Source organism: Crinia signifera, chromosome 8, assembly GCF_055691185.1.
Source record: "Crinia signifera chromosome 8, ASM5569118v1, whole genome shotgun sequence".
NCBI classification, from domain to species: Eukaryota; Metazoa; Chordata; class Amphibia; order Anura; family Myobatrachidae; genus Crinia; species Crinia signifera.
Genome location: NC_139224.1, coordinates 22,289,144 through 22,361,232, shown reverse-complemented (window position 1 = coordinate 22,361,232; position 72,089 = coordinate 22,289,144). Strand labels below are relative to the sequence as shown.

Genomic DNA, 72,089 nt, shown 5'->3' with positions numbered 1-72,089 from the left:
GGAAGGATAGACAAAGCAGAGAGAGGGAGAGATGATAGAAAGGGAGATAGAGAGCACAGAGGTGATGGAAGGAGAGACAGAAAGCAGAGAGGCGATGGAAGGGGAGACAGAGCAGAGAGGCGATAGAAAGAGAGACAGAGCAGAGAGAGGGAGAGGTGATAGAAAAGGAGATAGAGAGCACAAAGGTGATGGAAGGAGAGATAGAGAGGCGATGGAAGGAGAGACAAAAAGCAGAGAGGCGATGGAAGGAGAGACAAAAAGCAGAGAGGCGATGGAAGGGGAGAAAGAGCAGAGAGGTGATAGAAGGAGAGACAGAGAGCCGAAAGATGATGGAAGGGGAGACAGAGCAAAGAGAGGGAGAGATGATAGAAAGGGGGATAGAGAGCAGAGAAGGAGAGGCAATGGAATATTGCATAAAATTTGCATACGATTTGCATACAATTCGATCCGCGATGCGATTTAGCACACCCCCAGTATCCACGTCTGCCCGAAGAGGCAATGGAAGGGAAGACAGAGCAGAGAGATGATAGAAGGAGAGACAGAGCAGAGAGAGGGAGATATAATAGAAAGGGAGATAGAGAGCAGAGAGGCAGAGGCCATGGAAGGGGAGACAGAGCAGAGAGATGGATAGGCGATAGAAAGGGAGATAGAGAGTACAGAGGTGATGGAAGGAGAGACAGAAAGCAGAGAGGCGATGGAAGGGGAGACAGAGCAGAGAGAGGGATAGGCGATAGAAAGGGAGACAGAGAGTAGAGAGGTGATGGAAGAAGAGACAGAAAGGGCTAGAGAAAGGGAAAGATGGGATGTGACAGAATATTAAGGGGCCAACTTACTAAGGATTGCTTTGCAATATGTGATCCTATCGGTGCAATGTATGTTCCTGCAGATGCAGAGACTCCAAAAGGAGCCTGAGATCTGCTGTGCCAGATGTCGGGGGAGGGGGGCGTGTCTAAGCATGCATGGTTAGCTCTAACCCATGATTGACCCCACTGACCCTACTGCTCTGCTGACGATACAGAAAGTAGCCCATAGGCTACAATAGCTGCAGGACCCAATGCATAGCTATCGGATTTTGATACATCTGGCAGCATTGCATCTCCCATAGAAACCTATAGGGCAGGCATGTCCAAAGTCCGGCTCGGGGGCCAATTGCGGCCCGTGCTGTCATTTCAAGCGGCCCGCAGCCTCCAGCCAGAAGCAGGTGGAGCATCCGTTGCAGGACACACAGCACTACAGGTGGGGCCCCGGCGTGCGTGAGGAGATGCCGGCCGCCACAGTGAGATGTGTTAGGAGTCTTTCGGGTGAGTATGCATCCAACCCCTGCAGCTGCAATTGTATATCTCCCTCCTCCGCAATCACAGTGAGAGCAGTGTGTGGGGAGGGGGTGCAGCAAGGGGGAAGCTTGCTCCCGTAACATGTAGAGTGGAGAAGGGCGGCAGAGGGAGCCCAAGCATCTCCTGTCCTTGCAGTGCCTGCTTTGCCTCTCCATCCTCTGGCCAACACAAGGGGCTGTGAAACGTAAAGAGAAGGGAGGGGGCAGGCAGGGGATCATACAGTCAATGGGGGCAGAGTGGGGGACATACAGTGAAGGAGGGTCAGGCTGGGGGACATACAGTGAATGGAGGCAGTGATGGACATTCAGAGAAGGGGGGGCAGGCTGTGGGACATATTGAATGGGAGTCATACAGTGGATGGGGGCAGATTGGGGGACATACAGTGAAGGAGGGTCAGGCTTTGGGACATACAGTGAATGGAGGGTCAGGCTTTGGAACATACAGTGAATGGAGGCAGTGATGGACATTCCGAGAAGGGGGGAAAGGCTGGGGAACAGAGTGAATGGGTACCGAGTGGGGAACATACAGTGAATGGTGGACATACAGTGAAGGAGGGGCCGGCTGGGGGACATACAGAGAAAGATGGTCAGGCAGGGGAATATACAGTGAAGGGGGCAGAGTTGGGGACATACAGTGAAGGAGGGGCCGGCTGGGGGACATACAAAGAAAGATGGTCAGGCAGGGGAATATACAGTGAAGGGGCAGAGTGGGGGACATACAGTGAAGGAGGGGCAGGCTGGGGGACATACAGAGAAAGATGGTCAGGCAGGGGAACATACAGTGAAGGGGCAGAGTGGGGGACATACAGTGAATGGAGGCAGGCTGGAGGAAATACAGAGAAAGGGGGGGCAGTCTAGGGAATATACAGTGAAGGGGCAGGCTGGGGGACATAAAGTGAATGGGGGCAGAGTGGGGGACCATTCGGATGTGATTAATGATTCAAAGAATGTCAGGCTGAATGGTCGGCCCCAACACATTTACACTTCACCAAATCTGGCCCTCGTCGCAAAAAGTTTGGACACCCCTGCTATAGGGTATGCAGCCGGCAGCGGTATAAGAGGGATCCCAGCAGGCAACGGAGTTCTTCTGCGGTCCCTCCAACATATATTTCGGAGGTACTTAATATTTGCAGCTATCCACCGATAACGGGTGTTTTCGGGGAATTAGCCACAAATATAAAATGATAAACGAGCCCCTGAGTTACAAATGATCTTGCCTGCGATTTGCAGCAATTAGTGTATAACTAGGTGAGCGTAAAACCTGCCTCAGTCGTTCCAGATGTTATTTGCACAGGATGTAAAGCAGCAATTACATTAATATTGTGCAGTGGATACTTATCGCGTCGCTGCTGCATCCTCATACTCAGCAGGTCTGGGAAGATATATCTCAGACGCCATCTATTGTACAGAGACACCCACTGACGGCTCCTAAGAAGCGCTGCTTGTGTACCAAGAGGCAGCATCGCACAAACATCGGTGGCATCGGACCATGGAACATTTCTCACAAGTAAGAACTAGCCAGAACAATTGCGTGGTCAGAAGCATGCGGCTGAGTCACCACACCCCCGTTACTTCCTGATCCATTCTACAAGCTCCATTGCAAGACCATTTCCGCACAAGCGCAGGTCAGACTCTGTCATAGTTAGATTGTCAGACTAGTTCAGACATTTTCCACTGGGCTGCGAATATTTGGACTCAGGTAAACGGCGCCCTACCAGAGGGTCTCCACTCCTCTGTGCACGGCTGCGAATGCATTCGCAGCTGAACAAATGGGGAAATACATTTGGAAACACTCACTATCTAATGGAATCCCCCCCCCCCCCCCCAATGGTGCTGTGATGGCCCTGAGGAGATCAAGGTCAGTGACTCAGTGTCCCTCCCTCCCATCAGCCAGGCCTGTCTGCATTTTTCGGAGTCACTCCCAGAAAACGCCGGGGTGCCACCTACGAACGCCAGCCGGCTGTCAATCGTCTTGCAAACAGCCCATCGCTGGCTTCGTTTGCTGGGAGACCTCGGGCATGTGCACAGCATACCGAGCACATGCGCGGCCTACTGATAAGCAGGGCTGCCAATTCGCAGCCCTGCGAATAGGTCTGAATCGGGCCCTTTGTATAGGACCATCTGGACACAGCCAAATTGAAATTGTCCAAAATTCCAGGGACAGTCCCTGGTTTTCGAGACGTTTCCTCAGGCCCTTGAACTGTCCCCTTTTTATCATTTACTATTTGACAGATGTGTAACTTTCCTGTTCTGTGTACTGTATACAATCACGGAAATAATTGTGGGTGATTTCCCGCCAACTCTGGCAGGCATAGCGACATTGAGCCTGATTCAGATTTGACCGCTAATGCGACAATGGGCTGCGATTCGTTAGACAGAAAGAAAAAAACACAACTTGCTAAACTGCGAGAGAATTGCGTATGGACCGCTAACCGCTATCCACTCACAAATCCGTAAGCAATTCCCATACCATTGGACAGTTTTTGCCATCTCTGCTTCTGTGAGTAACTCTGAGGCCTCCCTTAATTTTCAGGCTGAAAGCGGTCATGGCTGAAGTCAAGTGATGGTCCCAGAGGAGGAGCTGCCTGCAGCACAGTTCAAAATTAAGAATGGGGAGCCGCCAACTGCCATTTCAAACAGACTCACTGGCAGTATAAACCACCGATGGCACAGTCGCTCGTAGATAGATGTTTCAATAGCTTTGTCAACCGTGTACTGTCAGCATGAATCAGGTAGCGGGTAGGATGAGAGATGATCACAACACTGGACCTTTGGACTGATCAGGGTGGTGTAATGCTGAATAAAAGCTAATGAGATCTGTATTGACATAAAACTAATCCCTTCTGCCCCATCAATCCTGCTGCCCTCTGCCACTGCCAACACAGCCTGGCTCACAAATTTGAGCATTTAAATGTGGTTGACATTCATGTGGTTTTACGTGTGGTGAGTTTTCCACATCCCAGCCTTAGCGAGTGAGTGTCGCTCTCCATCATTCACTCCCACTGTTTGCAAATACTTTTTGTTTTACTAACGAGGACAAGGACAATTTCTCTGCTGAATATGCAGAGAGGCAGCATTAATTAGTCTTGGCCCGATAACAAGAGATTTTGACAAGGATACTGAGAGAGTGCCAGGGAGAGATGGATGCGCAGCTTAGCAGAACACAATAAAGATTTTGTCTCATTGTCACAGTTAAATTGTTAACACAATATAGTGACACGTTTTTTTAAACATTTAAAAATTGATTTCAGATTACAAAAACCATTGTCGCATTGTGCCTGATAGCCCCTTAGCGCAGGCGGTAAATGATATGGCGTTCTGAATGTCATTAATCAGCGTACGGTCGTTCTTTACCTCCTGAGGACTTTAAACTACGTGTTTGTACAGGTCTTCATGACGGTGTGGTACAAATATCAGAATGCCGACAGCAGACTGCCGACGATCTGAACATTGACATTTGGAATGTTGACAACACCTTAATGTAAACAATGTTCATGTCGACGGTCACCACGTTGACATGATTGTCTACTATCAGAGCCCTAATCCTAATCTACCCTAACCTCAGTATAACCCTAAAACTGTGATGTCGGCATTGTGACTGTTGACGTTCATAATGTCAACTCGACATAATGACTGTCGACATTGTGCATGGGCACGTAATGATTATATACTCTTCATACAACATTTACTAGACATATTGTGTTATTTGGGCCATTTCTGTGCTTTTCAGGAAAGTATTTAAATCGTGAGACTAGGGGGTTATTGTGGTTGACTCGCTCAGATGCAAATTCGCACCCTTACGAGTCAACCAGAACCCGTCCTGCGGATGCCGGTACTCCGACCCCTCCCCCACCTCGCACGGGTTTGTTTACATAAACATCCATTCACAGGCCAGGGGGAACCTCCCACATCTTTCGATGGTCACCGACCATCGAAAGATGTCTTATGTGCACGAATATATAAAATTACTCTCAGGTCACTTATATATGAATGCACATTCGGGAGAAATCCGGTGATGTCAGCTGACCTTCCCCAGCACCCACGTCACCCAGCGATTTCCTTGGGAACGTTCCCATTGGCGAGTACCCGGCCTGCTGCCCCACACCCCCCTCAATGCTGCGCATGTGCATACGACAAACATCGGTTCCCGTGCAAACGAACGGCCACTGTGAACTGAACTTTATAAGCTCCTAGGGGCAGAGCGATGGAGTGGGAGAGACTGTCAGGGAGGGAGAGAGAGTCTGAGAGAGACAGTGCCAGGTAGGGAGACAGAAGGGGGGAGAGGAGGAAAGAGAGAAGGAAAGAAAAGAGAGGGGGAAGCATGGGGAAAGAGGTGGGGAGGAGAAAGAGGCTAGGGGCAGATTGATGGAGTTAGAGTAAGAGAGGGTTAAAATAAAGAGGCAGAGGCACTACTTAATAACAAATTCTAAAAGGTGCAGGGGATTGCATACTGAGCCCTCGGACCCCTAAAGTCCAGGCCCCATAGCAGTAGCAATCCCTTCACCCTCTATAGTTGCCCCACAAACTTAAGCCTCTTCCCCTATCGCACATATAGCCCACTATCACCACGTTTACCCTGCAGAACCATGGGATTTTATAAGGTTACATTGTTAATCCCTACTGTCCATGGACCGCGTTACCCTCAGCGTCTCGTCGCCTTTTCAATTGTAACATGTACTCGTTCTGCTTTTCCTGTACGTTTTGTTTTTGAAGGACTTGTTCTACCGACTGCTACAAGATGAAGTGTTTTGTGACCCTTCCTTTTTTCCTTGTTCATTACTGTGTACATAGAAGAGGTTGGGTCATCAAGTGTTCCGCTCACCCCGTCCTGTTCTGCGGAAGACACAAAGTCAACCTAAAGTCAAGACACCGAAATGAATTCATTAGAAGCAACATCTTTGAAGAATGGTCTCCTGGGATTGTACCAGACAGTTAATAAATTACTATCACTTTGTCAGAAAATCACGTAATGTCTTCCGTGCTTCAAGGAGCATTCGTTGGGGCTTTCGCATTTTAGGTGCCAGGTGACATCCCAACAGTTGGGATTCCAACAGTCAGTACACCAACATCGGAATCCCAACCGACAGGGGCTGTTCTCCCTCACGTCACATAAAATATCATTCTTTGGCATTCCAGCACAACTACAACTGTCCATCCACAGCTAAGGGATTAAACATAGTCCAACTTTGGAAACATATGTGGTCATTATTCTGACATGTGGTCAAAATGTTAACATAGCCTGAATGCCAACATTTAGAATGCTGACATGGAGAAACTGTTAATAGTGAAAATGTTGACAGTCCATGTATGGTCCGGGTTCAGGTTGGAACGGTCTAACTGTAGTCATAATTCTGTCCACACTAACATTATGAACGTCCCCATTCAGAACATGTCGGCATTCTGGCGTCAACTTTCTCTGTAACATCAATCAGTATCCCTTTGTGGCCATCTAAGCTTCACGTGGCCCCCACTGCTCTGTTCCAGGAGCCACAGCTGGATGCTGACACTACACATCCCAGCATGCCTTGCCAGAGTATTGCTATTAGGAAATGCTAAAACTGTAGCAATGCATGCTGGGATGTGTAGTTTTACAACAGCCGGAGGTCCGCAGGTTGACTATCACTGGTCTAAACTGACTTTCATTTCCCTCAGAGTTTGCCGAGCCCGCCCGTTTCCGGCAGAGTCTGCCGAGCCCGCCCCGTTTCCGGCATAGTCTGCCGAGCCCGCCCCGTTTCCAGCAGAGTCTGACAAGCCCGCCCCGTTTCCGGCCCCGGCCCTCCCTCCTGGCAACAAACAGCCTGGCGAGTGTGTAACTCACCGAAGCCATTTGCACGTAAACAGAAATGCCCTACGACCTCACCCCACGCCCACCATCCACAAGTCGCTAAACATCGCCCCCGTGTGAACACATAAGGACCACCAAATGGACCCGGATAAGATGTATTACACAGATAATATCCAACTTCAAACTCTATACATTGTGTACATCTTGCAGAGATTCAATATATAAAATCAGTTTCTTTCCCCTCTCCTTGAAGCAGGGAAGACAATACGGGGATTTTCTGACAAAGTGTTAGTAATTTATTAACTGTCTGGTACAATCCCAGGAGCCCATTCTTCAAAGATGCCGCTTCTAATTAATTCATTTCGGTGGCGGAGGTTGACTTTGTGTCTTCCGCAGATCAGGACGGAGTGAGCGGAACACTTGATGACCCAACCTCTTCTATGTACACAGTAATGAACATGGAAAACAATTGGGTATCGGTTTTGAATGTTCGTCCTCATCGTTTATAAGGGTCACAAAACAGTTCATCTTGTAGCAGTCAATAGAATAGAGTCCTGAAAAAAACAAACCCTACAGGAACAGCAGAACAAGTTAGGGATTGCCATGGACCATTGATGATTCAAAATCATCAATGGTTTATGGCCGATGTAGAATAGTTTTTCCATCAATGGGGGGAAATCAGATGGTTTCCCTCCATCGATGCCCAGCATAAACGAATAGTTTTCTTTTTCTTTTCCCCCCCAAGGAGCAGGGACTCCATCCCTGATACCTGCTAAGCCCTGCCCCCCGCGTTTTAATTGGCACACAGGCTAATCAGTCAAAAAATGGATGACCATCGATCGGTAAAAACATTACTGGTCATCCATTGCATAGTTTACCACTATCGATGGCCAGTTGCCCTATTGACATCGATGGCAACGATGGCCATCCCAAGACCAAGTACATGTGAAAAGACAATGTGAAACTGAGGGTGGACAGTAGGGGTTAACGCTGTAACCTTATAAAATCCCACGATTATGCAGGGTAAACAGTAAAGTAAGAAAGATTAATTAAGTACGGGAGTCTCCGTTCTGCTGCGCGTACAGGATTTCTATGGACCTAGGCCAAGATTAGTCCCATTCGCGCAGGTGTCTACAGAATACAAATGAGATGTCTAATAAGGGCGCACTTTGCAGCATGCAACGGGGGATCTATGGGTGCTTATTTCTAACAGGTAAATAAAGGGTCAGCTGCATCTACTTATCATCCAACAATTATTCACGGCGTTGTCAGCGGGAGAACAGGCAAGGTCGCTGCGCATCTGTAACATATTCCCAATATATTTTCATTAATGAAAACTATAAATCTTGACATTGGGAAAGCGGATACATTCTGCGGGAGGGCTCTCAGCTGCTGGGAGGAAATCCTTTAGTCGTTCAGAGCTCAGACTTCTGTCAAGCACAATATCTCACAAGTAGGAATAACCCCTTTTGCCACAATGTGTCTGGAGGCAGGGCAGCCATCGGGGGGGACAGTTGGGGCTAGAGTCCTGGGCCCAGGCAGAGAAGGAGGAGCAACCGAGATTTGGACACGGGTCCGCCTTGGGAGTGACTCTGCATTTGCGAGGTATAGTTCCCCCCCAGTGACCTAGCAATAGGCCGCCGATGTCAGATGGGAGCAAAGCAGAGCGGCGGCACGTCATCGGGGGCGGGGGAGGAGGAAGCGCTTGGAGCTGATGCTGTCTTCAAGTGCTGCCTCCTCCATAGTGTGAACTAGACCCGGGTCGCTCAACTCAGGTTTCCCGTTCACACTGCACAGCAACCCGGGTTCAACATGGGATTAACTCTTCTTTTTAACCCAGGTCGGAATGCTGGGTTATCTTGACCTGGGGAAATTCAAAGAGGCCCATTCACACCGCACAGAGACAGTTATGTTTGCAATGTAAATGGGGTATAAAAGAGTTAAATACAATAGCCCCATCCATCATCTCTCTCTTTTCCATCGACAGCTCTCCGGGGCCCTGATAATGGGAGAGGGTATCGTCATCGGGGGAGGTGTTCCAAAATATTGTCCTTTGCCTGCAGGGGTAGGGTGGGTGCCTATGTGACATTTGTGGGCGGCAGGGCAGGTGTGCATGTCTCCCCACCGCACACATAGGAGAGAGGCGGACTCTCCAAGCCCTATAATTTAACCCCAGACATTAAATATCACACATTGAATACCCTATAGATTGTAAGCTTGCAGCAGGGCCCTCCTACCTCCAAGTCTGTCTGTTGTTACCCAGTTTGTTCTATCACTGTCTACTATTGTAAAGCGCAACGGAATCTGCTGCTATATATAAGAAACTGTAAATAAATAAATAAATATTCAGCAGTAGGGTTCCCACATTGATATCTAGGGGTATTCCATCCCGGGCGCTATTTCTGACAGCATTGAAGGCGGAATTCAACAAAACTCGATTGAATTCGACTTTAAAACCAGTCGGATCTGTTTTGTCGATAAAGGAAGTGGATTGTCGAATTCACGGCCGGATCTCAAGAATCCACTCTGTTTTTGCAGACACACCCCATTTTCAACAGTGGACAGGCGAAACAATGAATTCTGCCTGTCGAATTACTGTCGAGCTGGGTGAAAGCGGCCTGGGATTCCGACAGTCGGGACATTCCGACATTCGGAATCCCGCATTGAATATCCCCCTTAGTGGGTAACTTCCTACTAGCTGAACAATGGGCCTGATTCAGACCTGTGAGCAAGGCTGCAATTTTTGCAGATGGATAAAAGCATGCTGCACTGCAGGTGGGGCAGATGTAACCGGTGCAGAGATTTAGATTTGGGATTAGTTATTTTGTTTCTGTGCAGGGTAACTACCCGCTGCTTTATTTTTACACTGCAATTTAGATTTCAGTTTGAACACACCCCACTTAAATCTAACTTTCTGTACGTTACATCCGCAGGGCTACTGGAGGGCGGCATGGGAGCAGTCTCCCCTCCCCCGGACTTGGCAGCAGCGGCCGCACCCCCCCCCCCCCCCCCCCGATTCGGCATTGCTCCCTCCCCCCAGGACTCAGCGGCGTTGGCTACTGCAAGCTCCCCCCACAACTCGGCAATGCCCGTGGTCACTTCAAAACCCCCCCTGGACTCGGCAGCAGCGGCCGCATCAAGTTGCCCTCTCCCCCCGGACTTGACGGCGGCCGCATCAAGTTCCCCCACACCACTCGGCAACGGCCACGACCGCGCCAGTTTCACACCCCCCCCCCCCCCTGGACTCAGTGGTGGACACCAGCCCTGTACATCCGCCCCACCTGCAGTCCAAGGGAAATGATAGACAGAATCTGATTGGTTTCTATGGGCAACATCGCCTCTTTTAATTTTTAGAAACTTTAGTAACTGTACCCCTAAGCCTGGCAAATTAGTAATTCTGCCCCCAAATAGATGCAGACTTTAGGTAAGAATTGGCCCCAACATTCCTAGCATGCGCACACATGGAATTGGCGGTATGGCCACTTGCCTTGGGGGCGTGGCTTGAGTCACATGGTTTCCCAAATTTTTTCCGAATTTGGAACTCCAAGAAAAAAAGAAAATGAAATTTGACAAAATTATGCAATTGGAATGTGTTTTAAATAACTTTTTGGGTTGAAACATAAATATTCTGCAATTGATTTATTTAGATTTGTCTAGATAAATTTGTCGATTAAAAACACTTGGTTGTGAAACGTGAAACGATGTTGTGTAAATCGCACACAAGTGGGAGGGAGTTAGAGTTCCTTTGGAAAGAAAGTTGAAAGACTCGTTCACCCTCCTCGTTTTACAGAGCTCATGCCTTTCACGCCGCAGTTCCATAAATCTCCATTACCTCTCCGTTCACATTGGAAACTATGAAGCGTGACAAAAAAAAGGAAAAAAAAAAGTAATTTCCCAGCTTTAATTTGTAATTTATTTGCTTTATTTCTCAAGACTCCGCGCAGCTGGAACATCCCGTTATTAAAGCGTGGAATTGTATAAACTTTTGTCTAATTTTAGAAAAAAAATTACTGCAGCTGTACGCAATTACCCCTACCGCCCCGCCCCCCCCCCCCCCCCCCCCCCCAAAAAAAAAAACCTCCCCATATAAAAAGAAATTTACATTTGGAAAACTTGTCCGTGGGATCTACATTTTTTACATTTAGCTCCAGCCATTCACCAGTCAGCTTGCTGACAGCTATTCACTGTCTGGCTGTGGGCAGAGAGGCGCCACCACCCACCTCTGCTAGGAGGCCCCTAAATTGATGAGGCCATGTGCAGCTGCCCAGAGTGCCTATACACTAAGATAGCCCTGATGCCCACAGTCATGTACAGGGGCAATTTTAGAAATGAGGAGGCCTTTGTAGAAGCTTTATTCAGGCTCCTTCCTCTGGCCATCCACTGAGCACAGGTCACTTGGGCATTGTAATGATTCTACTGCTCATACACGGGTCTCTGGCAACATAACGTCTCTGCCTTTTTTACAAGAGCATCTCTACATTACCTGCAGTGCCAGCCGACCCAGTGCTCTGGAGATGGCACATATGTAAGTTCACCCTGCACCCATTACGGTACCGCCAATGGTCATGAACACCATGGAAGACAGCTTTTTAAACATTTTTGGTGGGAGTAAATATTATTGCCTCCATAGAACGCATGTCATGTATAAAAATGACTGCGGGGAGCAAAAATATTTGGGGTACAGTCCTGATGTGTCTTCACAAACATACGGCATATCATTTCACACCAAACTAGATTGTGTCACCACTGCGTAACAGTATTTGCGCTATGATGTCAGCGCGTCTCAGTGAATGGATAGCTGCATTCACGTAAAACGAAATAAGGGATTCAATTACAGCCGCACACTTCTGGGTTCTACTCAACGGAAATAGAAGCTAACAACATTGGCTTAGGAGAGATATAAAGTAGACTAGTTGCCCAAAGCAGCTTTCAACTGTCATTTCAAAGACTTTGGCTGTGAGCCGATTGGCTGTGTTGAGCAACTGCTACACTTTATCTCTCTCCAGGCTTGATACATCAGGGAATTGGAACAATTCAGACCTGTTCATTTGGTCTGAATATTGCCCCATCCCCGATGTTGGGGGTTTGCACATGCGCAAACCCTGGGAGCTGTTCTCTCTGAGAAGGGAGGGCTGGGGGTGGGTAGCAGGTGGACTCAGGGGGTACCCCCTGCATCTAATGGGTGTGCCCACAAAAATGTGGGTGCGCCCATGAAAATATGGGCGTACCTATGACATCAGTGCCCGCCCCAAATTCGGCAGATAGCAACCGGAATAAAAGTTGGTCTAGACTGACTTCTATTATCGAAGGGGCGAAAAATCAGAAGCTGGTGAGTGACCATCGAATGTTGTTTTCTCCCGTTCGGACACATGCAAGCGGATGGGCATGCTAGGGAAGGGATGTAGTTCGTGAGTGGGTGGGGGGGTCGGACATTCCGCAGGGAGCCGTTCACTTGTGTGCTAGGCTGCGATTATACGCAACCTAACGAACTGATCTGAATCAGGCTCAATTTGCAATCAGCATTTAGGGCCTTATTCTGATCGGTGCGGCCGGATCCGAATATGCGGCCAGGACCGTGCGTGCGAAACCCCGCCTTCCATACGGATCGCCAACTCCGTCCGTACGCGGTAAGAAGCTGGCCGAACGGACCGCACGTGTATTTTTCATGGAATACGCCTCCTCCATCTCAGGGAACCTCCCCCATCATTCGATGGCCGCAGACCATCGAATGCAGGACCGAGTGGTCCACCAGCTCCCGCAACCTCAGACCACACTGGCATTTTTCCGTGCAAAAGCAGGGATCTGGGCGGGCAGCTGACATCCGGCAATGTCATATGTCCGCCCCCTACACGTGCGTCACGACTGCATTACCATACGTACGCCCAGCGTTTGCATGGGAACGCCCATGAAACGCGGGGCGTATGCATATGGTAATGAGCCCAAATAGCCCTTCACGCCCCTCTCCACCCCCTGTTCGGAGTGTTCACATTTCATGCGGAATTTTTCCGTACGCCCCGCTCGCACATGCACAGAGACGCCTCTGCACATGCGCAGACACAAAACATCAGCGGCACGAACGCACGCGGATATTACCGCACCAACCAGAATAAGGGCCTTAGAGTGAGCAGTAGATAGACAATAAATGCAGCCTGTCCTATAGTTTTGGGCCCTTGACCCGTCCGGCGGTCCCGGTGTAAGGTGAATAAAGCCAATATTAAGATCAGGTTAGGTTTGGTGATCAGCGTTCATTATTGTAACAAGATCACCAATGGGGTCAAGCCTCAAAGCCTCATGCGACATATAAAATAAATGTGAAGAGAATATCCCCAAGCAGCACACACACAATTGCAGAACACAGCAGTGTATTGTGGCATGTGGCCAGCTTGTACGCTTCTCTATGACGAAGAGTTCCTACAGTCACCAGAATGGCCGCCTGCTGTGATAAGCTCATATTGCTCTGCAGCTAAGTGTATTGATTAAAGGGATTCCCAGCTGGTGCCGGGAGGTTTTGCGAAAGTTATTGAATTAAATGCCTGGTAAGCCTTAACCCATTTGTTCTAAATTTTGGGTGTACAAGACCTATTGCATTTCACAGCCTGGCAGATTAGAGGTGAGATGTAACCGGAGAGCACCGGGAAAAGGCAGCCCTGATCTTCAGATTGTCAGATATAACGTTTCACCTCCTTGTTTCCGCTGTGCTAAAGTTACATCATGTACAGTACATTGGTAACAACTGTTATTTACAGGGTGTACCTGTATACAGGAACTGGTGATGACAATAGGGGAAATTAAATATAAGTGGCCATTCACTTTACATACGTGTCATATATGCACAGATTCGTTTTCGCATTATGTTTCCCTTTAACTGTGGAGCTTGGAACGGTCTGCGCTACTGTATATGGTGTGGTGACTTGTTGTATATATGTTATGCAAGGGATAAGATGTCTCCTGTTCTCTCAGCCCACTGCAGTTACAGCTCACACAGTGGCCACCTTTTCGGAACTCCGCCTGTTCGTAGCCTTCCCTTCCGCCAGCTCTTCAATGAATAGTCTTGCATTGACAGAAGGTTGACATGGACACGTTTTTTTTTTTTTTGGTGTAGACCGACTTGGTTCATACTGTATAAGTGGGCACAGAAGGAGAATACAATAGTGTGCTGATGCACACTTATACGGTGTCCATTTAGAAATAGACACAAAACACATGAAAACTTGTGTAGTCTATTTCCATGTCAAAATTAAGTTTGTGTTGACCTCCTGCCAATGTGGGCCATTTTCAGGTGTTCACCTAGTCCAGTGATGGCTAACTTTGACACTCCAGATGTTGTTGAACTACACATCCCAACAATTCTTTGAGTGTTAAGGTTAGCCATCAAGGACCGAGTCACTGTCGGCCAATAGTGGTCAAACTAGTTACTGTTGGCCTAGACCAGGCATGTCCAACGTTGGCCCTCCAGATATTGTGAAACTACACATCCCAGCATGCTTTGCCACAGTTTTGCTATTAGAGAATGCTAAAACTATTGCAAAGCATGCTGGAATGTGTAGTTTCAAAACATCTGGAGGGCCAACGTTGGACATGCCTGGCCTAGACATGGTTGACATACTATACCAGGGCTGGGCAACACCGGCCCTCCAGATGTTGATGAACTACACATCCCAGGATGCTTTGCATTAGTTTTGCTATGTGGCCATGCTGAAACTGATGCAAGGCATGCTGGGATGTGTAGTTCATCAACATCTGGAGGGCCGGTGTTGCCCAGCCCTGCACTATATCGTAACCGGACTGAGATCTGCAGTACCAAGAGTTACTTGTGTATGTTTTGGTTACTGTAATATTGTTTTTGGCGGCAGATAAGAACCATTCAGCCCATCTAGTCCCTTTTTGTTACCTCAAAGCCTATTATAGCCTTATTTCTTTGTAAGGGTGTCCTTATGTCTATCCCATTCATGTTTAAGTTGCTCTACCACCTCTGATGGGAGGCTATTCTACTTGTCCAGTACCCTTTTTGTGAAGTTAGTTTTCCTAATATTTACCCTCCAGTCTCCTTGCATGTTCTTTTTTTCTAATACCCTTCCTGTGATGAATGTTTCCCTCCTTTGTTAAAACTCCTGATATATCCTTCCCCTCTCTCTCCTCTGCCCCAAACTATACATATTGAGGTTTTTGATGTCTTTCCGGGTAAGTTCTGTGATGTAGGCCATGGGCCATTTTATTTGTCCATCTTTGTACCGTCTCTAATGTATGTATATACTTTTAGAGATATGGCCTCCAGAACTGGACACAGTAGGATGAGGCTGTGCCAATATCCAGAACTGGGCACAGTATTCTAGATGAGGCCGTACCAATAACCTATACAGAACTGGGCACAGTATTCTAGATGAGGCCGTACCAATGACCTATACAGAACTGGACACAGTATCTAGAGGAGGCAGCACCAATGACCTACACAGAACTGGACACCGTATACTAGACAAGGTTGTACCATTGACCTATACAGAACTGGACATACTATTCTAGATGAGGCTGTACCAATGACCTATACCAGTGGTTCCCAAACTGTGCGCCTAGGCTCCCTGGGGTGCCTCGGGAGACTTGCAGGGGTGCCTTGGGTTGGTCATCCAGGACAAATGATTTATGATCAATTATTTCTGGACAAAACCAGTGCTGGTGGCTGCCAATCATAAAATGTGTACAATCAGAACCAAATCCTGCTTTTTACCACATAACTGAACCTAAGAAGCACATATAAACACAATCTACTTAATTTGATATATATTTTGGGGCCTAGGGGTGCCTAGGAAAAATTCTGATACTCTAGGGTGCCGTGATTAGAAAAAGATTGGGAACCCCTGACCTATACAGAACTGGACATAGTATTCTAGATGAGGCCATACAAATGACCTATACAGAACTGGACATAGTATTCTAGATGAGGCTGTACCAATGCTCTATACAGAACTGAACACCGTACTCTAGATGAGGCCGTACCAATGTCCTATACAGTGGCATTATTACTTTTCTTTCTACTGCTGATACCTCTCCCTAAGCAACCAAGCTTCTGACTTGACTTCCTCATTGATTTGTTACATTGCCTACCTGCCTTTAAGTCCCCTGAAATAGTGACACCTAGATCCCTCTCTTCCAATACTGTACCATTAATACTATATTTGTCCTTGGATTATGGTGACCCGGGTGCAGGATTTTGCATTTTTTGGCATTAAACTGTAATGTCCATGCTCTTGGACATTCCTCTAGCCTACCTATCATTTGTTTTACCTCTCCGGGTGTGTCTACTCTGTTGTATACCTTATATCTGTATGGCGAAGAGGACCACTTGTCGTGTTGTATATAATGTAGTAATGATAAATTGTTATTCACAACCCCAAACACTAACACCCCAACCCATGGCTTAATCCTGAACCCCAACACGAATATCCCTAACAGTCATAATTAATCCTACTACCAAAACACCCCAAACCTTTATTTTGAATCCTGACTCTAATAATCTAACATTAATACCTAGTTAGATCAAATGGATCTTTTCTGCCACCAAATTAAATATGCTTAAGTAAGATGAAGCATTCTACATCTGGGTACATGCTTGAAGGTGTGTGTGCCAAACAGCATAGTACGCAGCGAGGCATGCACAATTGCCGATGGTATTGCGACACACTGGACGTCATTCTGAGTTTGTCGTCCCAACAAGTATGAATCGGGCAAAATAGTCACCCAGTGTGTATGTAAGCGCCTAAAGTGCATTTGTCGTTGGTAAATATAAAAAGATAAAAATGTAGCCCGTTGCTTCACTAAACAATTTATACAAAATTCAAGAACGTGAAATTTTAATTCTACTCTGTCCAGATCTCTGTAGATAGCTTTCACATTAAAATAAAAAAAATTAAAATAAAAAAATCAATAAGAGCATAGATATTTTTCATTTTTACTATTTTATTTGTGAAAAAAACTACAAGCAAGAGGTTCATAAATAGACATTTCTAATTAAAGCAGAGAAGAAACAAAAAAAAATAATAAAAAAGAAAAATAGGAAAAAAGAAAAAAAAAGATTAAGTGGCTTCTAGGACAGCCGTGCACATGCTAGCAACAGGAATATATTAACATCTTTATTTTTGCTAGACAAAAAGCAGTGTTTAATAAAATTTTCCCGAAAACATTTAGAGACCTGTGAATTTCTGACCATTTCACAAAAACCACCAATTCGACACTTTTAGCATTAAAAAAAAAAAAAAAAAAAAAAAATTTAAAAAAAAATAATCCTAAAATGCTTTATAGACTGTACAGTAATAACTGTTAAAAGCAGAGTACAAGCCGTCTTCTCGGAATTAGGAAAGAAAAAGCAAAAACTAAAAAATATTACACAAACAGGAAACAAAAGATCACAAAGATAATGTTCTGACATGAACAAGCATTCTGTAGATGTTGGAAAAACAAAAAAACTAGACTACAAAACAAAACTAAAAAAGACAGAATGTAACCAGCTTTACACAGTAAATAAAGGTTACAAGTCATACGTAACAACAGAATCGATTGTGCATTGAAAACTTCTGTTTCAATGTCTCTAAATGTTGGCTCTCAAACCACGTTTGGTTATATACACGCAAAAAAAATAATATATTTTTATATAGTCAGCAATTATTAAAATTTTCAATAATTTAAGATACAATAAGCTTAAGGAAAAAAAAAGGGATGGGTGGAAGGAGATAATAAATGGTTTTAATTAAGGCAGGTGAAATGGTGCTGCCTATCATTTATTGTGTACTTGCCACTAATGCACTGTGACGGCTGCTATTTTGAGTGCACAAGTATTCACGAGAATATGGGCTATATATATATATATAATTTTTTTTATTTTTTTTCACCAACCAACAAAATGGCTGCCTGCTTAGTAGGCAACAGGTAAACTTTAAGAACATTTCTTCCTAACAAAAAACATATTGACAGGGGTGGAGTAGATCCTTGTTTTGAATGTTCTACTCTTGCATGATGCAACGGTTCCAACTTACGCACAACAAGCTTGTTGTGTGAGATTGTAACACTGTGCTGTATGCTTCACCCCTGTACCATGAACGCCTAAAAATACAAACGTAGACACACCTACTACATAAGAGCCGTTTTGTGGCTTACCAGATCTTTGCGGGTAGCAGGACTTCAAAAAGAAAAATAATAATAACAATAATAGTAATGTTTAAAAAGTTTACAAGCTTTGAAAAACTTATGAAAATGGGTCGCTTGGGGAAAAAAGGCATTTTGTATGTTCTACAGCTACAGAAATTACCACACAAGAAAAATTTAGGATATAAATGCATAATTCAATTGTGCACATCAAATATACTGAACATTACATGTAAGTCACCTTGCTTCAAGGTGATTTTTTATTTTATTTAAGAAGGTTCTCCACCTTTAGATGACTGGTTGATTTGTACATGTCCTAATGAAATTTCAACTATATACATTATATAAATAAAATAGTACAGAAGAAAAATTGTGATTTATTGTGCTGTCCTGGAACACAAAAAGGGCTCTGGAGACACCAGATTAGAACGGTGTCCTATTCTAGGAAAAGGAAACCAGATTATATAAATAACATGGCTGAAGTACTGTACACAGTAGACCGCAAACTAGAAGCCAAAGAATGGATTTCGGAAGCGGAGAAAGTCATAGGGGTTTTGGGAAAAAAAAAAAAAAATTTAGCCTCCTTTTCATCTCTAAATTTGTTTAAATTTTTCGATTTCAACGAACTAAGCAAATTTACCTTAATATTTTTTTTTTTTTACACAATAAAGTAATCAGGACAATAAACAATCTCAAAGTGCGGAAACCTCTTTCCTATGAATAATCTTATTTAACGATAGGTTTACGTAGATTTTTTTCAAAAAATTGCTAATACAGTATATTTCTTTTAAATGTATAGTTATTTTTTACTAAAATTACTATATTCCCTTTACCAATTTTTTTAAAACTAAAATTAGTTTTTTTTTTAATTGATTGATTTATTGATCTGTCTGGTTATAAAGATATGACCATATTATTATATTAGCTAGCCAGAGGGTATGTACAACACAATAAATCAACGTTATCCAAAGGTGGAAACCCCATTTAGGTTTATAAACTGCAGAGAAACGATTTCACCCAAACTGAAAGAAACATACTTCACCGATCAAACACCAGAAAATAATACTGACTGTAAATTTGCTTTTATAGGGAGCAGCACAATAAAGTTATAAAAAAAAAAAAAAAAGGCACAGCAATAATCTCAGACAATAATTTGCTGCTTGCACACTGTGGGGATACGGACGCACTGTGCAGATTGTGCTAAACAAACATGTATGGCTAATAAAAATCTGTAATAAGACCCTGACACGCAGCAATAGCCAAATTCAGTCTACAGAAACAAGCGAGGGCTTAATACTTAAAGCTATGTAAATGATTGCTCTTACTCTAAGTCACAAATCTGCCTATAAACTTAACTGTGGTTACTTGTACTCTTGTAGTAAGGAGATACATGGAGGACTGGGGAGCATAAAACACATGTTTGTAGAAGAAAAGGCTTCTTGTAACATTCACAAATGTATATATCTAGGATTTCTATTTGTAATTCTCCCACCCCAAGCTACTGCGGTCTCTTAATTTGATAATTTTCAGACCACCAATGCCACAGCTTATGTAGTTGTGTCATGAGTGGCTGGAACAGTCCAATTTGGAAACGCATAACTGGGGGTTGTATGGAAGTTTTGCAAACAGCTGTGTATAAACATTATGGGGTCAGTCCAATTAGTGGGTGGAATATTCGTGTGTGTGTGTGTGTGTGTGTATATATATATATATATATATATATATATATATATATATATATATATATATATATATATATAAATGTTTTATTTAATTTGCCTTATGCAGTACCCGTGGCATTGCTGCAAAATGAGAATTTTGCTCACACCTTTATCTGGACGCTGGATGGCGCAATGTAGAATAGCCTTGTGGAATGCGTTTTTTGCAGATTTGAATCAAGCACAATGGTTTAGTTGTGTCAATGTTCCTTCATGATATAACCCAAATGTAGAAGACAAACATTGCTTGCTTGTTTTATTTCAGTATACCCAATAAACAGTGATGGAATGGTGCAGGCAATTTCAACACACAAAGGGCAAGGGGTGTGGTTCAGGGTTCCGACAGTTGGGATCCCGACTGGCAGGACTCAGTTAGCATGGCGAGCGCAACAAAGCCCCTTGTGGGCTTGCTGTGCTCGCCATGCTGCTGACACGGTGGCTTGCTACGCTCGCCACCTATTCTATTCTCCCTCTATGGGGGTCGTGGACCCTCACGAGGGAGAATAGCGGGTGGCCGTCGGGTAAATGACTGTCGGGACCCCATCCGGCACCCAAGGGCCAGATGCACTAAGTTTCAAAAGTGATAAAATGGAGAGTGATAAACTGCCAGCCAATCAGCTCCTACATGTCATGTCACAGACAGTGTTTGGAAAATGTCAGGCAGGAGCTGATTGGTTGTTTATCACTCTCCATTTTATCACTTTTGAAGCTTGGTACATCTGGCCCAAATTGAGAAAAGCCTGGACAATGTGTTTACAATCAGTACAACACAATCACTGTATATCTAGCTCTAGGCCTAGTTTTACTGACAGACCTGCATTCACACAAGGGGGGAAATTGTCTAAAGATGGGAGTTTCAGCTGGGATGTTGCTATGGGAAACCAATCAGATACTACTATATGCTTTCCTTTGGATCCCACCCAAGTGAAGGCGGTGGTGATTTATGTTCCCTGGAGTGCTGCTCAGCACCAATTACACTGTAACAATTTTATGGGACATAAGCCCCATAAACACACTTGAGGATAGTGTGAGAAATATCGGTCAAAAAAAGGGACTTCAGAATATCTTTCGCAATATTCAATATTGTGAAATGATGCCCACTCCTGCACGTCGTTAATGACCATTGATTAGGGATGGCCATTGATGGCAAAAGTGCAACTGGCCATCGATGGTGTATAAGTATGCAATGGATGACCATCGATGTTTTTACATATCGATGTCATCCATTTGCTTTGAAAGATTGACCTGTGGGCCAATCAAAATGTGGGGGTGGAGCTTCACATGTGTAGGGGGCGGAGCTACGCTCTGTGTCCCGGCCCCTTGATGAAAAAATAAAAATGAAACTATTAAGTTAAGCCTGACATCGGTGGTGGGAAACCATCTGGTTCTCCCCCATCGATGTCAAAACTATTCAACATTGGCCACAAACCATCGATGTTTTGTAAACATCGATGGTCGATGACTATACCTACCATTTATGTCTTCTGAACCCGCAGGTGAATTTGGCTATATAGTCAACGACCTGCATGTTCAGCAGGACCTATTGACATCACTGAACGATGACGTTTACAGATATCATTCAGTTTGTATACCGGTAACTACCGGTATGGAGTAATGTGCATGGGGCCAATGGCCTTTAGGACCAATAAGGATCTTTTATTGTTCTGAGAGATCGGTGGAGACATCACTAGCCTGCGACAATTCAGTCTACACAGCCGGAAGCAGGGTTATTCAGCATGGAGCCCTCCAGCTGCTGCGGAGCATCACATCCCAGCATGCCCTGCCACAGTCCTGCTATCAGGGCATGCTGGAATATGCAGTTCACATGTTGAATTTCCTTGGCCCGCTTATACATTTGTGAATGTTACAAGAATCCTCTCCCATAACTTGTATTTCTAATGCACACAGCGGAAACTGATCATCTTTTTGGGCTGAAAAGTGAATGAATTAGCATCATGGGCCAGATGGATCAAGCATAAAAAGTGAGAACGTGGAAAGTAATCAACCAGCCAATCAGCTCCTACCTGTCATTTTTCAAAACCAGCCTGGACCATGGCAGATAGGAGCTGATTGGCTGGTTGTTTATCACACTCCACTGTATCACTTTTGAAGCTTGGTACATCTGGGCCCTTATGAGGCGATTTGCACCTCATGCCTCATTGAGGTCACCCTTCTCAAATGAATTCATGGGTGGAATGGTCCAGCTCGCAAAATGGCTGCCGCACCAGTGTGTACGGATAGGTTCAGTTTGAAGTCTAGGTTTACAATGGCTGAACCTCTATGATACAGGCAGAAACATTGGCCATAAATAGGTTGAGAATTAGAAGTAAAACAAAGTCAGATGTAGGCTGGCTACTCGCACAGGAGCTTATCGAAAAACACAGTAACTAGGAGAACACGTGTGTTGTTCCATAGCAACTAGATTGGAGCTGCAATTTTTGTAGTGCAGTTTTAAAAAAATGAAAGCCAACTTCTGATTGGTAGGTACAGATTGCAGGACAGGCGCATAGAGAATCCATGGTATTCAATAAGCTCCAATTTACACCTAAAGACCACTAAGATGCACTAAGCTTCAAAAGTGATGAAATGGAGAGTGATAAACAGCCAGCCAATCAGCTCCTACCAATTGTGTTTGGAATAGGTCAGGCAGGAGCTGATTGGTTGGTTATCACTCTGGGCCAGATTCTCTAAACTTTAAAAGTGATAAAATGGAGCCAGCCAATCAGCTCCTGCCTGATATTTTTCAAACACAGTCTGTGACATGGCAGGTAGGAGCTGATTGGCTGGCTGTTTATCACTCTCCATTTTATCACTTTTGAAGCTTAGTGCATCTGGTCCCATCTAAGAGACATACTTAAAAAGCAATACTATGGAAACTGTCCGGATTCTTTTGTCAATTCGGTTACTTTGGATTACGATGTGAAGACATCCAGTGCTAGTGCAAGCTGGTCTTATATAAAAAGGCATTTTGTAATATTCACAAACATATGTAAATGTCTCTATATTATAGCAGGAGTTTAGGTACAAGATACACTTCAGTCAGTTTAATGCAGCGTTTCCCACCCTTGGTTCTCAAGGCACACTAACACAGTCCAGGTGTTGAGGATATCCCTGCTTGAGCACAGAGGGTAAATTTTTTTTTACTGTGTATCAAACCTTGGAGAAAGACAATGTTTAGAGGGATAAAGTACCAACCAATCAGTTCCTAAGTGATCATTTATTACAGCATCTAAAATGTCAGAAGATGATTGGCTGGTAGTTTATCACTGGAAATACTTAAAACCTGGACTGTTAGCTTGCCTTGTGGACTGAGGTTGGGAAACACTGGTGTAATGTATCGGAGGATTGTTGTGGCTGAGGCAAAAGCTCCCTGTCACAGCCAGGAAGTCTAATGTGCATAGTTACAGCCTATACCAGATATCTTTATTTAATGTATATCTATGAAACTCTGACATATATATTTGCGAATATTGTTAGCCAGTGCTTTTATATATAAAGGATCTTGCATTTGCCATTTTATCAGATTTAAATAATTTATTAGGATTTATTCCCATTTACATATAAATATTGCGGCTGACTGAAACGTCAGCCGTATTAAGCTAATTAAGGATTCCACTGGTTCTGTTAATAACTGGATTATAGGGGAAACGGTGCAGGCTGGAACAGAGGAGTTACTAATCCGTATGCACTCTTTTCGCTCCTAAACTGACCAACAGAAGGTCCTGCTCCTAAAACAAGATGGAGAGTTCGGTCGTTGGGGGTGTGTTCAAAGGTATCACTTCACAGTGTATCAAGCACCAGTGACTTTTTTTGTAATTATTATTTTTTTTTTAATGTATTGGTTTTACTATTTATATATATATATTTATATATATTTTTAATGTATATATTTGATGTATAAAAATTGATAATATGCTGTTACAGGAATGGGGGTGGGGTAGGCAAAATACAAGCAAATTAAGGAAAACAAGCAAGAAGCCAATAAGTTTGTGAACGCAATAAATAAAGTTTAAAAAAACAAAAACAATCAAACCTAGTAGATTTGTATATACATATATATATCAGGTATGTCCAAACGATGGCCATCCAGCTGTTGTGAAACTACAAGTCCCATCATGCCTTGCCACAGTTTTGCCAATAGGGAATGCTAAAACTATGGCAAGGCATGCTGGGATGTGTAGTTTTACAAAGCTGGAGGGCCACAGTTTGGACATGACTGTATATATAGATGTGTATATTTAGCAAATAAAAGTAGATTTAGGCGTACATCCAATTACAAATGATTTTGAGGGAAATGATGTAAAAGTATCAAGGGTCACTGTTGAGGGAATGAGGTTTAGGGTCGCCAGAATCCGGAGTTTGAGGAGAAGAGTCCCGGCACAGAACGCAAAAGGTTGGTGTCCAGAAACGGAAAAAAAAAATTAAGTCTGAACAAATAATAAAAAAAAAAATATATAATATATATAATATTATAATAATAATAATCCAGGAATATAAACAGACAGAGGCAGTTGGGGGTCTGGGAACTCCTGGCCCCGATTCAGAGTCTCTTCTGCCAAATGTATGTGCAATATTTTTTTTTCCTTAATTTTTTTCCTTCAGAAAGACTCGTCATTCACAACGGACAGGTCGCCCTTAGGTGTTGAGGAACGGGAGGAACCTTTGTCTGTGCATTCCGATCCGGAACCGCTCTGGTTCTGCTGTTCCGAGCCTGCGCTGGAGGCGACTGTGGATGATGAGGTGGAGGAAGTACGAGTCTTTTCTTTAAAGTCTGTGATTATTACGGTCACGTTGCCCACTGTAACTGCCAGCTGCTGTGCGGTACTCCTGTCCACGTTCTTCAGCCTGGGCCTGCAGGGAGACAAAAAAGGGCTTACTTTGGCTACAGCTTCATCCCTTAAGAACCAAGGAGAGTTTACATTTTACCACATGCAAGTGTGATTTGGGGGGGGGGGGTTGGGGGGATTGGGGGGTGTATCAAGCCTGGGAGAGAAATGAAGTGAAGTAGCCCAAATCAACCAGTTTCTGTCATCTCTAATACCCCTTTTATACCAAAACGCTGGGTCACACCCGGGTTTTTGAACCCAGCTTCAAGCCGGGTGCGAGCCGGCATTTGGTCCCTTTTACACTGCTGCGGTCCGCAGGTTGTACGTCCCCCCATGTACCCATTTACACCGCTCTCTACCCAGGTTCTAGCCGTGTTCTACCCAGGTCAGGACGCTGTGTGTCCCATTTACACCGCCGCTGACCCGGGTCTGGCCCGCCGAAGACCCAGGGTTTTGCGGTGGTGTAAAAGGGGTATAAGAATGTGCTAGGTAGGTTGCCTGGGCCAACTTCTTCACTATCAATGCTTGATAAATATCCCCTATAATGTGTTATATATGGGATACTACACTGCCTACTGAGAAATAGGATTATAATCAGTGACGGCTCCAGAGGAGGGGCTTCAGCACAGTCTAAAAATCAAATAGGGCAGCCCCACCCACTGGCAGTGAGCCAGTTATGAACGGCAGTTGGTGGCAGTTGTTCTGAAGCCCCTATCTGAATTTTAAATTGCACTGCAGCCCCACCTCTGGAGCCTCCCTTGGTTATAACTTATCTAGGGCCAGATGCACGAAGTTTCAAAAGTGATAAAATGGAGAGTGATAAACAACCAGCCAATCAGCTCCTGTCTGACATTTTTCAAACACAGTCTGTGACATGGCAGGTAGGAGCTGATTGGCTGGCTGTTTATCACTCTCCATTTTATTACTTTTGAAGCTTCGTGCATCTGGCCCCTAGTGGTTTTGTGCCATAACAGCAGCCATAGGGCAAACAGGATCTGGATGTTAGGTCTACAGTGGCTAGGTCAGCACCAAAAGGCCGACATGCACTAGTTTGACATTGACAAAGGTCAACATAAGCAAAAGGTCAAGGTGAAAATATCGTAATGGGTTTTTCACATTTTTTTTCCTCATGCAACTGTGTGCACTACACTAACTGGGTGTCCAGGTCAACGGGTGTCGAAATGGACACAAAAACACCTTGTGTCAACCTAGACACTGTAGACCAGGCCTGGCCACCTGTGGTTCTCCAACTGCTGTAAAACTACAAGTCCCAGCATGCCTTGCCACAGTTTTGCCATTAAAGAATGCTAAAGTTGTGGCAGGGCATGTTGGGATGTGTAGTTTCACAACAGCCACAGGTTGACCAGGCCTGATGAAGACCTTTCAAACCACACCTGGCCAAAACGTCAGGTTAAACAATATCCACAACCGCTTCTCATTTTGTTGTAGATGTATGAAGCAGTGATACGGGAGGAGGAGTCAGAGAAGAGAAATGGCCCATGACAACCAATCAGCACTGAAGTAACATCTATAATTTGCATAATATAAAATTATACAGGGCAGCCCATTGGTTGCCATGGGCCACTCCTCCCTTATCACTCACGTCTCCTCCCTTATCACTGCTTCATACATCTACCCATGAATTCCCTGATGCCTACTGTCCTCCCTGAGCTCGCCAAAGGAACCGCCTCAGCCAAACTCCCCACATTTTTTATTACATAGCGGAAAATTCATTTATCCCCCATAACATCAGGGGTGAAAAATCCTAAACTTTAATCCCAGAGGCTAGAACACGACAGCACTTTCTCGCCTAATAAATTATCCGATACATTATCGGGAGTGAACACATAAACCAGAAAAAAGTTCCCAGACCTGTGTGTCAGCTCCTGGTAATGGCTAATTATCATATATTAATTTTTTGGCCTGACAATAAATATGCATTAAGTGGGCCCTGTGGGCTGACTTCACAGCTAACGGAATTCCTCCCCATACTATCATCTCATTTCTATTGCTAAGTGAGGGCTGCCATGACAAACATTAAAGACGTCCATCCATACCAACATGCTCCCCTAATTAGCATAGCGCCAAAGCAACCAAATTAATTTGAAATATTTCCTCCAACTGATCTTAACAGTTTAATCATCAAGTCAGTAACAGCTATGGAGCAGACTTTCACAGAAATATGGTAGTGTACACCCCCCCCCCCAAAAAAAAAAATCCTCTGAATGAAAAAGGCCCACCTTTCTTTAACCCTTTAAGTGCCAACATCTCTGTGAGATGTGCAAAATATCGGCTAAAAATGCCGGCGTCGCTCACATTTGTTATATAAATTCAAATAAAAAATGTTGTGTAAAAATAGATCATATTTCCTATATACGGTAAATATTACAGGTCATTATGATGAATAAAAAATGTTTGCTTGGCAATTTCACACCAATTTTGACCAATTCACTCGGCACTCAGGGTTAAAGCCACTTTTAACAGGGTAAAATAATAGACATTGTCTGTATGTAGCCAATTCTTGCAATGTAATGTTTTTCAGTCTCTCTTGCTAGATGGCGCCGTTGCTACATTGAACAGATTAAGAGGACGCCATCGCCTCACGTGCAGTAACACATAGCTCCCATAAAAAGTAACGTTATAGGAAATGGATTTACCTATATAATAAAACTATCTATAAAAAAAGATCTATAAAACAAGCCAACATCATTCAAGAAGAATAATGAACAGATTTCATCACCCTATGATTCGGAAGTACTCTCTAAATGCAATTAACCCTTTGAGGGTGAGCTGTATCAAATGGAAAATGCGTTAAAACCCCGGTTTTACCGCATTTTCCAATGTATCAAAAATGATACCGCAGTGTAGGGTATCGCCACCTTTGGGTGGCGATACCCTATAGAAGCCTATGGGCTTCTTTTAGCCGCCCGCCGACGCAAACCCGCCGCCTCGCCGGCCCCCCCTCTCACCTTACCTTCCTGAAGGGTCCTCCTGGACCCTGGAAGGTAAACCCCTCCTCCCCCTAGTGACGCAGCCGGACGTCCTTCCGGCTGGAGGGGGGAGGAGGAGGCGCCGGGGACAGCTTGCTTAGCTGTCCCCGGCGTGAGGGATGCAGGAGCAGGCTGGAAGGTGACGGAGACCCCCGCACACCACATTCCAGGTATCGCGGGGGCCTCCGTCACCGCATCGCCAGCCGCATATGTTAGTACATATGCGGCGGCATCGCGGCCGCGAAGGGCGGCAAAGTATTTTAATACATCCCGCCCCATGTGCCAACATGGCTGCGGCCAATGTTCCAAATATCCTCTAAAAATGCCAGGGTCGAAGGTGAGGAATCTGAATTACTTAACTTATTGCCGGCAAATGAGCTTAAGTCTATTAATTGAAGTTTTATTACATATTGCGCATGTTATTGTTATTGTTATTTTGCACATGTCTCACAGTTGGCGCTCAAAGAGATCGGACCCATGCTAGATGCTACAGTTACATACCTACACCCACAATTCTACCAGAAACTCCTTTAACCCTGTGAAATCTGGCTCTCCATAGAAATTGTTTTATTTGTATGGATAGTACGCATGGGGAAACTTATTGCACTCAATGCATCATGGGAGATTTCTTTTTAAGGACCGTTTCTTTCTGCGACGACCCATCCTGAATACCAGTTGTGCAGCCCTCTCCCGCTGGGTCTTAGAACACACACCAGGAGGCCGTTTAAACCTCCTAACAGTAAAAGGCAAATACAAATTTCTGCGGCTGAGAAATAAAAAAAAGTCAAAGTATAGCTTGAAAATTGGTCCATGCCATAATAAAAGAACCAATCAGCTTTAAAGGTCTGTTTATGTAATAGGGGGGCAGAAAATAAAAAATCCAGCAGCAAAAAAACATTTTCCCCACTCACCTTGAAGTGTGGTTGAAGTTGCTAATCTTCATTGTAGCATTTGCAGACTGAATACTTTTCACTTCATTTTGTGGGTCTCTGTGAATATCCAGCTTTGGTCTGTGGGACAGAGAAACAACCACAACACATTGTATTTAGATTAAGTTCTTGCCAATCTAGTCACATGTGCCAAGTTATGTCTGTCTGGCTAACGTCAGCTGCAGGAAAGCAGGTGGTCTGGTGGCGGAAACCGCGGTTTAAAAGCGGCTTTAGCCTGTGCCATCATTTGCAGAGGAAACTTAGCGGGCACTTGGCATCCCGTTATTTTGGACAGATACCGGGCCTGCGCAACTTGAAACCAGATCTGACTGTTCACACCGCACGATTAGATCACAACATGTGTGACCACACAGCAAATATCAACAACACAGCAGTGCCAAATATTCGTACGTACCCACCTAGTTAGCAAGTTACTGACATCTATAATCGTCTCATATCATGGGGAACACACAACGGGAAGGATGGGAAATTTTATGAATGAAAACAGGGAGGTTCCCCATTAACCTTATTACTGCAAACAAAATCAGAGAACACTTCCAACCTGAAACCCGTAGAGGGCGCATTTTCCGCAGCTAGCAGGAAACCAGCAGGCCCGCCGCGCAAATGAAGGGTGTGCGATTAGCAGCGATACAAAAGCACCTGGTTGAGACAGTCATTCAATCCCTTTAAAAGCGCTCTCTTTATCTTTCTTTTTCACTACTTGCTGGTAATAATCCCAAGTAGGCTGCCGCTCTGTATGGGTTTTGCAATAATGCTGTACAGGCCTGTGAAGCGGGATTTAAAATAAATTCTGAAGCCAAGCGCATTCTCTCCAAACACAAAGAACCCCCCTTCCGTCAACACACAATTATCAAGTGGACTATATATCTCAGAATTCCATTGTGCCTTTGTCTCACCATGTAAATGAGCTATTAAAACTGTGGCAACAAGTACACAAAAGCTGCCAACGCAGGTAATCACGGGCTCGTCGTCTGCAAATTTTGAACGTGAGAAAGTGCAAACTCGCGTCTTAGTGTATAGAGCTGCCTAGCTGGGGGGGGGGGGGGGGGGGGGGGGTGGTGTTTACAGGAAATATAAATGACACTTATTGAATATGGAGAGCCTGTCATCAGGATTACAAAGGTAATTTTAAAAGGTAAGGTCTTTTATGTGGTTGCAACAAGTGTTTAAACGCATGTGATTTTCTGTTCCCCATTAGTGAGGCTCAGGGAACTCCACACGGGGTGGGGAGGGGGGGTCACAGAGTTTATTCCTTGCTCCTTTAGGGGCAAAACCAAGGTCGACTTAGTGCAAGCAAGAGGCCAGTGAACGCTTTGCAAGTAAAAACGCTAATTTAATGGCAACGGTTAATCTAAACCAGGGATTGTCAACCGCAACTCTCTGTTACCCCCAACATCTCATGTTTTCAGGATTTCGGTCTTTGGATGCAGGTGGGGTAGTTACTGAGTGGTCAACAGATGAACTCACCTGTAGATGATTAAAAGAATCTACAAAACATGACCTGTTGGGGGTACGAACGACTGGACTAACCGCACATCAGAAGAAAGGTATAAACCGCAGACCAGAACAAATAATCTGGTAATGGTTTTGCAGAAGCCAAGCCAACACCTTAAGGTGTTAGAGAACTGCCTTCCCCCCCATTATTGTCCCAACATGGCACTGTTACACCATCAGGAGAGAAGACCACATGATGCTAGTAAGACCTACCTGGTCTTTTTATTAGTGGTCTTTTTGACAACACTTGAAGTAATATTAATTTCTGGCTTTTCGTGTCTCTCTCTTTCCACTTTATGTTCTTTGTCAGGCTTCTCTTTATCAGTTTTATCTTTTTCTGGTTTCTCCTTGTCCAGCTTTTCTCTGTCCTTCTTGTCCTTGTCCAGCCGCTCCCTATCGTGCCTCTCGCGGTCGTTTTTCTCCCTGTCCAACTTCTCGCGGTCCAGCCTCTCCCGGTCTATCTTCTCACGATCAAGCCTCTCCCTGTCCATCTTCTCACGATCCAGCCTCTCCCGGTCCATCTTCTCGCGATCCAGCCTCTCCCGGTCCATCTTCTCGCGATCCAGCCTCTCCCGGTCGAGCTTCTCACGATCTAGTCGGTCCCTGTCCATCTTGTCCTGGTCCAACTTGTCCCGGTCCACTTTGTCCTGGTCCAATTTATCCTTCTCAGGCCGATCCTTTTCTACTTTTTCTCGGTCGGTTTTCTCCCTCTCGGGTTTGTCCGGCTTTTCTTTTTTTTCCTTTTTGGGAGGCGGTGGTGTGGCATACTGCTGGGCGACTTGCTGGGCGACTAACTGCGAGTTTATTCTGGGCTTCCTAGAGAGAGAGACAGAAAAAGCAAACAAGAAAGATCAAAAACTGTACAGCCAGCCGTGCAAAAACATTAAATCAAACGGAGCCAAGGTAAAAGGATACGGCGTTAAAAGAACATGCATTAGCAGAGATATTTCCTGTAGCATAGCCCAGGGGACTGATCACAAAAACCCTCAATTTCCTCAAAGGCAAGTCAGTCCTGGGGGTGGGAAGACGGCTTTCCCGGAGCAGGTGACTATTTCAAAGCCTTGGGAAAAAAAAGCAAACTGAGAAATTGCTCCACAAAGCAACATAAAATCGGCTCCGACGGTTAGAAAACATTCAAGTTCCTTCAAGGCAAAACAATTTATTTCTTATAGAACAGCTATTTCTGACTATCGACTTTATTTATTAGACCAACCTGCAGTAACACAAGGTTTCATTCCATCAAAGCCTTTAAAATTGCCATCTACGCTAAGTAAACAAAAATGTGTCGTCCGGCTAAACAAGCAATCGTAGCAAACGCACACGAAACCACGTAAAAATAAAAATTTACTTTAAACAAGTGAAAAAACATCGGTTTAAAAAAAATACCAGGCTAACTTTCAATCAACAAACAACAACAGAAGCTTAATAGAACAATTTATGTGTCCGTAGGAAGGAGAACACTCAGGTACTACAAAAGGTTTACAAGACTACCGCAAACAGGTTGTTTTTGCTAATAAAATGGATTCAAACTTTTTTCGAGATTCGTGAGAGGAAATGGCAAGAGGATAAAAACAAAAAGTTATCTACAGATCGAAAGACTTGAAAATATGAAACGCTTTCTATAAAAGTTCGATCTTTGCAAACAAATACAGGATGCGCGTCCATAGTATACAATAATTATAGTGAATGAAAAAAAATAGGAGGCGATCAAGTACATTAGGCGCTTTCCTGTATAGTCCAAACAAGTTTATGATACTTCCCAGCGGCGGAACAATCTAAACGAGATCCTTTAAGTGTGGAGGAGGTGAAGGCGTAATGCCTAATCTACAATTCAACGCACGTCTGATGCACAGAATGCCTTCATCTCGGCGCGGCATTGCTCCACACCACAATAGCTTCTGTGTGTCTCCAAGGAATCGGGATGATTATTTTGTCTGGAGAATGACAGTTTCACACTTATTGACTGAAATTGTGAGAATGGAGAGAGGGTGGATTGGAAAAACCACTGTGGGATTCTGATTAGGGAGAGGAATAAAAAAAAAATATATACAAACTCTAGCGCTGTTTATTCACTTAAAACCCCAGGTAGAAGAATGTGCTTCTCTTAGAATATATATATCTGCCATCCAAATACATCCGTCAGTGCCCTGTCCCCTGATGGAACAGTCTATTAAACATGTATCTGTAATAAAAATTGCCTTGTACTGTAATTAGTTATTTAATTATTTTTGCTCATTTGTATTGCTAGGCGCTGCGGAACCCTTGTGGCGCCATAAAAATGATGAACACATGAAATAGGTTGACATGCCCAAGGTCGACAGGGTTGGAATGTCGACGTGAGTTTTTCACTGTTTTTTGAGCCGACAGGCGGTATTTCATGCCCTACCATCCACTACGGCGTGGTGGGAGAATAAAATAGTGTGCCAAGCGTAGCGAGGCACCGTGCCCAAAGTATGGCAAGTGCAGCAAGGGGACAGGGTGCTACGTTTCAGTGTCCGAGGCATGGCGAGCGCAGGGATCCATGTGAGGGGACACTGTACACTTAGTCTATGTCAACTGTGTCGACATTCAGGACAAAAAAAGTGGAAAATTCATGTCGACATTTTGACAGTTGACCTAGCTATTGTTGACCTAATGCTTGTGTCAACCTTGGAACCCTGTCGACCTTAGGCATGCCGACCTAGGCCATGTTAACCTTCTGTGGCCGGCCCAATAACCCATATACACAGACACAAGAAATAAACTTTTTTGGTTACAAGACCTCTGGGGGGGGGGGGGGGGGGGGCGCGAACTGTCAGTGGCGATAAAAATAATATATAAATAAATAAAAAGGTTCATATTAGACAAAGTAATAGGGTCAAATTAATGTTAAAAAATAGGGGCAGTCCGGACCGGTTGCTGGACATAAATACTGACCAATTTACCGAACGCACCGGTCAGAAATGAAATGTAAAATAAAACATTTCCCCAGTTCTCCTCCCAGGGGGCACGTAATGAATTCATCGGCCTCAGGTTACAGGAGGTCGGAGCACAGTGAAGAATGGGCTCCAATAATCTCCAGAAGTCAGTTTAAATGCCTGTAAAAAGGAACACGTGCGGCAGCGAGAGCCAAAAGCAATACGCCAACATGACAACGCTGAATTCCCTTCCGCTGCCTATGTGGAAGTGTACGCATACATATAGGGCGGGATGCATGGACACCGAGAACGCTGCTTACCGAGGGGAGACCGCAATCACGCATACGGATCAGGATCTGGAAGGCAGATTATAGAGACAAACATAGCAGCCCCAATGCTTGCAAAGAGGAGATCTTATCGGGGATCTAACCTTTGCTTAAATATGCATGTGAGTCATTGCCCCTATGCATGTGATCAGTGGTGGGACATATTGCATTCTAACGGTGATTCTTGGTGAGAGAGAGAGAGAGAAAGAGAGAGAGAGCGAGAGAGCGAGAGAGAGAAAGAGAGAGAGAGCACGAGAGCGAGAGAAAGAGCGAGAGAGAAAGAGCGAGAGAGAGAGAGAGAAAGAGCGAGAGAGAAAGAGAGAAAGAGAGAGAAAGAGCGAGAGAAAGAGAGAGAGAGCGAGAGAGAAAGAGAAAGAGAGAGAGCGAGAGAGAAAGAGAAAGAGAGAGAAAGAGAGAGAGCGAGAGAGAAAGAGAGAAAGAGCGAGAGAGAAAGAGAGAGAAAGAGAGAGCTAGAGAAAGAGAGAGAAAGAAAGAGAGAGCGAGAAAGAGAGAGAGTTAAAGTACCAAGCAATCAGCCGCTGCCATTTCTCAAACACAGCCTGTGATGTGACTGGTACTTTATCTCTCCCTATAAGCCTAAGCTGTACTGCTCTGTGCCCTAGTGGATGGCAGGGCATGAAATAATGCCTGTCGGCGTGATAAACTCAAGTCAACCTTTTGACTGTTGACCTTGCCATTGTCAACCCTAGCCAATGTTGATCTATTTCACGTGTCGACCTTAATGACCCATATACCCGCTGGAGTACACGGATCGCCTTTCCAGGTACATGGTACCAGCTTGAGGGGGATGTATGTTTTGTGACACAGGGTGATATGCATCAAAGCTCGCCTGCCACAGACAGCGTATACAAGTATACAAATTGGATTGTAAAGAACACTCCGTAAATGCCTCTAATAATCCAACGTGCAATTCACGTCAGTGGAAAACAATTCATGCTTTTGATTAAATGTGTTCTATCAGCATGGCTTTTTATGCTTCAATTAATTTTTATTGGTTAACTAAGTGATACAATTGTACGTCAATCAGACAAAGTGCATAATTACAGCGCAACCGCTGTGACTCGATAACATGGTATTTCACAGAGTTTTTAACAAAACACTGACGTATCCGCTTCTATTAATCAATATTAATCAGGAACAAGTGAGACTTGCAGTGCGCCATCCCAACAGCTAGGGGGCTCACCAATGTGGACTCCCATGTGCAATGCCAAACTGGACAAGGAGGGGGGGTTTTGTAATCTTAACCAAGTGTCAGCAACCAGCTCGACACTGGCAGGGATGGGTGCTGCATACGCATAACAAAGATGAGAGGATGTAATATTTTTTAATATCAAAGCACCAGCTGTCCTCTTTAGGAATAAAGGATGAATACATTTTTTCTAAAAGGACTGTAATGTTTATAATCAGCCTCTAGATGTCGCTGTTGCAACTGTTGCCTATAGAGAGAATTTGCCCAATGACTCTCTCTCCGTGTACTGCAATGGGACAAGTGGAGGGTTTACCCAACATTAAAATCAGCTGATAACACAGGTATGTATCTTGGGGACAATATCCCAACAGTGTCGAATTGGCCCAAATGTGAAAGCTGCACCAACATGTTATGTAGCAAAGAAGCGAATGAGAATTCAATAGAATAGAAAGAATTGAACACAATGCGGGAGTTTAACTGTATGGCTGCCTGTGTGGTTCTTTGATATGTAACTCCATATTGATGACAAAAGTCACACACAGAAAATTCAGGAACTTGTCAGAACTGAAGATAAAGCTTAGACATCTGTACTTCCCATAAGGCGTATTAGTGTCCTTCTAGCACCCGCTATCTTTGATAACCCATGCAGTTCCCCCTTCACTGCCTGGGGAGTCACTGTCTGCTGTAGTGCTCCTAGCACAGTGTGGTCTGTATATCAGCCCTGATATGCAAACCAGACCTGTGCTAGAAACGCCACAGCAGACAGCGACACCCCAGGCAGGGAAGAGGAACTGCATGAGTTTTCAAAGATAGCGGGTGCTAGAATGAACACTACACGTCAGCGTTTCTCAAAGGGGTTAATTCTATTCAATAAGTCGTGAACAGCGCCGGGAGGGCGCTCTCGGCGCTATTCTATCAGAGCGCTGCTACCACCAACTAGTGGATTTCTGCCCGCACCCCTCTTGCCGTGCGAGCAGAAATCCGACACAACTAGGGCAACAATGCGGTTTTGTGCCCTAGCGCTGCGCAAACAGCATTACCGCGGGGCACTCGAGTCAGAAAAGGCCGGTACTCACCACTTAACGCCAGAGAGTGCCGGCAATCTCCGAATTCGCAGCACGCTGATTAGAATAGCTCCGGGAGCTCCCTCCCTGCGCTATTTACATTGTATTGAATGGAATTGACCCCCATGACTGTCCTCATGGAACTCTGGCAGTGCAGGTTTTCAAAGGGTGTGGATTATACGATAGACACTGTCTACCCCCAAAAGATCATCATTCAATAGGTCAACATGGTCAAAAAGTCGACATGAAAAGATTGACATGAGTTAATTGCATCTTTTTGGTGTCATGTCGAGAACATTGTTGACATGGACCCCCAATTAGTGTAATGCATACGCTCAGGACTCTATAATATTATCCCTCTAAGCCAACATGGATAGTGAGAAACACGCCGGTTAAAAAAAAAAAACCTCATGTTGACACTTTGTGGTAGACTTATTGACTATCTACACACTGTAGTTCTATCAACCAAAACCAGTTTTCAAAAGGAAACAGTGATAAAAAAAACTGGGTAGTAATAAACCAACAGAGGTAGGAGGGTCCTGCTCATAAGCTTATAATCTATAGAAATCCGGAAAACATGCACTGTTGGGATACCCCTTTTACACCGCCGAAAAATCCGGGTCAGCGGCGGGTCAGACGCGGATCCTCGGCGGTGTAAATGGGGGGTATCCGTGTCCATTTACACGGGTCCTCTACCCAGGTCCTGACCTGGGTAGAACCCGGATGGGACCCGTGTAAATGGCGGTGTAAATGGTCCCGCTGCGGGTCCAGGCACCCGCAGCGGGTCCGCAGCGTGCAGCGCTGGGGAAGCTGTCCCCAGGTGCTGCGGGAAGAGGGGGGTCCCTGCGGCTACTGAGGCGAGATGGGGTACCTGTCAGCGGCCAGCCTGACACGGCGCTGCCACTGCTGTATCTCCCCCCGGCGGCCGGTCCTTGCGGCGGATGGACAGTCAGTGTCGGCGGTCCCTCTGGCGCAGGGGAAATAGTACTGCTGTATCTCCCCCCGGCGGCCGGTCCTTGCGGCGGATGGACAGTCAGTGTCGGCGGTCCCTCTGGCGCAGGGGAAATAGTACTATTTCCCCTGCGCCAGAGGGACCGCCGACACTGACTGTCCATCCGCCGCAAGGACCGGCCGCCGGGGGGAGATACAGCAGCGGCAGCAATCATAGTGTCAGGCTGACAGGTACCCCCTCTCCCCTCAGCAGCCGCAGGGACCCCCCTCCTCCTCACAGCACCCGGGGACAGCTTCCCCCCTCTACCCCCACAGCACCCGGGGACAGCTTCCCCCCTCTACCCCCTCCAAGCTATATAGATAGATCTATCTATATAGATATATCTATATATAGATAATTTTACTTGGGCAAGGTGGCACTCAATCACAGTTAGCAATGGGGGAGCGGTGCAAGGTCCAGACTTAATTTCACAGCAACACTTATTCCTATCAAGGAAAAGTAACCAGCACTCACGATTTGGTGAAAAAGAAAACGATGTATTTCAACAGGTCATTTAGGTTATCAAGCTGTCTGCCATCCCAACAGCTGTTTCGGCCGGCAGCATGCCGGCCGAATGAATGAAGGCTGGCATGCTGCCGGCCGAAACAGCTGTTGGGATGGCAGACAGCTTGATAACCTAAATGACCTGTTGAAATACATCGTTTTCTTTTTCACCAAATCGTGAGTGCTGGTTTCTTTTCCTTGATAGGAATAAGTGTTGCTATCTATATATAGATATATCTATATAGATATATCAACAAGGAAAGGCAGGGCTGACCCAGGTTCAATATAAATGGTGCAGACCCAGGTCGAAGTGCTGTGTAAATGCAGTATAAAGCAGGGTCAGACCCTGGAAACTCCAGCGTTCAAAGACCACGGTCGGACCAGGGTTTTTGGTGTAAAAGGGGTATTAGAATACCAGGAGGACTGCGTTTCAGAAACCCTGCATGACAGCACCAGAAATCTCGACTGTACAAAACTCCTTGACACTGGTTTTCCCACTTCTCATCGCTGCTGGGACTTGTAGTTCAGCCACAGCTGAGAAGCCTATCATTTCCTACCACTGGCTTATATTATAATACTGAGCCTAGACCATGCGCTCCGGACAGAAAAGAAACATGGAGCACACGGGTAAGTGTGAGTGCGCCTAGCAACTCGCTGCACAAGAATCTGCTTACAGAGGCCTATGCTCTTGACCCTACATTTTTAATTAGTGCAGTCCCATAGTCGCAGATAAGGACTGGGACAAAGAGCGTCCTTGGAGGAGACAAAACTACATTGGTGACATTGTTCCTGGAGCAAAGTGCGTCCTTACAAGCCGGGGAACACAATGTTAACTTGTCAACAGTAAACGCGAAACCTTCTCATTAGCTGCACAATTCCCCAGTGCCTGTCCTGCTGGATGTGGCCGGGGGCTGGCTATTATTCCGCACGCAGCTAAATATTTCATATGATATTTCTGAAAGGATTTTCACGGCGGCGTTCTCTCTGCGAGACAGAACAGAGTCCGTTTGTGCAATTAAAGAAAGATCACAAAGAACCTTAATCATGGGGAATCCCTTCTCACACTTCGCCTGCCGTGAGTGTGGCCGGACCATGGGAAGGTGCCGGTTCTCCGATGCGCGGAGCAATTATTGTATCAAAAGAGCAATTCTGAAGCAGGATTAAAGTGTCTGACCCTCCGCCATGACCTTTGCTGGAGCGTTTAATGACGATTGATTGACTGATGCTCCTGCACGCACACCTATGCAATCATCAGATAACTGCAGAGGTGTGCACCCAGCTACAGGCAAGGGGTGCAGGGTTGCGACGGCTAAGGTCGGAGACCGTGATTTTTGATGGACCATCCAAAGAAGCAGGAGGTCACCAAATAAACACTAAGGAAAGAATTAAATAGTGAGAGCGATAGAGTACCAACCAACAAGCTCCTAACTTATTTTTTAAATCTAGCCTGTAAAATGACAGGCTAGAAATTGATGGTTGGTACTTTATCTCTCTCCACTTTAGGGAGGGGGAGGTGTTGTTTAATTCAATTGTTTATCGCACTGACAGTCACTAGCTGGAATAGCTGCGGGCACTAACATTTCAGATCTCAGCTCGCAGAGGTGGCAAGCTGAAATGAGCTAATGTGACCAGTTTGGGCACTCAAACAGAACGGTTTTGCATTGTGCCCAGCATTCCGGCGGGTTTCACTGAAACAAGTACAAACCCCCCCCCCCAAAAAACAAAACGTGCTAAACAATTGAATTCTCTTCTTTAGCTCTTTGAGAAAGCTACACCCTGAGTGCTTCCCTGTGCCTCTCCCCCTCATCCTGTGCCTTGCAGCATTCCGCTCAGACAAGTGCCGCAGGGACAGCCTGGTCCTACTCCTTGCACCCTGAAGGGCAGAGCCGAATTTCCCATTAGGCACATGCTTAGGGGCGGCACATGTTTGGGGGCGGCACGTGGATGCCTGTGATAGTACTGTCAGCCCAAAATTTATCAATAACTGCAAAATATCCACTGCACTGTACTATATTCCATCTTAAATAGAGTGTAAATGGATAGGACATGCAGATACTGCCCCTATAAACTGTCCTACTTAGTAAACATTATTGTTGTGCCTAGGGGCGTCCTCATACCTAAATCCACCCCTGCTGAAGGGGGATGTTCCGCTGCTAGGGAGGAGGTGGTCACTGGCCTGGGCAGCACAGCAGGAGGCTGCCCGGACATCCGGTGGGGGGGCCACGAAAAGAAGCCAGTAGGCTTCTATGGGGTTACACCAGCTATACCCTGCAGCGAAACACCGGTGGTGGGGCATTAGTGAACCTGAAAACAAGGTTTTTAAAGTATTTTAAATTTAGTACATCCCTCCCCTAGTTTCCTTTATGCGTTCCCTGAAAACTCACCGCTTCAGGCAGCTTATCACATTCCAGAACCGCTCACTCAACCATCATAAGCTTTCCTATTCAATTATATCCCCACTGTACAGGCCACATGTATCCTCCATATATCTCCTCTTAATTCACTTTTTCTTCCATGCGACCCTGGTTCATCTTTGCCGTGATGGGATATCAAGCAGTCCACCTAGAACCCTTGCAGTCCGGTGGACAACTATGCAACAGATAGCACCTATCCTTACATATCAACGCCTACTTCCCTATAGATTGTAAGCTTGCGAGCAGGGCCCTCCTACCGCTATTACTGCTGGCTATAGTATTACCCAGTTTTGTTTTATCTGTGGGTCCACTTGTAAAATGCAATGGAATGTGCTGCACCATATAAGAGACGGTTAATAATTTAAACCCAAGTAGCACTGTGCACGTTGCAGATGATTACGGTAATGGTATCACCACGCATTGTGCTCACGCCCCTAGCACTGTAAGCAATCAAGTACCATGCAGAAACGTAATGCAGGATTCAGCAATTGGGACATAATTGAATCCAGCCTATAAACTGCGCAGCACCAACGTCGTCTAGAGCCAGTGTTGGGTTTCATGCGTTTTACCCCATTTACTTAGCATGTGTGTGAACGAGTCCTGAAGGTTTCTGGGACGAAGTCATCAGAGTTTTATGTTCTCAGACGTAAAACGCTAAAGCCTGCCGCTTAACGGGCAGGTGTGCTGCCAAATAGTCCTTCACCTGGAGAGACCACAAACACCGCTGGTGCCACAGTAAATCAGTGAGCATTCTTCTGCTAGAGCGATCAAGCTGCAGATTTTATGGTTGCTGAACTTTGTCACCAACAGTCAGTAAAAAACATCAGCAGTGCTATACAAACACAACAAGCCTCGAACGAAACCAAAAGGCACACACACACAGTCATTCCTGCCATGGTGCAAGCGGTGATTCCATGTTCAGTGTAGTTGGAATACTGACCTTATGCAGCCACATTCATTGCCCCTTATTCAGATCTGATCGCTGTACAAATTTGTTCTCAAAATGGGCAAAACTATGTGCACTGCAGGTGGGGCAGATGTAACATGTGCAGAGAGAGTTAGATTTGTGTGAGTAATTTTGTTTCTGTGCAGGGTAAATACTGGCTGCATTATTTTTCAACTGCAATTTAGATTTCAGTTTCAACACACCCCACCCAAATTTAACTCTCTCTGCACACGTTACATCTGCCCTAAAAAAAAAAAAAAAAACGTATACCCTAGAACTTAGTTAGTCATCTGCAAACTTTTTCAAGGCGCCAGGCAATGGCAGTGTTGTTTACGCCAGTTTCCCGCAAGTGGGTGAAACCGGAATAAGCTCATCGCTTACCATTTACCTACCATCGCAAGACAGGGTAGAATCTAAAATCCACGCAGGGTAAAACGTTTGCGGCTCTTGCATACAGACGGTGGATTTATGGAATGAAACATAACTATATTACACTCTATGGGAAAGTTTAATTTAATGAGATCCATATTTCCTCTAAAAACTTAGATAGCCAGTAAACTATTTAAAAAATGTGCTAGATGTTCTGTAAAACAAAAACATCTCCCAAATCTAAACTGCGTCCACATTTCACTCCGTCCCCCAGCAGGATCGTAAAAAGGCAGGGTTATTTTAATCTGAACAAGCAAGGCTGAGGGAATTCCGGACAATGCCGTTTACAAATTTACTTCACGCTAACAAAACAAACTGGCTTTACGAACACTATCCGCGTGTTCCAGAAACTAAAAACGTATGTTTGTTTTTTTGTGGTTACTTAAACTGCAGTTTTATGTCACTGTGTAGTCTCCTCCGGGTACACCCGTCACATACTTTAAGAGGCAGCCATGTTGTGGGTTGTCCCAAAGAATGGAACAGTCTAGGGATTCATAAGAAGCCATTTTGTGGAAGAACCATTACTCATGGGAGTAACGGATCATCAACCAACTAAGGAACACGGGGAGATGCTGAAGCGTTCTGAGTGATGCTAGATCGCTTAGCAAAATCAAATCGGTCAGGGCCAGTGCTTCCCGGCGATTAAAAGATTAATATCCAGCATGCTAGATATTAATCGCCGGGCGATAACGACATCTTTGTACACAATTGCAGACATTTGCAAAGCTGCCGGTGGGCACCTCAATACAAATCCAGGTGGCTGCAGCATTCATAAAGTTACGCATAGTACATGCGGATGGCATAAAATTACATCTTTGAGACCGTGCAATAGGCCACAATCACACACAGGCAACAGCTGAGGCGTGCTGAGGAAAAGGGGACTTTTAGAATTCCTTATACACATCCAGGTCACAAGAGGTCTGAAATCTTTCCATGATGTCACTATTGAACAAATGTCCTGCAATTTTACACATCGCAAGCAATTATGTCCGGCATACACAGACAACCCTAAGATGTTTTGCTGACATTCTTTTTTTTTACTGCCCCTACTCCCATTACCTTTGTATATATTTGTCCTTGGGGCAGGTTCCATTAGCCACATATATACTGTATACTTTTTACTTTCAGCGCACACAGCAATATTTTTGGCAAATTAAATAAATACATTGGAACCACTCACTCAAATTACAAGCGCCAAGTACGGTGCCACGTTGCTGGTGTGTGAATTATGCCACGTGTGCAAAAGAGTGGGGAAATCCTAAAAATGGGGCAAATAAGATAACCGGGTAGGACAGGTGGCAATTAGCAACGGATAGTTGAAATCCGCTTTAGGGAGACAGGCAGGGATCAGGGGGAGCGGGGCACCGGGTCTTTTTTTCAACCTCAAACTACTTATGTTACTATATTACAGCGTAACTATCAAATATATTCATTTAAGATGGGTATACACCTGACCACCGACATCTCCTAATTATATACAACAGTGGTTCCCAACCTTTTGTCTCTCCCGTACCCCTTGATTAGGCTTTTCATTGATGAGTACCCCTCCTCTCAATTTAAAATAAAGACAGTACTTATGAGTGGAGTGGAAGTGAGCGGTATGCGTATCCTTATGCATGTCCTTATATTAAGGAGTAGCGGACAGGAATTGTGCCCTTCCGTGTCTGGCCGCTTGTTGTGTATTATCTCCAGGGTTCCCACTTACACCTGTAGGATTAATGCCGCTGCTTATTCCACCCGTGTCAGTGTAGGGCAGATGATCACTGACGTCTGAGGGCAGCATGGGAAGCTTCCATTGGATTGCTGGTCAGGCAAAAGCACAATGAGACGCTGAAGACAGAACCATAAGTGACACAACATGGTTCTTCTCCATAGCAACGGGACTTCTTCTTCTTCTTCTGCCATCAAAAGACTTTTTTTCATCTTCGGCCATTACCAATATTATTTTCAAGTACCCCCAACTGGTCTGCAGAGTACCCCCAGGGGTACTAGTACCCCAGGTTGGGAACCACTGATATACACAATTGGGAAGTGTATATACACTTCCCAACTGTCCGCCCAACGTGTCGCACCTGATGTCACAATTGGGCGGGCATTTCTGTGCGCCTGCCTAGTGGATAAGTCAGTCACCGATGGACTATGCAGCAAGTGTATGCATAAAGTACTAGGCGGCTATATATATATCATCAGTGCATACCCATCGCTAGACTCGCTCCCTGAGTTCATGTGAGTAAGGCTGGACAGACCCTGCGATATATCGCTCGTATATCTGAGGAACGATATATATCGCTAAGTGCACCTATCAGAACACACAGCCATTATGTCTGTGAATGACATCATTCAGCTATATCACATAAACCAAGCATCACAGCAAATGCTTATGGGTATGGGTCATTAGGTCTCCAAGCATTAGGTCGACATGCAGAAATGTCGACATGGGTCTAGGTCGACATGGGGCTTTTCACCTTTTTTTTACCCAAATGTTGACAAGGACACTGAAATGTAGCACCGCGTCACCTTGCTGCACTCGCCATTCTTCGGGCACGGTGCCTCGCTGCGCCTGGCACACTATTTTATTTTACCACCATGCCTAGTGAATGGTAGGGCATCAAATACCGCCTGTCGGTCAAGAACCAATGAAAACCCCTGTGTCGACCTTGCCCATGTTGACCTAATGACCCATGTCAACCTTTTTCCCTGTTGACCCAATGCTTGTCAACCCAACGACCGTATCCCATGCTTACATGTCATTCAGATACACTGTAGCATTTCCCTTTGGGTATAGGCGTCCGGCTGACTGACCAGTATGCCTGCTATAGGAATGTAGTCAATCACAACTGGTCCCAGTAGCCAGGCATGTCGATGGATTCTGTGCACACAAAAATCTGCAAGTTTGAGGGAAAAACGGTGTCACGAGGGGGGAGAGAAAGGTGCTGCCTCAAACCTGCCCCCCTCGTGCCCTGGAGACCAGGCTCACATTTCATTTCAAACCGAGTTCAGAAATGCCCTTTATATGCTGACGCTGCGTCGAGGCGCTCACGACAGAGGCGAGCCCGGCTGTCAGGTTACCGATCCGTACGGCACATGACTAATCTGCTCAACAAGTTATGAGAAGATAAGTCCTGAATGCTAATCGGTGGCGTATGTCACCACCGTCACTGTACAATTATGTTCACGCTGCTTAAATTGGAAGCATTCCAACAAGGAAAAAAAAAAAAAAAAACGTATGTTCTATAGAACGCCCAGAGGGATACAGAATTTTTCCAGATAAAGAATTAGGAGCGAATTAACTCTTAGTGTGCTGCAATGACTGGCGTCATAGAGGAGCAGGCGCTGAGCATGGTGAGCTGTGCTCAATATATACATATGGGGGGGACTTCAATTGTAGGTAGGTATGAACGGAAGGAGCCAACCCCACAAGCTGCAATCATCTCCAGCCCATGGGATCCCGGATAGATGGGGAATATTTTTCCAGGGTGACACTGCAGCTTTAAGACTGTGATGAATCCGAACCAACGGTGCAAAATGAATAGATCTAGGCAGGGTAAATGAACCTGCCCTTTAGTGTAATGGGCTACCATGGCAACCACAGTCAAATGATGTAGTGAGTAGACAATAACCTGGTGGAAAAAAAAAAAACATAAAATTTAACGTGGACAACTGAATGCAATGTCTCAAAGCGACTACAGAACGTTCGAAGCCTCAGCTAACACGTGCGGCATTATTAACCCAACAGCGATATTCCTGTCCCCTCGAACCCCCTCTTGGTTTTTATTTCTATACGTCTTCTATAGAACGTGTACCGCAGACTGTGCTCTGTAATCAGAACCCTCTGGCACTTCAGGAGGGGCGCCCGTGGGGGGCCATTACCATTTTATGAGCATGGAGCAGTGAACAATAGTCACACTGAAAGAATGCCGGTCGATCTGCGCTGAATGGGCCCGGGCTTTTTACTGCAGCCTGCAACGCAGGGAGTCTGGGTGTGAGACTTCTTACCATTCTCTCCTGTCCTCGCCTGACCCCAGCCCAGGGAGAGAGAGTTTCCTGTTACGTGATCCGCTCTCTGGCTTATTAGATAAATAGAGCGCTACAGGCAATGGGGAGGCTGGCTTATCATTCAGAACTTCTGGAAATAATGGACAGGAGGAGATCAGGGGGGGGGGGGCTACGACCCGGCAGAACCGAGTGCCGCTGACGTTGGTCATTACTGCAGATCGATGGCTTTATCCTTGGTCTATAAAAAGACTATCTAACCCGCACATATAAAAGGGCATCTGCTCAACAGTTTCACAGCACGGGCAAATGAAGCGTGCGATCTGTTGTGGAACTACAAGTCCCAGTAAGTACGCCTGATGTTTCCCGTGGAGGCTGTAGAGCCGCCGGTTGAACGAGCGAGCGACCGCACTCACGGGAACATTAAATCCCGCTCGCCGATCCTCTATCGCCAGCCCAGAACAGAATGTTTAGCTTCCCGAGCTTCGGAGAGGGCGCAGGAGAACACGCTGGTGATTACCAGAACGTACGGCTAAATGACGATGATGTAATGCCTGATTAACCCCTACTTGTCCATAACTAACCACCAGCCGAATAGCATAATGCTTTAATTTTATGCACGATTTAGTCGGATACTCTGCGCGTATAATTAGATGAACGGATATAAAAATCAGCCGTTTTCCCTTTCAATTTTCTCATTCCGTGGTTAGAAGCGGATCGGTTATTACCCCATTTATATAGTGCATACATGCTCTGCATTGCCGATCCCCTATGGAAAAGCAATAGCAGCTGCTTCTGAGCGGACCAGCGACAGCAGGGCGAATTGGGTGCAGTCAGACCAGAAGCCACCAACGGGCAGCATCACATCTCCCAGGATTCGCCACGCGTCACTATACTGGATAAATCTAATGGGATAGCCGGTCAGGACCAGTGTTCTCAGCGGAGAACCCACACAGTGCTGGCAAATCACTGTGCAGCGCCGTGTGGCAAGTGATCTAGCAAAATCTCTAGGTGTGTAGGCCCCTTAAGGGAGTACGGAGCAGATGATAGTTTGAATAAGAGTTGGAAACCCGCATGGTTCCGTTAAAATGTAGCTTCTGCATAAAAGGGTCTATGGAGAGTGATAAAATAAACTGAGATAAAATACCAGCCATTCAGCTCCTCACTACTGTGTTTAAAGAATGAGTTAGTTGGGTGGGTGGTATTTCGTCCACTTGGTATAACCAGCGGATGAACGGCTTTCCCGGCGATGATGCAGGAGCGCGCAGCAGCGCTCACCGCCGGGCCATACACACTGGGCGGCTTTGAGCTGAAAGCCGCTCAAACTGGGTGTTTTGAGCGGCTTTCAGCTCAAAGTCGCCCAGTGTGTATGGGCCTTTAGACAAAATCCTTAGTCAAAATCTCCAGTGCATCCAGCCAAAATCTCTCCCAAACTTGCTTAGTCAAAATTGTCCATTAGCCAATATCTCACCGTGTGTACAGGGCTTTAGACAAAATCGCTTATTTAAAAACTCTCTCAAAATTGCTTAGTCAAAATTGGTCAATAGACAATCTCACCATGTGTATGGGGCCTTAAGAGTCCAGGTTTCAAGGATATCTATGCTTGAGCACAGATGACTTTATTAACAGAGGGGTAGATGTGTGAAGCAGTGATAAGTTAGGAGAAGTGATAAAGTCCCTGGTACTTTATCGCCGGCCAATCAGGTTCTAACTGTCCCTTTTTAAACCCAGCCTGTAACTTAACAGCCAGGAGCGGATTGGCTGGTGATAAAGTACCAGGCAATTTATCACTTCTCCTCCCTTATCACTGCTTCATTCATCTACCCCCCGAGTCCTTTTGATTTAATCATCTGTGCCTCAACATAGGATATCCTTTAAACCTGGACTGTTAAGTTAGTCTTGAGGACAGCATTTGAGAAGCACTGATTTATAGAGAACCTACCTACTGCAAGAATTCTCAGTCCCTGCAGCAGTGGGATTTACAGTCTACATTCCAAACCACATGGACTGAGGAAGGAAATACAGGGAGAGCATACAAACTCTACACAGATAGGCGTCCAGTCGACGTGGCTGGACCATACTAACCACTACTCTACATTGCTACCCAAAGCAATTTGAAGAAAAAAAAAGAACAAAAAAATCTCAACAAATATTTTACAAAATTGAACTCAAAATTATATTTCGACTGGGGCATTTTTTTCTCCCTATGCACATTCAATCTCAATGTTATTTAAGCACTATTAATCCAATATCACAACCATGCAACCTGCCATGTGGACAAAGAATAAGATTCCTTCTGATTCCTGTAAGGTGGATGATAACAGAAGTCCCTCTGATACCAGCATTTAACGTGATTTTCCATTTAAAAAAATTGCCACGCTGATGGCAAGCAAGCCTTTCATTACCCTGCCCACTTAATACCGGCAATCTCCCCATAGTTCACTCTGACCGAGAGGCACGCGCTGACGGATGGGAGGCTTACTGGGAATCCTAATGCTTATTTTTTCCTGCTGGCTACATTCGGAACGCCTGGCTGTTTGCCTGACCCAGAGCATGTGTGTGTAATCGTACATCGAGCACAAAGCGTCATCAGGAAAGCAGACACTCAAGTCCCTTTTACAGGCCTGAGGTGGGAGAATGTGCAGTCAATAAATGCCGGCCGGAAGAGAATAAAGCCAGAATCGCATTAAGGAAGGAGAGCGGAATTTAAATGACAATGTGCGTGTCAACTTAAGTGACTGACTGAGGGGCTTGCTAACCTTCAAATGACATTCAAAAGGAGGGGGGAGGGGGAGATTTAAATTTCCAACATCATTGCAATGCGTGGGTTTAAATCAGCTCGTTGAGTCTACCAACATCACAGGTTTGACCTCTTACCCCAGTGAGGCGTATGGGAAACTTGTGCTGCCAGCATTACTGTAACTGGTTGTGTGTAGCAGTCGCACTTATTGCATACCTGAACATTCCCCTCATTTATCGTTCCTTTTGTGTAGGCTTGCTACAATTATTAAAACATGAAGAAATCTTTCAGTATGTGTAGGCAAAAGTGATTGGACAGCCCTGCGCAAGCAAAATGGTATGTTTCTGCAGCAGACATGTGTTGATGATGGTATAAAATGGGTAAGGGGCACCGAATACATAGTAGACTGCTCATCTGGAGGTAGGAGTGTAAGAAGCATTGATGTTAGGAAGGTGCCTAAATCCAGTGTCTTTTTGTCATTGAATGGTCATTGCAGGAAAGCACCTCGTCCTGGAAGACCCACCGAAACGGCAAACAAGGGAGTCTGTGCTCCCTACATTGTGACCGTTCTATGGAAATCAGGATGACAATGCCGCCTGACATGTTCCCGGGTGGGGTGGGGGCGATTCTGGACTGACATACACAGAACTCAATAACCTGTATGGACTGGCCATCTCAGAGGACAGATCTTAACCCCACCCATATGTACTGGAGCGGCGGGTGCGTTTTAAGCTGCTCGGCCATCTTCAGGGTCACAGCTGGCCACTGCACTATGTCAAAATATACCACCCGCGGTAGACTGGTGGGGAACAGATGCATTGTAACAAAAGCTGTATTCCACATGAAGCAGACAGACATCAGGCAGCCCCCGGGCCGCACCTTCCTACTTTATTGCCACGTTTAGTACCGCTTGTAACACTTTTTTAAATATGCCCGCTGGCATGCTGTCACAGATGTGTCTCCATCTTTAATTAAATGCATTGTTTTAATTTACTACTAGGATTAAAAGGATTTATGGGTAAAGTTGGGCCCTTTAGGAAAACAGAGGGCCACCCACACAGCCCCTGCAGGTTATCAAGTGGAAGAACACTAATATGACGTTTAAAAGAAAAGGATATATTTAACAAAGTTTATCAAGTATTTTTCTTTTTTTCAATCCATGGAATAATCATGTACTTCTTTCCCCATTTCTTGGTGCTAGATAATGGAGGGATTGGTACACTTTGTCCCAAAGCATGCAACCTGTAGCCATACACTAGGACAGTCCTAGGATTTAAAGGTTTGTCCCTACAAATAGAATTATCCTACATTTCATTATTGGCCAACGTAATAGTACAGTTCTTATTCCACATATTATACTACATTCTTAGCATCTCGTTTTATTTTCATGACCCAATAAAATATGTACTCATGCAGGATTATTAAAAAAGAAAGAGCACCTAGATCCCTGTAATATACATGTGATAAGGATTACTGCAGTGCACCTAGATCCCTGTAATATACATGTGGTAAGGATTACTGCAGTGCACCTAGATCCCTGTAATATACATGTGGTAAGGACTACTGCAGTGCACCTAGATCCCTGTAATATACATGTGGTGATGATAACTGTAGTGCGCCTAGATCCCTGTAATATACATTTGATCAGGATTAATGCAGTGCGCCTAGATCCCTGTAATATACATGTGGTGAGGACTACTGCAGTGCACCTAGATCCCTGTAATATACATGTGATAAGGATTAATGCAGTGCACCTAGATCCCTGTAATATACATGTGGTGAGGATAACTGCAGTGCACCTAGATCCCTGTAATATACATGTGGTAAGGATTACTGCAGTGCGCCTAGATCCCTGTAATATACACGTGATAAGGATTAATGCAGTGCACCTAGATCCCTGTAATATACACATGGTAAGGATTACTGCAGTGCACCTAGATCCCTGTAATATACACGTAATAAGGATTACTGCAGTGCACCTAGATCCCTGTAATATACACGTGGTAAGGATAACTGCAGTGCACCTAGATCCCTGTAATATACACGTGGTAAGGATAACTGCAGTGCACCTAGATCCCTGTAATATACACGTGGTAAGGCTTACTGCAGTGCACCTAGATCCCTGTAATATACATGTGGTAAGGACTACTGCAGTGCGCCTAGATCCCTGTAATATACATGTGGTAAGGATTACTGCAGTGCACCTAGATCCCTGTAATATACATGTGGTAAGGATTACTGCAGTGCGCCTAGATCCCTGTAATATACATGTGGTAAGGATTAATGCAGTGCACCTAGATCCCTGTAATATACATGTGGTAAGGATTACTGCAGTGCGCCTAGATCCCTGTAATATACATGTGGTAAGGCTTACTGCAGTGCACCTAGATCCCTGTAATATACATGTGATAAGGATTACTGCAGTGCACCTAGATCCCTGTAATATACACGTGGTAAGAGCTACTGCAGTGCACCTAGATCCCTGTAATATACACGTGGTAAGAGCTACTGCAGTGCACCTAGATCCCTGTAATATACATGTGGTAAGGATCACTGCAGTGCACCTAGATCCCTGTAATATACACGTGGTAAGAGCTACTGCAGTGCACCTAGATCCCTGTAATATACACGTGGTAAGAGCTACTGCAGTGCACCTAGATCCCTGTAATATACATGTGGTAAGGATCACTGCAGTGCACCTAGATCCCTGTAATATACATGTGGTAAGGATTACTGCAGTGCGCCTAGATCCCTGTAATATACATGTGGTAAGGACTACTGCAGTGCACCTAGATCCCTGTAATATACATGTGGTAAGGATTACTGCAGTGCACCTAGATCCCTGTAATATACATGTGGTAAGGATTACTGCAGTGCGCCTAGATCCCTGTAATATACATGTGGTAAAGGCTACTGCAGAGCACCTAGATCCAGTAATATACATGTGGTAAGGACTACTGCAGTGCGCCTAGATCCCTAGAACATACATGTAATGATTATTGCAGTGCACCTAGATCCCTATAATATACATGCAGTGCGCATAGATCCCTATTATAACATACATGCAATGATTATTGCAGTGCACCTAGATCCCTAGAATATACATGCAGTGCGCAGAGATCCCTATAACATTCATGTAATGATTATTGCAGCATGGCTAGATCCCTATAATATACATGCAGTGCGCCTAGATCCCTAGAACATACATGTAATGATTATTGCAGTGCACCTAGATCCCTATAATATACATGCAGTGTGCATATATCCTATTATAACATACATGCAATGATTATTGCAGTGCACCTAGATCCCTAGAATATACATGCAGTGCACATAGATCCCTATAACATTCATGTAATGATTATTGCAGCATGGCTAGATCCCTATAACATACATGCAATGATTCCTGCAGTGCGCCTTGGTCCACATACACAGCGCAGAGCATTTTTATGTACGGTCTCATGAGCCAATTATCCCTGGAAAGTATTCTTAATGTTGGCAGCTAGATCTTACTATCTTTGGCATTGATAATGCTATGCATTTTTGGAAAAAACAGAAGCACGCGTTTTACTGCAAGACGGGGGACACAAATGGATTTGTAAGTCTGTTTATTCATATATTTTGTTTTCAGTCTTGGCCAAAATACTTTTAGCAAAAAATAGCACTTAAGATATCCACATGTTATACTACTACCCCTCCCTTCTCCAGCCTATATGGTCATTTACAGTCAATACATTTGCAGCCGAACACCACAATTCACAGATATGTTTATTAAGGTCTCAAAAGCACAAACCAGCCCTTTATCAGACAAGCAGGTGTTGTAAAACATTTCCCAAATAACCAATGCTACACCAGACATGTTTTACCAGAGGCAGAACAAATACATTCTGCGCACGCCTGATTCTGACCATCCAAGCGCAGGAAACACTCCCTAAAAATGCATCCACACAAAGGGTTAAGGAGATTTATTTTAAACAAAAAGTCTAAAATTCCTCCTTAAAATACAGCATGTCAGCAAACCACGGGACGTCAAGACCACGTCTACTCAAGGGCAACTCAATGGGTCATCGAGGAGTAGTTCTGGGGGGGGGGGGGGGCATTGACTCCACTGCCATTGCGATAATAAGCTTTCTGCCAAGCCTTGCGGAAGAACTGACCGTGCGCGTTCCAAAAGCCATCTATGTGCGCGTACTTCTAATACGCTCTGAGGTAGCAGGTAGGGCTGTAGCCCTGCAGATCAGTAAGGAAAGTGACAGACGGCTGTCAGGATAAGCCCCCGGTGACCCGTTCTAAGTCCACAATTCAAGCGCAGATCAGAGGGAGCCGGGGAGAGAAGGATTCTCGGTTTGACTCCTATTGCACATTCATGCGGGGAAGGAGACACGCTCGTTTTCCCGACCGCCTGGAGGAAGATCTTCTATCACGAAGACCATGTTTACAGCCGTCAGCCAAAAGGCCCAAGGGTGTCCGTGTTATTGCGTCCGATTCCATAAACGTCACGCGCTGTGTGTGATCTGCTATCACACAACGCCAAGCTCTGCATCTGTGCTGCCAGCATCAAATTAACTGGAGGCAACTGCGAGCTGGAAGTTTTTATAAACAGAGATGTGAGGCTATAAAACTTCACCCCGAACGCCGCCGTGACTTGCGGGGCGGCAGAATCGCAGCGCGTGCAGCCACATTTTAATTAATTACACCCTCTCACGCGTGTTTCGCAAACAATACCAATTTTTTTATACCGTCTCGTTACTTCAGGATAATGCTGCCGTTTCATTTCTCCAAGTGGCGATAGATAAAGCTGACGGAGATACAGCACAGTAGCTAATCCACTGTTATGGGTTACGCCGTATTTGCGCCTATTAGAAAGCCTTGTATATCTGCAGCACCGTAGCTTTTGGTAACCTCACGTGCTAGACTGAGTACTTTCACCATAAAGCCACGTTTTTGGTTTTTAAACTTATTTTGATTTCTGCCTATAGGATATGAGTCTCATTACTGTATGCAAATAGGTAAAACATACATGTCATTAATCAGGAAGCAGCAGGCGGAGACGAGAGGGTATGTAGTATAACGTCATGGCAACAAGGCTTATAGTGACAGCCGTCATCACAAACCCATCTGTTATTAGGAGCCACGTTACCACACGGCGGAAAAGGCAATATTAGCATAATGTGACCGGTACAGACCCATTCGATATGGGCCATATTTGGCCCCACCCCATGACGGTTGGTATTTGCACATGCAAATTAGACATTTACCTATTCAAAAACTCCTGAAAGGTAGAAATTGCTGACTTAAGGGGAGATGTACGAAGCACTGGAGTGATATGCAGTAGAGAGAGAGCGGCGTTGGAATCCTGACTGCTGGTATGTAAGTATTAGGATTATGTCAGGGGAGGGGGGCAGTAGGGGAAGATGGGCAAGAGGACTGTGTGAAAGATTAGACTGTGAGACAGGGTGTTAGGTTTAGGTGGCGGGGTATAGAGGGTTAGGCCCTACAGTGGAGGGTCGGGCCGTGACCGTCATGTGTGAATAGACACAGTCTTGTCCATTGTTATCTTCTGTGTACCGCGCGGCTTCTTGGCCGTGTAGAGTTTTGCCGCCCGGCGTCAGCCGGAGCATGTGAAACCGCCCTTAGGGTGGTTTCACATGCTCCGGCTGACGCTGGGCGGCGAAACCCCACACGGCCAAGAGCAGTGCCGTACACAGTAGTTAACAATGGAAAGCATGGTGTTCATTAACACAGGATGGTCACGGCCCAGTCGCCTGGTTGAAGACGGATGTCAGGGATGGCTGCCAGGCTGTGGCCATCCCCACCATTGTATATTTCTGTGTGCGGCACGGCTTCTTGGCCGTGCAGGGTTTTGCCGCTCCGCGGCTGCCGGTTTGTGTGAAAGGGACCTATGGGTCAGTAATTTACATAACCCTTGTATGGATTCCCTCCTTTAGGCATCGTATGTCTGACCGCCAGCGTCCACCAACAGTCCGTTACACGGATGTATTCCTGATCAAAGTTAATAGAGATATAAGTGCAGCAATGTCCAAGCGAGTGAAATATTATATTTTATATATACACACTTTTTTTCCCCCTCCTTACTGGAAAGCCTGGAATAAGACTAACGATCCCACTTGTATTATTCCCTCAGGCCTGTGGAATGTAAATGTTTACTTATGCGGAGTGTTAGCCACATCGCAGCAATAACGCACCCACTAACTGCTGCTAAGGAGAAAGCCTTTAGTCTGAAGCTTCACCTCATCAGCAGTCAATCACTGGCCGTAGGAAGCCCGCAGGGCATTCAATTTACACACTGGCCGTAGGAAGCCCGCAGGGCATTCAATTTACACAGAATGATGGGGGGGGGTGTCTGCGTGGAATCAAAAAGAACAGAAATATTTGCTTTTCACGTCGCTTCTCATCCTGTCCGCAGAGTGTCAGACACGGCCGCCCTCGAATAAAATCAGAGCGCGTTTCATTTCATGGTTTGACTTTACACTTAGATTGTACGGGACCCTGTGGGGAAAACTAGCCACAAATAATTAAGTCGCTCTTTGAAAGTACTCTATAAATTACTTTTTTTTTTCTCCCCAGCACTTAAATATATAGCCGACCGCACTATGCATGGAAAGGCATTATGAATGATATTGTAATTTGGTTGATCTATGCGCTTGGCCGCTAATTTAACAGATCGTGGCACTAATGTAAAGGTTTAAGAGCGGCGAGATCTACCGTGAGCCAAATGGAATTATCGGCTATTGCGGAATACCGGGCTCTAGAACACTGCGCGGCGAGAGCTGAACTTTACAGGCGTATAATATGCCTCTTTCCAGAGGGGGGACTCAAGCGGCAAGATTAACTCCCTCACCGCAAATCCAGCTATCAGTCGTATCCATGTACACACAGTGTGCCAGCAGCGGCTTACAGGGAGAAAAATACACCATTTATCACATTAAGGGGGGGATGGTCAATCACCGGCGAGCATCTCCTGTCGGGGGAGATGGCCGCCGGGCCCTATTCAATGCTGTCTTCCTCGACAGCATTGAGCAGGGGATCTTGCAGAACGGGCGCGACTTCACAAGTAGTCGGGCTCGTTCTGCCGAGAACAACCGGGAATTGCCGAGCTCCCAGCCGCGGCTCAGCAATTCCCGGCCACTTCTCGCAGCCACGCCCCCTTCTCGCCCCGAGGCAGGCAGGACATTGAATCCCGCCTGTTTATTCTCGGTCGAGCTGACCAAGAACGGGACAGCCGTGACCCCACATTGAATACCCCTCCTTAGAACATGGAATTAAAATCACTAGGCGTCTCATTTATAGAATGAAACCTTACTATGTATTTGAAAGAAAAAAAAAATTAAAGATGGCCGTAAAGAAAATCGCCGAATTGCATTTTAGCAAAAAGTGAAAAACATAAAAAAAAAAAAAAACAGGAATTCCGCTCTGCGTGCTTAGTCGCCCACACCCATGGATAAGGGGGTGATATAGCTCACCGGCAATGGTCAATTCAACAGTCAATAAGTCGACGTGAAAAGGTCGACATACACAATATTAGCATTGATTAAAAAAAACGACGTTTTTCACTTTTTTTTTCATGCCAATTTCGACACCCGAGCACGTATACCCCCACAATTAGTGTACGCTTTGCTTTACACACCCCAATCAGAGTTTATACGGATGGTGACTTAGCATAAGATTCAAAGAATGAAAAAAAAAAAAACCTCAAAAAGTCATGTTGGCCTGTTCATGTGTCGATCAGCCACTCGGAAACCCATGGATAAATGCTACTCTATACTCCAGACAAGACATGTTCGCATTCAAAAAGAGTGAGATCCATTCCAAATCAACTACTACGTCAAAAACGTGTCGTCATTTGTGCTAGGTCAGCAATAATTAAGATTTATACATACAGTTTATCATTAAGATAGGGTTTAGGAAAGGAAAGTTCCAAAGTACAGAGGGGTACCCATAGTTACGGTGTGTACAAACGGTGCAAGATGGTCGCTGAGCGATTTTGGCTCATAATTGCTCAGTGACCATATTGCACCGTGCACAGTTTTTCCCAGCGACTTTTTAGTTATGACAGACAAGTCAACACTGAAAAGTCAAAATCGCTCTTAGCATTTTATCGCCTTGTACACCCAAAAAACCTGAGGGATACTGGTTAAAAATCACCCGTGTATACTGGGATTTAGTTACAATACCTTTTGTTTCATCAGTCGCGAGAGATGGTACTTGCAGTCTGACAACGGACTAATGTACCTTGCCTGATCCAGCTATTTCCCAGCAAGGGCTCAGCGCTCGGAAGCTCCCATGCCAAGGCTTATTTACAGATCACCATGGGAGTCCTGACTGCTGTGGCTATAAGCTTGGAGCAAATCAATAGGACAGGCAGAGAAATAGAGAACGGTATCTTACCAATGGGCCCCCACCTCTGGAGCTGCCATTGGTTAGATATCGTTCTCTATTTCTCTGCCTGTCCTATTGATTTGCTCCAAGCTTATAATGTGCTGCAGCCCCACCTCTGGATCCGCCACTGTACCTTTTGCATTTAAGCTACGTAAATAGGTGATTAAAGCCAGCGCATTTAAGGAAAGGTGATTGGGAGCCCATTTGCTTACATTGGGAGATATTCAATTTGCCTATTCAATCCCAATGCCGATTTCATGTATGGGCGAAAAATCCAGTGCATCGGAGAAATTGGTCCGAATTCAAGTTGTCATGGTGAATTTGCGTATTTTTCGCCCATGCCAGGGCGAAAATGTACTAAAAAACGAAAACGTGAACCTCTGCTGTTTTTTCGCCTGGCGAAAATTTCAGCCGGGATTGAATACCCCATTATCTTTATAGTTCTTGCACCAGGCAACGTTTGCTAGGATTTGATGTGTCAGCGGTAACTGCAAGAACAGAAAAAGAAAAAAAAAAAAATCTGTTCCTTTGACCAAACTTTATTGACCAACGATTAAGGAAATGAACAGATAACGTAGAATATGCTTTTGCTGGTAAATTTGCACACAAGACAACCATACGTGAATCACAGCAACAAGTCTGCACGATGAATAGAAAATGGCTTTTCTATTATTTAAGGACCGCACAACTCTGACTAACAGTCCCTACGGCATTATCCTACCGCACAGCAACCAGAGAGCGTGTACGGTTTGCGGCTGCACATTGATGCTCCAACTAGATTCCCCCCAAGTCCTGTATACACGTCCGCTCAATCAAGATGAAAAATCAGAAAATTGCATGATAAGTAATATACCGTCCACTGGAGATTACAAAACGCATTCACAGATAAATTAGCTGAAAATACTGTGGGAGCATGCATTTGCCATTATAGTAATTGTCACATACAAACACATTACCATTATGCTAACAGCTGCATACAGCGAAATCAACCTAATGCGAGATTATGCATCTACACCCAGCCATCTACAGACATGTTTATAATTGAACAAAAATAATAATAATTATACCAAGCTAAAAAGTGCTTTGCCATAGCAGAGAATGCTGATCGTCTACAATTTTTATATTATTATATTGACTAACAATTGCAGGTATGATCACGCCGCCTATGCAGTGTTTTCATAGTTTACTTTATAAAAAAAAAAAAAAAAAAAAAAAAAAAACTTGTCCACTTTTGGCAACCTCCCTTTAACGTCACCAAAGAGGCAACAGGGAAGCTTGACGCAAGTTTTTTACATCTATTTTGTCGACTGTCGACACAGTCAACATGGAGACCGCCCAAGTGTACCGCGCCCGTTTACCACACAATTTTATTTTCCCACCACATCGTAGTGGACGGTAGGGCATGAAATATCTCCTGTCGGCACATTTCAGGTGTCAACCTAAGGCTTAGGCCTAATGGTGACAGATGTCATTCCTTTTCTATATATTTTTTACCCCCTATACATAAAAATGATGGTAACTCGGCCCAAACCAGTAACTTTGCTATGGGGCCCATCGGGCAATTCCTATTAAATTGGAGTATTATACAGAATTTCTCGTATCTGGACTCCTCAAGTAGACGTTATCGATCTCAACTAATTATCTATATTTTAATTCATCTCCACTTGATCAATAGGTTTTTGGCTCTGGACACAAGGCAATTAGAGAAAGACAAGCCATGTAATCTATGATTTTTGGCAATGATCAGCATTTCTTTGTGCTAGCTGGGGAGACATTAGGCAGACAGGTGTACCAGACGGAATTAAACGAAGACTGGTAAAGGGATTTAATAAGAGTACGCCATTTGCTATTGTAAATGCATGGGGGCAGCCGCAAAGAGCAAGATTGTAGCCGCAATACAGCAGTCGGGACACGTCAGACCTGAGGCCTGACTACCAGACCATAAAGTGAGGTAAAAATTTTTAAAAAACCACGCAAATACTGCATAAAATGTGCATTTCAACCACAGGGAGTGGAGGCAGCCATTTCACCTACTTAGCCAATAGAAATGAGTGACACCTGTTTATAAGGGTGCCGGACGGGGTCCCGACAGTCAGGATCCCGACTGTTAACACAGCGACAGATGGGTTCCTGACGGACACCGGCTATTCTCTCTCGGGGGGGCCACGACCCCCATAGAGGGAGAATAAAATGGTGACATAGCGTAGTGAGCCAATGTGCCCGCATGCTGTCGCAGACAGCAGCACGCCATGCTGTCTGAGTTCAGCCAGTCGGGATCCCAACTGTCGGAACAATATACCACACCCATTTATTTATTTATTTACAGGTTCTTATATAGCGCAGCAGATTCCGTTGCGCTTTACAATAGTAGACAGTGATAAAACAAACTGGGTAACAACATACAGACTTGGAGGTAGGAGGGCCCTGCTGCAAGCTTACAATCTATAGGGATATAGGGGGAAACACAAGGACAGGCACCAGTAATACCATAGCAGTCACACCAAGTTACAAGTCCAGAAGGGTAGCTATATAATACATAAGTGCCTCAGAGGGTTATGCATGTATTTATGAAGGATAGCAGCTAGCTCTCATGCAGTAAGTATAGTTTGGACCACGTGACTAATGGAATATACCATGTGACACACAACGGCAAGGTCGGTGTGGCACACCTATTTCACTATCCATGCTACCACCGGTTGCTTTTAGCAACCAGGTGACAAGCTAAGCAGAGCGAGCCACCAGGCCCGAAGCTTGGCAAGGGAAACTAGCCCACGAGGATATTGTCTCCTGTGGCCTACTTTCACTCTGCCCCTGACCTCCTGGGTCATATGGTATGTCCAGTCAGTTGGAACATTCACTAGTGGACGCATAATCCATCCGTTTAGGAAGTCAAAAGTCTGCAACATTTCAGCCGAGGCCTTTCTGCTGACAGGGGCAGGTGGCAGAAGTGACTGGTCAACTTCAAAATATACATTTTAGGCTGGTGTTATACAGGACAATTCCCACTCCGATACGGACAGACATAAATGGAGTTTAGCAGTATTTCAGAGTGTCTTGAAATTCCACTCATTGCAATATGTAACTGTGGAAGCCATTAAGAGCCACATTGCGCTGCTGTTCTGCGTTCGCCTGAACCTTTTGAGTGCCAACATTGCTGTCAGCGATCTTCAAAATATCTGCTAAAAATGCCAGCGCCGCTCAGTGACTGCTCTTTTAATATAAATAAAGTTTAGCTAAATATTGCACTCCCAAAAAAAAATAAAAAAAAAATCACTGTGAGCGACACTGGCATATTTCATTGATATTTTGAGGATCACGGCAACGTTTGTACTCAAAGGGTTAATTAAAAAAAAAATTTTCTTGGAAATTCACACCTATTTTGACAAATTCCCTTGGCATGCAAAAGGGTTAAAAAAAACTGTGGTTTAGGTGGCTATACAGCATTTGCCCTGCAGCTTTTATGCTACGTGGTCCTCTCTCACTCCGTTTTCCATTTCCTTGATCTTATCAAAGCTTCTTCTCCTGACCTCCCAACCTGACCCGGAAGAGAGTCAATTCCTCTGGGTGAATGAACCGCCATCAAAACAGAACACCATAAATCTTCAGGTCGTGAGAGAGGTGGAGATGGGCTCCAGGATTAAGAGCTTCGTATTCCCTCAGTATCACATCGAACTGTTCCTGCAACAGGTCCCGATAAATTCACGTGCTGTGGAATGTATCCCGCCATCGTCGGTCTAACCACTTCACGCCTGGTTCAAGGACGGCGAAGGGCAACACATTTAATTATATAATATAATAGTATACTGGCTTCAGGCCTTCCTCTCCGACTGCTCCAAAAGCGAGTTTAGGCCTTATCAGGCCTATAGCTCCCTAGACGCTGAGCAGCTGCTGGGAGCATTCCTAGTATCTGGAAAAGGAAAGTGACGTATCATTAGGAAACACATTTGGGACTTGCAGGAACCGGCCTTCGGCTACTCTCTACTGGTCATAGATGCGATCGATTATGGCTGGGGAGCCAGTTTGTCACATTTAGGAGCCAGACGGATCTTTTGAGGCCAGGGGAAGAAGTGCGCACGTTGTCATCACAGAGATATTACTCCCGAGCGTTGGGTGCCAGGAGTAATATATCAGAAGCATTAGCTGCTTCGCGTCTTCTACCTCTAGACACTAAAATGAAACATCCTAATTATTCAGTTTACATGAGCATAAATATTTAAAAAAGAAACCTCAGCGTTCTGTGCTCAAGTCTGTTCGTGGCGGAGACATTTACAAGACAAATCCAAAAACATAAAAAATAGGCTCCGGCCAGAATTAAATTCCTGCTCCGAGTTTAAGCATTATGTCCCCATACTTGCAACTCAAACTACGGCCATTATTATTAGTCAATATTTACAAAGAGCCAACACCCTCCGCCGAGCTTCAGAATGGTCAAGACGATGACATACAAGCACATTACAAAGCCCATAAATATGTCCGGAACAAAGTGCAGGCCCAAACCATCTTCTAAACTAAATAGGGGAACGTACAAAGTCGGCCTACTGGCTAGATTCCGTGGCCGGATTACACAGGTCTACAATTGGAGTAATAGGGGTAGGATCACAGGGGGAAAAAAAATACCAACGATATACAGTCATTGGGTTAACGACTGAAGGTGGACATGACTTGGGCCGACAGGGTCGGAAGGTCGAGTCAAAAGGTCGACATGAGTTTTTTCATGTATTTTGGAGTCGACGTGCCGACAGGCAATATTTCATGCCCCACCATCCACTAGGGCGTGGAGGGAGAATAGGCCTGAAGCCACGCGAGGAGACGCTGTATACTTTCATGGTGTCCATGTCGACACCCGGGACAAAACCGTGAAAAACTCATGTCGACCTAGCCATTGTCGACATAACGCTTGTGTGGACCTTCCAACCCTGTCCACTTTAGCCATGTTGACCCTTCTGTGGTTGACCCAATGACCCATACCCAAGACAAGGCAAAAAAAAGGTATCCAGACTCATGATAGATTGACTCTAGTTCGACAGGGTCCAATTGTCAACATTTTTTTACAGAATTTTGAGCCGACATGTGTCAACAGGCGGTATTTCATACCCTACCATCCACTACGGCGTGGAGGAAGAATATAACACTGTGCCGAACATGCACCAAGACCATAGCAGGGCAAGCATAGAGAGCCATGCGAGGGGATGCAGTACACTTAGACAGTGTCCATGTCGACCTTTGTCGACATAGACACAAAAAACCTCGTCGACCTTTGGACCCTGTCGACCAAATGACTGTAGACATTGTAGATCTAAAATACCATAACCAGGCAAAACACTTAAAAAATGCAATTAAGGGTTAAACAGAACAATTTCAACCACATTGTAAAGAAACACAGGCAGCTACAGTAATCACCATGTGCTACATACTCCCCAGTACCAGAGATCTTACACATAGAAAATAAACCGGACCGCGCCTTAGCAGCCATCAGTCAATAACCCTAATCAGATGGGCATATGCACTGCTGTAGCCTGCCTCAAATGTGCCATGCAAGATGCAGAAATCAGCAACGAGTGGGATAGAGATGTTATAGAATAGAATCAACTTTATTGGCCATGTATGCTTGCGCACACTAGGAATTTTTTGTGGATTACAAGTGCATCAAGCAGGGATGAAAAAGGGGGGGGGGGCATTATATATATTACATAAAGACATTACAAGCATTTCATTTCTAGTTTTTTGGCTGTTGATATTGGGATTGCATTCGCTTTGATTGGAAACCGCAATTAAGAGCAGAGTCCACACTGCAGGAGCCGCCAGACGGCGCATGTCTCTAATGGACGAGGTAAGAGTAGCACAAACCTCAACCTAAAAATCAAAAAAGCGGAATCCTGGCGTTGTCGGCTTTAACCGCAGAAGAGAACATTTCATAGGTAGAATGTACTTTTACTGCATGGGTCACCTGAAGTAACTATAAACCCAAAACTTTTATTTATCGGTTCAAATACATAAAATTGCCTTAAAAAAATAATAATCAGATTGCTTGCTGCAATATGGGAAACACGCTGGGCAAAGCAGTCCAACAACCCGATAAGCAGTTATCAGCCAGATTTCCCAGATGCAGGGTGAAATCTTCAAGCATTGGATAGAGAGAAAGGCGGTGACCAAGGCTTGATACATCTACCCCACAGTTACGCACTGGAACGGCGGCCATTTGCAGCATGCAGCTGACACTTTAAAGGGATGTAGGGGTTTCCATTGCGGGTGAAGGGTGTATAGAACTGCTACAGCGCCATCTGGTCTCATGGCCTTCACACGACTGATTCTTGCCGGCCAGGGAGAACATACAAACTCCACACAGATAATGCCATGGTGGGAATTGAACCCTTGACCTCAGTGCTGTGCAGGCAGTAAAACACACCATAGTGTACTGAGGCAATACTTTAACCCTTTGAGATGTGCAAAGCATCCGCTGAAAATGCCAGAGTCGCTCGCATTTGTTATATAAATTCAAATAAACAATGTGTCAAAAAAAGATTATATTTCCTATATAATTGTAAACATTACAGGTCACCATGGTGAATACAAATGTTTGCTAGCCAATTTTCACAAATGTGACAAATTCACCTGACACTCAAAGGGTTAAGACCAATTTGCATATCATCTCAAACACAGCACAACACAAAAAAAAAAAAAACACACACACATCAAATAAATAATTATAAATCCTTGTTTAAAAAGAAAAAACAACAACAACAACAGGGCAACCCAGAAATGCAGGATTCTGGTGTCCCAGATAGGATGATTTTTCTGCGACAACTCTAAAAATATGTAAAAGAGAAAAAAAAAAGTTAAGGGTAGTGATCGGACCGAGCTGCTGCTGAAAGCCGGAGCTCTGGCAAGTAGTTATCTTGTAATTAAAATATAATTAGAACAGATATGTGTTGTATACTGCAGCTTCCCAATATACACGTTCCTTTGAACTATAAACAAAATACAATTTGTCCTATTAGGTTTCTATGGGCACCAGGAAGTGACTTCAACCAAAAGACTGGATCATTAATTCCGCCCCTCCAGATGTTGGGCGCCAGCACGTCTATGCTGGGACTTTTAGTTCCACGACAAAGCAGAGTGTGTCAGGTTCCCCCCCACTAATGCTTAAACAATGCCTGTCTGCAAAACGTGTTACCGTACTCCGCGTGTCCTTAGGAACGAGGGCAAAGCCCTCCGGGGAAATTGTGTGTGAAAGCAGATTAACTCTGTGAGGAGATCCAGAAAACACGTATCGTAGTAAGAATGCTGCGAACCAAATTCTAACCACGGCTCCATGCACAACAAGAAGCCCCAACAAATGCTCAGAATACCTGCTATATTAACCAATAAATAAGCCGTCAGAATTCAGCATATGGTCATTAGGTCGACATAGCAAAAGGTAGACATAGCTTAGGTCAAGACCTGAAATATGTCGACATGACTAAGTTCAACATGGATGGAAGGTCGACAAAAATATTCGATTTACAATGGCAAGTCGACAGTCAAAAAGCCGACATGGGTTTTTATTTTTTTGGAGCAGACAGGCAGTATTTCAAGCCCTACCATCCACTAGGGCGAGGAAAGGAGTGAAAAGCCATGTCAACCTTTTGACTGTCGATAGCAATTATCAACCTACAGTAATGCCTGTGTCGACTTTAGGCATGTTGACCTTTAGTGGTCCACCCAACGCATAATAATGCCTGGAAAACTCTAGAGACTAAGGGGGGTAGGGGGTGTTGATCAATTCCCAGAGCAGAACGTCAATTCCTGTGTGCCAAATTGAATCCGCCCCCTTGGTGGCTAATGGAGAATTGAGCGCAAATACAGAACATAAGCTCCCTCATTGGCTGGATGGACAAAACTGCATACATACATGCATAAGGCAAAGGTTGACACATGAAAAAGTAGACACGTTTTTGATGTTTTTTTTGTGGTGATGGCGACATGGGCCACCAGTCAGTGAAGCGCGTTTGCTTCGGGCCAGGTGCCTTGCTCCACGGGCGCTTTATGTCAACCTTTTGTCAATGTTGACCAAGCGCATGTCGAACCATTAGCTAACAGATGTACAGTTCCTTCAACTCCATATCAGGCGCTTAATGAGCAATATTCACAAGGCGGTTGTACCTAGCGGACACGTGGGCCGCATTCTGAGAAGTGTACGTTCAAGTACACAAAATGGCTGCTTTCACAATGTGTCAGCAACAGGCGCATACGAACACACATCTCGTACTGTATGAGGTGATTACTCCGATCTAGAGGCATTTGGCGGACTTCATTCAATCACAGTAGTCTTTGAAAGAGTGCGTAATCCGTTCCCTGAAGCCAGCTTGCGTTGGAGCTCGTTCCGCTGACGGAACCAACCTGCCAAGTCTTGGAACAGATTATATGACGCAGTTTTAGGCAGCAGTTTGACGCAGAGGGAGTTGGATAGTGGTCAAATATTGTCCAACACCCTTACTATACATGGTCCTTTCAGGGACTTACTGAAAAAAAAAACAAGCATTGCAGCATTTCTGGAGCACTTTTGTAAATCTGAATAACCACACTGGCAGCCAGGATCACCAGCTCCTGATTCATGTACAGTCCCATTTGTGATATGCAGCACATGATTCCAAACACCTGCAAGTATTCCACATGTTGCCCTTACACACTGCACCGTGCATGCACCCAGATTCCATAGTCCCCTCCCCAATTACAGTACACCAACTGCAAATGGTTCAGTCGGCTCCTCAGTGTAGGGAAGGGTCTTTTGCAGACAGAAATGCACTGAAAAGGCCAAAAAGGTCAGCATGCCACCGCTCGCAAATGACCTTATAAAATTAGCATAAACACGCCTGCTTATTTGCATAGAGTCCCTTGGGAGAAACTCCAAAGTCTCCTCGCACTTTTTTTTTTCCCCTTTTAAGCCAGAAACATCCGGATTGAAACGAACACGTTAATTTGTGGCAGCAAGCTGACAATACGTAATACTGGATGATAGGGAGTTAAGTGCACCTATAAACACATAAAGATTCGCCAACGCTCTGATAGAAGCGGAAACAGTGCACGTTAAATGTTCACGGGATCCTTACTACAAGTCACACATGCGCAGAGAGGCGCTTTGTTTGTTATTAACTGTCAATCACGTGCTGGAAAGGACAAACTGCTTCATAACAAGAATTCCTGCCCTCAAACTAGTTTCACACAATGATGAATCATCGGCTTTGTGCTCTTCTATGTAAATTCCTAACTCGTCGCCCAAGTAATAGTGTAGGCTCGCTTCACAGTATCGGGGAGAAGTATCAAATCCTTAAAGCCCCATACGCACTAGATGATACCATCGGCAACGATTGCTGTGCAAATGATATAGCGCATAAACAGAACAGAATATCGTTCAGTGACACCAACGGGTACCCCTCTGGACATGTAGTCGCTGATGACATAGTCAAGATTGAGCTGCATGTATATATGATCTAGGACAGTCGTTCTCAACTTCGGTCCTTGGGATCCCCAACAGTGCAAGTTTTCCAGGTCTCCACACAGAATCACAGGTGAAGTAATTAGCTCCACCTGTGGCTCTTTTAAAAGGTGTCAGTGAGTAATGAGTGCACATGTAGGGTGAACTGTTTGGGGGGGTCCTGGGGACCGAGGTTGAGAACCACTGATCTAGGACATTAACGAATTTGATAACGATATCGAGCGTACACACCAGATATGATATGAATGATACATTGTTAACTATATATCGTCTAGTGTTTATGGGACTTTAGAGAGATAAAGTATCCACGCAATCAAATCCTGTCATTTTCTCAAACACATCTGGTAACACGATAATAGTAGCTGATCGGTGGGGTACGTTAGCTCTCCCCAAATTCTCCCCAATGAAAACTTCCTAAATGCAAAAGTTCTGCCCGATCCACACTTTCACAGAGTTCCGACCACTGAAAACGTCCACTTCAAGGTGGACCTAGACCCCTGCATCCTGTATAGCAGTTCCCCGACAGCCATTATAGTCCAGGTAGCAAAGATACCCATGCATAAGCAGAGAAGCAGAGCTATCCTTAAAACCTGACCTGTAAAAAGCAGCATTAAGCGAACTCTGACATAGAGCACGGAACCAATTATACCCCTTTCAGACATGAATGCGCATCTACCTGGGATTATGGTACGTCTGAAAGGGTCAACACGGGTGTTAAAACCCAGGTCTCCGACCCTTCTTTTTACCTGGGTTGAGGACCCGGGATATACGACCCGTGTTGACCCTTTCAGACACAAGAAAAACCCATGTTTTCAGCAAATTACCAGGTAGAACTGCTTCACCCGGTAATTTGCTGCTGTAAGTGTGAAAGGGTGCAGGCTGCACACGGGAAAATGACCCGGCAGTCAAAATGCCGGGTAATTCCCGGGTAGTATATCTAAAAGGGGTATTAATGATGATTCAATGGCAGACTAGAACGGTTCAGTATCAAGAACATTGCATATGAACGCAAACTGTAACAATGTAATCCCTAAGTACACAAGAGTTTGGACAAGCCTCACACCAGTATCTTTAGGTTTCGTTAAAACTGCTATATACAACACTGCACCTAAATGGTTTAACACCTGTAAATGTCATTCATTGTACATCCATCAGCCAGGAGCGAGCTCTATTGGAAGTCTAGACAAGTCACCTGCGATCGCATACTGTATTTTAACTTCACTCTTGACACATTTATGTCACCTGCAATGGAACAGGGTAATCGTACTCTTATGTTCTACTAATAAATCGTAGCCCAACAACAGATCAAAAAGGTATCAAATCAAACATTGCTAATTTATATGAGCAATGCCTTCATATCGTACAGAACACTCCGACACCTGCAGATATATCAAGGTGCTGGCACATCAGGAAATACCATCCATATATAACATATCGATGAACTATGCTCACTCTCCATATAGAACATCAATGCACTCGCATGCAATCCGGAAGTGCAAAGATTGCATCCAACATAGCCCGCTAGGTACGGACCCCCACGTTCTTCCCCACTTTAGCGGGCGGTAACATACCTGGTAGAAGTTCCTTTCCGTACATCGCAGATATTGCATTTAAAAGCTTCAGCACTGTTCCTAAAAGTGCACACGCTACAATCCCAATACCCCTCGTCGGCTGAAGGCTTAGCTTGCCGTTTTGGCCTGAAATAAAATAAGAAAAAGGAATTAGGACACGTTTAGACTTTTAAGCCCCCTGACACACAGTTTAACACTTCGCACGCTGCAGCTCCCCCATAGAGCAAGCCCTTCACCCAACATGTGGAGGGGGGGAAAAAACACTGTCTGCGTATCGCCCCAGTCAGTGTGGAATGCACAACCGAGCATCCGTGCAGGTTGTCAAATCCCTGACTGCAGGGGGCACCATGAAACACCACCGCAAATTAAATTCTGCGCTCTCTAAATTAACCTAAGGCAGACGGTGGAGGGTTACGTAGCCCCAATGACTGAGAGTGGCGAAACCGCTCCATCGCTCTACCCCTATTCCAGAGGAGTGCTTCTGTCATGCACACAGCATAGTACTGCTCTGCCCTTACCTCACCCCCTCCCTACCCACCTTCCTCGTGCCAGTGCCCTGTCAGATTGAACAGAGACACCCCCCCCAGAGCGTCACCGCCGACTGTACGCAGAGTGCCCCCGCTATGACACACACAGCAATTCCAACAACAACATCAAACCACCCCCCCCCCCTTTTTTTTTTCCCCTCTCCCTTTACAGCCCCACCGCCGCCAAGATTAACCCTTCACTGCCCTGCAGGCTACTATTGTAACTAAGAGAGGCGAGGGAGGAGGAGAGGGAGGGTGGGAGGAAACAGGGAGGAAGGAGGGGGGGTGATCGTGGGGAGAAGACGGCATTAATAAAAAAAAAAATTTAAAAAAAAAAAGATAAAAACAACACAACACACCCCACTGTGAAATATAACACACAACAGACAAAGCAGCCATAAGCAACATCTGCCACCCGCTGTCTCCCATTCCTACAGCGGCCCCCCCTCTCCCACCACCATTTACCTATCAATAAGGGGATAATGCTAAGACAGGAGGGGTGCTGCTGGGTGTAATTATTTATTTAGGGTTTTAAGGTTGGCGGAGGCGTCTTTCTCCCCCCTCTCTCTCTCCCTTTGTCTGAGGCACTGTGCAGGGAGTGTGTGCTGTGTGTCTGTGAGGATCAGCAGCCGCCATAGCAGAGAGCCTGTACCCTGGCGCACTTCCTCCCCAGCAGCAGCAGCAGTGTATAATATATATATATATATATATATATATATATATATATATATATATATATATATATATATATATATATTACACACACACACATACATATGATGTAAGCATATACATTAGCAGGTAATGGGCAGGGGGTGCAGGGTGTGCACTGCAGCCTCCACTGACAAGGGCAGGAGGGGATTGGGGGGGGGGGGGGGAAGAGGTGCAAAGGTGGGGGGGGGGGGGTAGTCTCCATCTGTCTGCATGTAATGGGGGTATATAAACAACCCACCCACCGTCCCCCCCCCCCTCCCCCACCCTCCCTGCACTGTACCTGGTCGGGCTCTTCTTGTCGCCCATAATCATGAATGTGAGAGACTCCACGCCTGGTGCACCCTCCCCCCTCTCGCGTCGTGCAGGGACCCCCCCACACCTATAGATAGGGGTTGGAGGGAGGGGGGCTCCGGGGGGAGGTGTAGCTTTGCGGGGTGTATGGGCTGTGCCGGTGGAGTGATGGGGTGGGGGGGACCGGGAGCAGCCCCAGCCGTGCTCTCCTCCTCCTCCTCCGCCGCCGCCGTGCGCTGCCGCTGCCAGACTGCCGCACACACAGACCAGTCACTCGGGGACGGAAGGAAGGGCGGGGCACCGCCGGCGTGACGTCACGGGGACGGCCAGCCAATGGCGGCCCGCGGGGGCTTTAAAAGTCCGGGCAGCGAGAGGGGAAGGTGAGATCCTTCGGATCAGTGATCCCGGCGGGGGTTCAGCTGCTGTAGAACCTCTTTGGGGGCTTAGGTTGCTGCTGGACCGGGTAGAGTGCATCAGGGGGCTCAGCTACTGCAGAACCGCTTAGGGGGTAAGGAGATTGAACCTGTATAGGCTGGATTAGGGTCACCACAGGGAGGGGACTCTAGGAAGTTCTGCAGGTGGGACACAGTGGGGTATCTATTCTGACAATCCCACCGCAGCAGGTATTCCTAGACTCGGAATCTGATGTACTAACCCTTGGAGAGAGATAAAGTCATAGTTGCATAAGTCAAATTCTGCTGCTAACTATAATCTCCCTGAAACTAGTTTTCAAATGTAGGCAAGTATGGATAAAGTACCATCCAGTCAGCTCCAAACAACTATTGTTAAAATACAGCCTGTAAAATGACAGGAACTGGTTGGTTGGTACTTTGGGGGAAGATGCACTTTAGGGGAAGTGCAGTAAAAACCCGTTATCTGGGTTTTTACCGAATTTTCCTATACACTAAGGATTATTCAGGTCTGTTCGCTCGCATGTGGCCTCAATGATTTCTAAATACGCATTTCTGTGCTTGCGCCGGGTACAGATTGTTCGCCGGGTGCATGTACCCAACATGTACCATGTACATGGGAATGCCCAGCGGTTCATGGGTAATGGTAATCTCACGCCCAGAGGGACTCACCGGTCTCAGGACACAAGGCTTACCCCTCTGTTCTCAGCAGTACAGATCTCAAAGCATCCAGATATGAGCACACATTTGCAAAGGAATAGTTGGCAGAGGGGTGTGCAAGAGGCACCATTATTACTGCCCTGTTGCACCTGCGTTTAGCTTGCAGGGTTGGGCTGTCCTGTTCCTGGTGCCCGGCATGCTTATTGCTATGATGTCACACATTCAAGGGTGAGGATGGCAGCCTAAAGTTTAAATAGGGGAGCCACACCAACTGCCAGTCAGTCAGTTTGGGGTAACAGTTGGTGTGGCTCCCTTATTTAAACTTTGGACTGTGCTGCAACCCCACCTCTGGAGCCACCATTGATTAACTCCCATCTATCAATGGCAAAGGGTCAATGGCCATTCCTGGTGACAGCCCCTTGGACCAGGGGCCTCAATCTAAACTCATTACTATGCAGCCAGCACTGAAGGAATTTATAGGAAGATGGGAATTCAATTCCTGGATATAAGCATGTACACTATGGGGAAATGCAAATGTGTAGGAGTCTCTAGCACAGCATCATGGTCTACACTGCCAGCTTGGGAATGGGGAGAGGGGGTGCTCAGAGACTGCTCCCGAGACTAAGGGGGTTATTCTAGTTCACTCTTTCTGACAAATTCCTTCTTAGATGGACAAAACCATGTGCACTGCAGGTGGGGCAGATGTAACTTGTGCAGAGAGAATTCGATTTGGGTGGGGTTTTACTTCAAAGTGAGATCTATGCAGTGTAAAAATAAAGCAGCCAATATTTACCCTGCACAGAAACAAAATAACTCACCCAAATCTATTACATATTACATCTGCCCCCCTGCAATGCACATGGTTTTGTCCATCTAAGAAGGATTTTGTCAGAAAGAGTGAACTAGAATAAGGCCCAAAGTCCCTGAGAGCACAGATGTTTAAATCATTAAATCAAGGGGTGCTAGATGACTGGGTGCAACGGGCGGGATCCCGACAGTATAACGTCATCGAAATCCCGGATCCTGACCAACAGACTTTTTCTCCCTCGTGGGGGTCCACGCGCCCCATAGAGGAATAATAGAACCTGTGGTTAGCACAGGGGCTTTTCTGCGCTCGCCCCTCTGTCGGAGTATTGGTGGCTGGGATTCCGATACTCACCGTCGGGATCCCGACTGTCGGCCAGTTAAAATACACCCTCAATCAAGTTAGCAATTATCACCTCTGTTCATTCATCGATATCCTTAAAACATTATGGTGTCTTGAGGGCCACATTTGGGAAACACTATTGACTACAATCAATGTCCTCATTTTCAGGTGGGGATGACTGTATCAGGTTAATGATGACCAGTGCCATTCCAGCTGCTGTGGTACTACAAATCCCAGAATGCAGTGCCAACCTCTAACCAGAAGGTTTCACAACAGTGGAGAGTCACAGGTTACCCATACGGTTATGGGTCATAGGGTCGACTAGAGGAAGGTCGACATACATTAGGTCAACCACTGAAAGTCGACATGCATCAAGGTCGACATGGGGTTATGTATGTTTAAAAAAGGGGCAGACTAGATGGGCCAAGTGGTTCTTATCTGCTGTCAGATTCTATATTTAGGTCGACAGGGTCATTATGTCACATTAGGTCGACATGGGCTATGTCGGCAGTCAAAAGACTGACGTGTGGTTTTTCACTTTTTTTTTAATCCAAATTGTCGACACAGTCGTCATGGACACTAAAAAAAAGTCCACCGCATCCCCTTGCATGGATCACTGTTATTATTCTCCAGCCATGTCCTACTGGATGGTACGGAATGAAATTCTGCCTGTCAGCCCATGTCAGTTAAAAAAATGTTGACCTTTTGACTGTCAACTTAATGCATGTGTCGACCTAATGACCGTATACCATCCATACCTCCCAACTGTCCAGCTTTTTGCGGGACCATCCTGTTTGTATGGGACGGTCCAGCGTCCCGCCCGGGCCGGCAGTTCCTTCTCCCCAGCGCTGCAGAGCAGGGAACAGATGCTGTGCACATGCGCACAGCATCAACGCAGAAATATAGAGGGGCTGGAGGCATGGGCAGCAGCTTACACAGCGCTGGTCATACCCCCTTAGTGATGGAAAATGGGGGCGTGCGGCAACGGCATCCCAGTGGGGCCATGTCCCCATGACAGGACACGCCCCTTTTTAGTCACACCCCGATTACTGAAATGAAAATGTTTGGAGGTATGGGATTTCCCTGGTTGGCAGGGCATGCTCAGACTTGTATTTTCACAGCAGACTATGAGCAGTCCGGGGACTGCACTC

At 45.4% G+C, this 72,089-nt stretch overlaps 1 protein-coding gene across 3 annotated transcripts; it reads right to left on the bottom strand.

The window, feature by feature from the left end:
- Positions 1-17,229: 17,229 nt before the first annotated feature.
- RYBP (RING1 and YY1 binding protein) lies at positions 17,230-69,016 on the bottom strand. 3 transcript variants are annotated; one of them, XR_014454308.1, is made up of 6 exons: positions 68,711-69,016; positions 67,190-67,315; positions 30,443-31,045; positions 28,697-28,795; positions 20,784-24,820; positions 17,230-20,745 (listed from the first exon to the last, which is right to left on the bottom strand). XR_014454308.1 is itself a non-coding variant. In XM_083155974.1 (5 exons), the coding sequence occupies exons 1-5, from the start codon at positions 68,740-68,742 to the stop codon at positions 24,568-24,570; spliced, it is 1,113 nt and encodes a 370-aa protein (XP_083012100.1). In that variant the 5' UTR covers positions 68,743-69,016; the 3' UTR covers positions 17,230-24,567. The 3 variants fall into 3 exon arrangements, 1 of the variants encoding a protein (XP_083012100.1); XR_014454307.1 differs by having other exon boundaries at positions 17,230-21,986; positions 22,059-24,820; XM_083155974.1 differs by having other exon boundaries at positions 17,230-24,820.
- Positions 69,017-72,089: the final 3,073 nt, after the last annotated feature.

Bases quoted from the DNA above. Each gene is read 5' to 3' on its own strand.
- RYBP (XM_083155974.1), bottom strand. From the start codon at position 68,742: ATGATTATGGGCGACAAGAAGAGCCCGACCAG. The intron at 31,046-67,189 runs GTATGTTACCGC...CTCTCTCTCTAG, and splicing joins CGGAAAGGAACTTCTACCAG to GAAGCCCAGAATAAACTCGC. The intron at 24,821-28,696 runs GTGAGTGGGGAA...GTCTCCCTGCAG, and splicing joins AACTTCAACCACACTTCAAG to GCCCAGGCTGAAGAACGTGG.